Genomic DNA, 72,089 nt, shown 5'->3' with positions numbered 1-72,089 from the left:
AGACGTCTTCTCGGTCACAAAGATATCTCTGGGATGTCTCCCGTAGGTCACCAATGGGTCTCTGTAAAATTGCGGAGAAATCTTGGACACCTCACAAATGAAGTTAGTCTCAGCGACTTGGCCGCAATTAAGGAGACATCGCAGAGACACAGCGGAGACATCTCCACAATCAGCTGAAGACTGGAAAGAGTCTTCCAAAAAAAATTGAACACATTCAGTTCTCTTGCGACTCCCTGGAGACTCGGCTACAGTCCAGGAGATGTTGCAGACATGTTGCAGACATGTCGGGCTAATTTCCTTCTTTAGAGAGATGTCTCCGCGAATAGGGAGACTCTAGTCGCCATCAGATCACCAAGTAGTCTCCAGCCCAATGAGATACCCACTCTAATTTGGCAAAACAGTTCAGAGGGTCAAAGTTCCTGTTTTTCTCTCAAATTTAATAGCAAACTTTGATAATTCTTTCTGATTTCGTGCGCATTTATAATGAATACAACTAGCTTCAGTTATTCTTTCCCAAATTCAAGGCATGCAGTGAAATTCAAAATATAATATTTCTGCAACATATTCTTGCAGGATTTTATAGCGTGAATATTGAGTAACATCTAATAGTTCACTTTATACATGTACTTTTTCTTTTTCCATATAGTATCAAATGACAGTGTTTCCCCTTTTTGGCACTATATTTGGTTTTGATGATGCTGGTGATGGGGGAATTCTTTTTATTCCTGATGCAATTTCTAATTACATTTCCACTCCTCAGAAATTATGCCCCATAGAAACATGCATGTCAATTAGGATGTCATAAACAGCTGCCTGGCCATCCATCCCATTTCCTGAGCTCTCGCATATTTCCACCACATAACTACAGAATGCTTGGGAGTAAAATGTGTCATGCTCATAATGCATAATTATTTAGTAGCCTGGACAAGTGACCACATTCACCATGAAAACTTGCCCTCCTATCAGCAGCAAAAGCCAATTATGGTGCATACCAAATACCCTACTTACAGTAGAAGACAAAAGATCAAGCGACTTGCACGACTACACATTTCAATTCTAGACTTGTAGCAATTAAAAAGATTCTTGGTATGTGGTATTCAACTCAACAGAAATTGATGATTGTGATAATACTATATTAACACTAACACTAGGATATAAACTTCTTTGCCTTAAAGTAATACATCCAGAAATGTACAATTTGTTGTTTTCTACATGTATCTACCTGCACAATGGTACAAATGTAGGTAACCAGGACTCTGGCTTCCACACTGTTATGCAATCAATGGAAACATGTAATGACTTTGCACAGCAAAGATCACATTCTCAGTTGCCTTGTCCTGTGGATAAACTGTATTACAGCTTTATGTCTCATACTGAATGAAATCCAATCCAATTTTCTACTTCTAATAAAACCAGTTATCACATGGCTTGTCCAAGATGATCAGCTACTGCTTCCTACAGTCAGATACAAGAAAAGGAATCAAGCTTCAGCAAATGAAATTTACTTTGTTGACTTTGATAAAAAGATTTCTTTCCCCACTTTTGTCAAGTCATAAACATTACCAAAAAGTCTTTTCTGATAAACATTTCCATCATGACTGAATAATAAATACAAGTGTTTTGATAATGTGTATGATTATCAACTGATATGGCTGTTTATACATCTAGTCAGATTTTGCGCTGTTTTTGCAACCAGACCTTGTTGCTAATCTGGTACTCTGTAACTGAATTCTTGAAATCTAGATGTCTTTTCAATCTCAATATGTGCCTGAAACTACCTACATGTACCTTGGGTTACAGGAACTGCTTACCATTGGGAGCAGTGATTTTTTTAAAAATGATGAGATATCACATTTGATGCATGCACGTATATGTGTAGGCCAACTGTATCACAAAACATCCTACCATACAAAAATTTCGCAGTAAAGCCTAAAATTTATGCATACGAAGATATCACTATTTTTCTCAAAAAAACATGTTCTGCAGATGGCTTAATCTAGAAACATTTTCATTACAACAATTGTTCACATTTTGTATATAATGACTAAGACACTGATTCATATTTTACACTGGTTGTTTCTATCCGTAACTCACATACAAAACTGTAATAGAACTACACGGATACCAGTATTCTGAAGCACTACAGCTGGGTTTTTGTTTCATCTTCAAATGGTAAATAATGCCTTTAATGTCCACGCCAATCAAGGCGGAAAAGTACATTGAAAGTAGAATATCACATTGCAGTAGGTGCATATAATTTATCGGGATATTGTATGGATTGTATGACACATCATCCCAACTTAATGTGTGTGGAAGCCGATATAATACTTGAAGGCTAGTTTTGAGGAACTTCTTACCATTGTCCTGGCTCTGCACTTTCATTCTGTTTCATATCAATCAAAAGCTCAAGAAGACTATGGGCTTCTAGAGAAACCAACAACATTCATGGTGTTTGTATCCACCTCCCTTCAAAAAGTGTATCAAAGTCAGTTGTACACCAATGTACAAATTTGCATACTACTGGAGGGCTCTACACATTTATGAAGCATATTTTTTCCTACACGCTGGTACAGTGAGATATGCAGTCTAACATGGCGCAGGTTTAAAGTAGTGTAAATGCACAGTAGCACCACTGTCAACAAGGCGCGAGGTGATATTGCATACTGCAGTACCTGGTACTAAAAAGTAGGGCCTATTGCTACAAAGTACAATAGTCCCACGAAGGTGTAGTGATCAACTGACATGAATGTTGTATTCTCTACAGATTACACTTCCCGAGGTGCAGGAAAAGGTGATATTACTGGATATCAGTGGGTTCACTTACACCCCTTCCCTCTGAAGCTCTATTGACAATATGTGTGAAATGCATACAAGTAGAACGTTATGCTTCTTTTCCAAAGTGCATTTATAATCTACGGTAAAATTATAATTGTTTTGCTCCTGATCTTGTTTATTATTGAGCTTTTCAGTAATATTTGGACATCTTCAACTCTAAGGGGAATAATTCAAACCACTGCGCGTAGTCTCATGCGTGAACATGAACGTACACTGTACAGGCATTGACCGAAAGATCGGTCTGTATCTGGTCGTCGGGGATACAGCGTGTATATTCCATGGAGACTGCATCTGGCTTCACTGATCCCCTCCAGAGGAGAGCCTCTGGACAGACGGTTTTATATCTTTCTGTCTACAGTAGTACATGCAAAGCAATGCTACAGATTGTACATGTATAAATAGAGGGGGTGTCGGTTTCAATGTACAGACAGTGTCGATGTGTATGGCAACATGCTGTATGTTGGACACTTAAACATGCTTGATGCTGATTTACTAGATGTTTTGACTTGGGTTAATGAGTGGTGGTACAGTGTACGTTGTGAATTAGTTCTATACTGAAAGCATATGCATTGCATTCAACATTGGTAAACATCGCACTGTCCATATGGCATATTAAACGTTTGAGCCACAGTCACATTTCATTACTAGTATAAAAAGTACAGACTCTATTTTAATTTTTCATTGAATTACAAAAAGAACAAGAAAAGACCAAAGCATTTCCAGCAAATTTAAAAACTAGATCTACAGTTGTATTACAAAAACTAGCACTTAAAAACAGAAGATCAAGAACGAAACACGCCACATCATGAGGGAATCGAGCTAGCAAAGAATAGAAAGGAGCTCCAGATCCACCACCGCATACCGCACCAGTGAGAACAACCCAAGCGGACCGTGGAATCCGTATGCACAGTTAGTTGCGACGGAACGTGAACCTGCCTGCTAAAAAACACACAGTCTCTGGGATCGGGAGTCTGGAGTGGTAACGGTACAGCTGAGCTGGCTCTGTTGACGCTCGCTACGGTGGTAGACACCGCTCCCTACCATAACTTACGATTTTATGACTCCGTTTACTGCCAGGTTCCACAAATGTACTTTCATTCAGGTAACTCTTGAATGTTGCAGATCCTCGTATCGACATGGTGATTGATATAGCTGTCTAGCGAGAGAGAAAAAACAGTTTAGGAGATTTGCACCTTTACGCCACCGGCGAGTGTATTAGATACACATAGCGGAACATCGCCATGTTCTCAATAAATACGCCGTTCAATTGAGTTTTCTGGGGTCAGCGGCATGCGCATGCAGGTTACACATTAGGACGGGCGTTTTCCAGTGGCTTGTTGTTGTTGTTGTTGAGTTTATTGGCGTTTTTTCAGTCAGACTTGACTATTTACGCAGGATGTAGCCTTGAACATCAGCCGTTTTACAACGATTTTAACGTAATGACGTAGACACACCCACCCACACGCGGTTTGTCCGAATTCACAAATTCGCTGGCATTGTTTTGTACCTGAGTAATAGGAGAACTACAGTTGTGTACAGAGGCGTCACCAGCTTTTTTTCAAGGGGGGTGCGTTTTGACAGTAAATGTAAACTGTGAGATTTTTTTTTTTAATTTATTGGCTCCTGTATTATCATGTACATTTTCACATACTCTATATATTGTACATAATACATGAGATTGTATACATACACGAATCTTTCGCTATGAAGGACTATACGGGGGCACATTATGTGACGATGTGAGATCCTCGGCGATGATCTATTCCGCTCCTTCAGTGCGGAGGGTGTGGGAGGGGGATACCCCCTCCCGCGGTATATAGGAACTTTTTGTAAAAACAAGAGTGTAAAAGTCGCGCTTATAGAGCATAGTAAAAATGAATATGCTGTGAACGTGATGAAGGACTAGTACGGGAGATCCTCGGCGAGGAAGCGAAGCAACCGAGCGGGAGAGGGTGTAGGAGGGGGATACCCCTCCCACGGAGGGACTTTTTGTGAAAAGAAAAAAAAAAGGAGAATTGCAGAACAATTAAATGCGAGCGAGCGGAGCAAGCGAGCTTAAAATTTTTTGATATTTTACAATCCCAAACTGCGGTTTGTAGCTGTATTTTTTCGCTTTGGAAATGAAGGGGGGCACACCGGGCGCAACTGCTGGCAATTACTGGCAGCAACATGAGGATAATGGCATAACGATTAAATGCGAGCGAGCGAAGCGAGCGAGCTTGAAAATTTTGACATTTTACAGTTCAAAAACTGCCGTTTTTAGCTCTATATCTTTTCGCTTTGGAGTTTAAGGGGGGGGGGGATGGCGCACCGGGCGCAACTGCTGGCAATTACTGGCAGCAACGTCAGGAGAATGGCACAACGATAAAATGCGAGCGAGCGAAGCGAGCGAGCTCGAAAATTTTGGCATTTTTGAGAGTAAACTAAAAATGTTGTTTTTAGCTACATCTTTTCGCTTTGAAAATTAAGGGGTGATGGGGGCGCACCGGGCGCAACTGCTGGCACCTACTGGCAGTAACATCAGGAGAATGGCAAAGCGATTAAATGCGAGCGAGCTTGAAAATTTTGACATTTTACAGGCAAAAAATTACCGTTTGTAGCTATATTTTTTTCGCTTTGGAAATTAGGCAGGGCGTACCGAGAGCAACTGCTGGCAATTACTGGCAACAACATCAGGAGAATGGGATAACCATTAAATGCGAGCAAGCGGAGCGAGCGACCTTGAAAATTTTAACATTTTTCTTTCAAAAAAACTTCCGTTTGTAGCTATATTTCTTCGCTTTGGAAATTAAGGGGCGGCGCACAGGGCGCAACTGCTGGCAATTACTGTCAGTAACATCAGGAGAATGGCATAACAATTAAATGCGAGCGAGTGGAACGAGTAAGCTTGAAAATTTTGACACAGTAAAAAACTGCCGTTTGTAGCTATATTTTTTCGTTTTCGAAATTAAGGGGGGGCGCTCCGGGCGCCACTGCTGGCAATTACTGACAGCATCATCAGGAGAATGGCATAACGATTATATCGTCTGTATCACTTCAGTCAATCAATTTTCCTTACAACGTTTTTGTTACCCCAAGGTTCCACAATTATGTTTTCTCAATTTACTTTGTTTTGAGTATGCAACCTTATTCTATGTTACCAAAGAAAGTGAAATGTTTATGTTCTTTTCGAAAAATGAAATAAAGTTTGAATTGAATTGATTAAAATGCGAGCGAGCGGAGCGAGCGAGCTTGAAAATTTTGACCTTTTACAGTCTAAAAACTGCAGTTTGTAACTATTCCTTTTCGCTTTGGAAATTAAGGAGGGGGGGGGGGGGGGGGCGCACCGGGTGCAACTACTGGCAATTTAATACTGGCAGCAACATCAGGAGAATGGCATATAGCGATTAGATACGAGCGAGCCGAGCGAGCGAGCGTGAAAATTTTGACTTTTTATAGTCCAAAAACTGCCGTTTGTAGCTTTGTTTTTTCGTTTTGGAAATTAAGGAGGAGGGGGGGGGGGGCGGTGCGCCACTGGTAGTCAAGGATGTCGGTTTATGTTCATGATTGGGGGAGGTATGACCAGCGAGGGGGCGTCGAAGTGACCAAGCGGGGGAAGGATGTCCAAAATCTTCTGCACTTTAGAGCATCCCCTCATTGTTTGTGTTTGTGTGCGTGTGTTTTATACATGGAAAAGTTGGGAAATAGGCCAGGTCAAGTCTTATTATATGCAATGCAAGGCATTTTAATATGGACTATAGTATGTAAAGCAACACTCAGTGATCTAGCTTTGATATAACGAAGTGTAAGGTACAGAGGTGTTCATTCTACATCACATTGCGCAACATTGTAGTTTTTTTTTGGTACCAGCGGAATTGGGGGGGGGGGGGCACGTGCCCTTCCCCCCCCCCCCCCCCAGTTACGCCACTGATTGGAGACCTATAACGGGGGAGGAGGATGTGGGCGGGGTATCTCCCTCCCATGCGACGGAGCTTTTGCATTTTCTGAATTGATAATCCGTTGCACAATGAATGAAATATACCTTACGCATACAGTACGGTCGATAGATATAATTATAGTAAACACTGAATGTATAGCATTATTACTGCCCGAGCCTTGGTGCGATTGTTTTTGTTTTGTTTTTGTATTGTTTTGTTTTTTGTCTTTTTCCCCCGGTGCAAAATAAAAAAAAATAAGAAGAAATATAAAAGAACAATTATCTAGCGTCCAGCGTGAGGTCGCTCGCAGACTGAAGCGTGTTTTTTTTTTTTTTTTTAAGGTTCTGAAGGGGGGTGCGTTCGCACCCAGCGCACCCCCCCCCCCCCCCCCTGGTGACGCCCATGGTGTATGTGACAAAAGAGCATGGAGAGGGAACAATGAAATCATAAATGCATGACAATGTTAGATAAAAGAGGGTGATAATATGTTTGAGATGTAATAATGCCGGTATATGCGCCAAGCAGGGAAACGACCCGGTCATGAACTTTTATCTGGGTTCATCACTAGAGAAATAAACAGTACTTAATCAAGTAACTTAAAGAAGTATTGCAATACTCTTACAGGGGCCACGGAAACGCAGGGGGGGAGGGGGGGGGGGAGGCGACCCTCTCCCCCCACACACACACACGCACAATGATGACCGGAGAAATAATAATAGTAAACAAACACACAAACACAACAAAATCTCCGATGGTTCCGCCCCTATAGATTCTTAATTCTTTTAAAGCGGGAGGGGGGGGGGAGGGAGGGGGATACAATTGACCCTCAACCCAATCATTATCATGTGCATAGGCCTACACTACCCTTGACCACCGCTCCTTGGCCCGCACCCACCCACCCCCCCCCCCTCCACACACACAAAACACACACACACACACACCACAAACGAACACGCACAAAAAAATGAAAAATTCATTGGCCAAACACTGACTCACACTTGCATGTTTATAGAAATAAGAAAAATGATCAGATTGTCACGGTCATTCTTCAGCAGAGTAGGGCCTATATATGGATGTTTACTTTCCGCTTGTCTATGTCACTACAATTGAGACAGTTTTGTCATGAAAGTGTAGGCCTAGAGATATACACTGTCATAATCAAAACGGAACCACCATAAGACCGAATAGAAAACATTACTTGCTATAACACGGTTGGACTGTACACAATTGCAATGATATTTTGTATCCTGTAAAAGCTAAAATTATTTGTATGATATCAAGTCTGTGCATGTTGCACTTTAAAGGCATAATTTACCATTTGCAGTTGAAACAAAATCCAGCATTTGTGCTTCAAAATAGTTCTAAAATGTGAGTTAGGGATAGAAACAACCACTGTAGAAATTTGAATCCGTATAATCTATGTATAAAGTGTTGTTGAATACACAAAATGTGAACAATAGTTATAATAAAAATGTTTTCAAGACTAAACCATGTACAGTTACGGTTTATTGAGAAAAACACTGATATCTCCTTATATTTTAGGCTTTATTGCGAAAATTTTATATAAGGTAGGATGTTTTGTGATACAACAGACCTCCACATATGCATCAAATGTGATATCTTGAACATTTTTGAAATCACTGCTCCCAAAGGTAAACTGGACCTTTAATAGCGTGTTAACCGCCGCTACCTGAGCTTCTGTATATAAAGAAAAAGGAAACATGCTTTATAGCGACATTGTCGTTGTGACTCAAATCTAGTGGGATGAGTGACGAACGAAATGATCAAGCCCATCGATGAATGGATGAATGAATGGATGAATGAATGAATGAATGAATGAATGAATGAATGAATGAATGAATGAATGAATGACACTGAACTTGATGAATTGTTTGTTTGTTTTGTTTGTTTTTATTGCCACGTCCATATTTCACCTGTCAACAAATAAACCATAAACATAACAAAAAAATGCATGGGTGAACTTTCAAATACAGCATTTAAGACAATTAAACATGTGAAATATGAGGAATCTAAAAGCATTGCTTGTATGGTGTATAGATTCTCAGATGCTGATATGAGATAAATTCTCACTTGATGCTAAATTTATAATTGAAAGGAATGACAATTTATGAATAAGGGATATCAACACGTCGAAGAATATAAAAAAGAAAATGAGAAAAAGAAAACAGATGAATGAATGAATGAATGAATGGATGGGTGAATTAATTAATTAATCAATTAATAGATGGATGGATGAATGAATTGATCAATGGAAGAATGAATGAATGAATGAATGAATGAATAAAATTAATGAATGACTGGATGGATGGATGAATGAATGGATGAATGAGTGCATGAATGAATAAATGAACGAATGAAAATATGGACGAATGAACGGATTGGTGAATAGGTCCATGAATTCATGAATGAACCCAAGAACAAAACCAAATGAATGAGTTATGAATGAATGAAGGGTATTTATTGCTGTCAGCTTATCGCTACTATATACAGATTTGCAAAACATTACGCGCAATGAACATATAATGTTCCCATCGCAGAGAGAGAGAGTGAAGGAGGGAGATTAAGGGGAGAGAGAGAGAAGTAAAGAAAGAGATAAAACACGTTGATCCAGAAAGTTTCTTGAAAGTCATCTATCTGTGGAATTCAAACAGGTAGGAACCCTATCAAACAATATTTCATTCTTGTAAAGTTATTGGCTATCAAACAGGTAATGAACTTATGTATCTTATTCATTCATGGGATACATCTGTATATGCTTCTCTTCGCAAACGCTTTATTACATTTACTTCATCACCGCATCGCTCTATACGCTTGAACCAGCTTACTCTGCTATATTTCTCCGACGAATTTTAAAACAAAAATTAATTCTTTGAAAATCTAATAGTTTTGAGGTGTCAAATCAGTTTCCACATTACATTAGACTTTGTATGATGTGCCGACAAGGAATGACTGAGTTGTATAAATACATGTATATACAAAGTCAAATAATTTACATAGACTATCGTATTATTGTAAACCTTTTGATCATAATGCCACGTGTCGTCTGTATGTCATATAGACAAAACCAAAAGGGGTGCTCGCCTAGTACCTCCTTGGACAAAACTATGCATTTATTGACTATCAATGAGTGTAAAACGGTATGTGTTGAGACTCATTGTTTGAGAGAAGCAAATGGATAATTTAGTCTATGTATACCTTCTAAATCAAAGCGTGGCGATAATAACATGTCAATTTTATTAACAGTTAATAACCCTCATGCCCCTTGCGTTCTGCTTATAGAAGATAATTAATCATTACTGCGATATTACTTAAATACCCTCTTGATCATCACAATCAACATCCACAACCTACAGCTATAATTGATATATCTATGATATCTATTGATATCTATTTTAGCTTTATTTTTTTCTATTTAAATTTATTCGCCATCATTTCAGAAATACAAAAAGAACAAAAAGGTACAGGAAGATACATAACTATAAAAACATGAAATAACACAAATAAAGAAGAGTATCGTGATGATGCCCCCCCCCCAAAAAAAAAAAAAACAAAACATCAGGGCTCCAGTAAACATATACATACTTGAATACAACTGTATATAAAGACGGAGGGGGGGGGGGGACAAGTTGTTCATTGTCATATGTAAAGGTCGGTCTGTAAGTAGATTTGACGGGGGACCTGATAGAGACACTTCGCACTTTACTGAACCCAACGAAATACAAGTCACAACGTAGAAGAAGAATGGAAAGAACAAAAATGCGAGCATTAGCCCATATCTTTACATTTCTGAGCTACATAAAGTGACAATAGCAATGCTGCATGATAACTTCCTAGAACGAAAGCCGTCATTTCCTCATAAGAAGAACGAAATGCCCACGAATGAAATGATATAATATCAAACTAACAAACAAACGAACAAACAAACGAACCCAAGGATGATGAAGCAGTCACAGACCTAAGTGCCAATTGATCTCAAATCCTTTGACAAGTGAAATAAATAAAAGAAAACAAAAAAAAAAAACACCAACACAAAAACAAAAACTAAACAAATCTCAAAACCTATGAGAGGAACACACTATCCCCTCCCCCTCCTTCTCTACCCCCTCCCCCCCCCCCCCCTTCCTTTCAGGATGATAATGCGGATCTGGTATTCTGGATTATACGTTTATGCCCAACGCATACTACGTTTACCACTTTCAGGAAACGCACTGTGGTGACGTCAAAATCTGGAAACGCCTGTCGATTTAGCATCTGTGTGGTGACACCGTGACCTGGGCGTTTCTAAACAATGTGTTATGTCCATAATGAGTCTAACGTTCACTGTTAATTACGAAAGATAAGAAGAAGTCTTGCCATATCCCTCGCCCCCATCCGTATAGCTCCTCCCTCCCATCTTCGCCACACCTAGCATTTCGAGAAACGGGTAAAAGTAACTATATACGACTAACATAATCACACAAAAATCTCGTACGCTCGTTTACCTACAAAAACTGAACTATAAGGTTCGATGTATGCATCATAATGCATCGCATTTTTGCCAACCAATTTCCCTACCTCAAAAACATATCATTGCTCTTAACCTATTCGTCCCTCCACTTTTATCTCAAGCTCATTCCAGTGTTGATCTCAGAATTCGTTCGTGAATGCAATCATCCGATCGACAATCTTATCATTATTTTGTTTAACCTTTTCCAGGTACACTTTGCTGTGAGATAATTTTTCTGTGAAAGACCTCAACGCTGGCAAGTATCCAATCGTGGGCTGGGGGCGGCTTTGGCACGGCATCAATTTGAACATGATATTGTATTGAGAGCTAGCAATGAGACACGTCAGGTCACCCCATATCATCCCCTCCCAGTTCCACCCCTCCCCTCTTCTCTTACCGCACTTTACCGCTTCTTCTTCTTCTTCTTCTTCTTCTTCTTCTTTTTTTCTAATTTCCCCATATTATTCTTACATCGATATTCGGTGAAAATATTAATGTTCCATGACTTTCTTATTACATCGTAATGCCAAATTTTTCATGACATTTCGATCATTCTATTCGTCTGATTTATAGTATATGAACCTGTGGCCAAATTGAACTTCGTGCATGTGGAATTGAACTTAAGATTCACAAGTCCCTTGCTTATTCATAAAGGTGTCTGAATGTCTGTACATGCTTTCATTTTCTTTCATTCATATCCCGTTCTCTCGATTAGAGATAGAATTTAACAGATATATTAAATATTTCTTGGTGTCAATATTTCATCGTTCTTATATAAGCCCAAATATTTGATAGCGGAAATATTAACCACCTTGCGCTTGAACTATTATCCACATCGAATTCATTGGTATTCTTGCGTCCTATATCTTGCCACTTTGTATCACGTTTGGAAATGAAAACCGAATAATATATATCAAAGAGGTAAATAAATAAACCATGCAATATCAATTGAAATCGTTACATCCTAATCGATTAGGGAGGGGTCAGTTGTAACGATCAACGCCCAACGCCCCTGGCGAGTTGAGGTTGGGGGAGTGGGAGGTGGGATATTACATACAAATTGTACTTTTGAAGAAGGGGGAGAGATCTTCCCTTTTTATTTTCGTAATAAAACTTCATTCAAGGAACACTGAAATTTTGAAGTTATTGAAAATGAATGTGTTTTTACCTTATATGGCTTGCGTATTATAATTAGAAATAAATGATATAAATTCTTAATTCTGCTTTGAGATATATGTATTTATAAACGTTATTGAACTTTGGAAAAAAGAACAAAGAGGTAGCATTGTTCTGTATGAAGAATCTCTGTGAAGGTAATACTCATGACAATGCTGAAATTGACGTTGATAAAGAGTATAGTAAACACCATACAAACTATAAACGATATAAGCTTTGTGATGACGGTCATACAAAAATAAGATAATTTTGAAATGTTAGAATTTCACACACAATTTCTCAGTACCATGTTTTCACGTGATATTTGGAGGCAATTACGTCATTGTCACACAACTCTCACATCGCTCTCTGCGCAAAGATAATTATGAACCGTATAATCATGGAGATGGGATCCCACCTCTCTGGTATAAACAAATCATGTGTCGGGTGATGATACATCGTTTGCAATTTCTTTCCCACCTGAAAGTGACCGGCGCTCGATCGGTTGAAGTATGATTGCACAATTTGATGTGAATTGGGACATAATTCTTATTGGATGCATGTCAACAATGGGATATGGCGATTTCATGTTGTCTATGGTTTTTTAGGAGACTTGCGGAGAGGTGACGTCATCAACTTTGCCAATTTGAGGATGTGCTTGCCACTTGTATCATTGCTTTGTGAAAACCACTGATCTCCGAGGGGAGATCAGTGGTGAAAACACGTAAAAGTTTGAAGTTAAACCCAGAATTCTTACTTCTTATCCGATTTTTATTTAACCTTATATACCGTTGTATTCTATTAGTCTGATTTTACTCGGTACAATGTCATGCCAACTTGAACATGACCCGAAATTGCACTTTAACAAAGTAGAATGGCTTTCGAAATATCATAAATCAAACTAAATGTACAAGTCCCCTCATGGGTCCCAGTTTCATTTGGAGCTAAAGTCTGAAAAGAGGGCGCCCTAAAGGAGACACACGCCGAATGGCTCTGGATGAACGTCCAAGCATATGCTTCATTCAAGCCACTGCATGGCCAGCCCTCTACCGAGAACTCGGGAATTACATTGTACAATGATAATAATAATTGCAATCCCATAGTATAGTCATTGTTCAACGCGTGCACAAAGTGCATTATCATAATCATAAACATAAGCTATTAAGATCGGATTAGCATGACAGCTGGGTCTTTTGAAATACATTCTAATGTTTTAAAACATAAATATTCTCTTATCCTATGATTCTTTGAAGGAAACAAAAACAAAAATCATTAGATAAATATTGAAATAGGCGTGGTGAAATTCGTCGAAGAAAGTGTTTTGGTTAAAAGCACACCGACACAAGATCTCATCCCGCTAAAGACAGTCAAAACGTTGAAAGACTGTGAAAACATAAATTATGAAGAATCTATACTCGTGCTGCCGCTAACACATCAGAATTTCTTTTCTTTTCCGCGCTGTAATAGAAAAACATGGCATCTTTTGTTTTTACTTAAGTTACGAATAGGCTTAGAAATTAAATCACTAAAGGTCAGGAAATCATGATGTAAATGTACGGCATACACATAAATGCATGAAAAAAGCATCTTTACTTATAATAATACACCACCGATTGATCTATACTCATTTATCTATTTATTTATTCATTTATTTACTTATTTATTTATTAATTAATTCATTCATCTATTCAACTATCTATTCATTCTATGCACAGATGTTAATTGTTTTGTTCACTTCCGTCGGCCTTGATAGGGTGGTTTGTACTGTATATATGACGACTTTTTTAAAGGTATATTTTGAGACTTTTCTGTGTATTTCTTTCAGATGAGGCCGCTGCTTCGTGACACACATGTGGTTTTATTTTGAGTCCACTGCAGGAACTCTTGGATTAATAAGACTCCATGTCGTCAACCTCCCACTCACGTCAGTGCGCTGATACGGGAGGAAATCACACTAGCGGAAGTATGAACGGTGTCTAGACGTGTACAACAAAGCGAAGGGCCTATTATAAACATAGCATATTCTATACACGAAATTACATTCCTCATTACTATACGTACACCGTGCAAGGTAAGTTTGAAAGTGTTCTTTGCAGCAATTTGGGGAAGTACGGCAGTCTTGCGAAATTTTAAAGGTCAATTCGGAAAATAGAAATGAAATGAAACACAAAACAAAAACATTCATAAAGGTTCCACTGTGATAGATGATGCATGCTTTCACTCAGCGCGGGAATCGAATTAATACCACTGTCTATACCATCAAAACACGACCTGAGGAGGAGATCAAAATATTCACTATACCGTTTAAGTTTCAGTCTTCTTGAACACGAAAGAAGATTTTATTCTTCCGAACGACACAGAAAAGGGGGCAAATATTGCATGATAATGTTTTGCAATTGTCGTAAAAGAAGAAATCCACTCAAAAAGTGGATAACTTCAAAAGAAAGAGAAAAATTAAAACATTCCCCACAGAATAATACCAAAATGACAAAAATCAGATAAGAAGTAAGAATGATATGACATTTTGAAATTTCATATTTGTTTTTGAGAACATTTTATTTCTTGAGCAGACCTTATGAATATTCAAATGAGCAAGTCCACAATGTCATGCACTCACAATTTCTTATTCATTAAAAGGAAACGACAAAAATCTCATATTTCAGCTGTATAAATATGAAACTTGCCTTAAAACCACCCAAGATAAAACAAAATAAATGTTAACTCTGATATATCTTGGTATGAGAACATGCTTTTACTTGTATTGGCTAAGATATTTTTTCCCAATCTGCATTTATAATAAACCTAAAAAATTGTGAGGGTGTGACATCATCGACTCGCTCATTTGAATATTCATGAAGACATGTCAAGAAATTTTTCCGAAAAAGTGAAATTTCTAAATGTCATATTTTCAGTATTTCTCATCCGATTTTTGTCATTTTTGTATATCGTTCTGTAGGGATTTTTTTTCTCTCTTTTTGGGGGGATGGGGGTGGATTTCCTCTTTAAATTTCCAGGAAGAAGAAAAATTTGTCTCAGTGACCTACATCAAGAGACTCATTCGTCACATGTGCGTGGAGTTAAGAATAAAACAATTCATAAAAGAAGAAATTATATCGCATGCCCTTTTGGCAGAAATGCTCTCTTAACAATAATGTCAGAAGCAACTTGAATACTCCGGATACCTGTTTCCTGTTTGACGAAATGTATGGGATCATGACATCACCATAGCAGGCTACTACCTTTTGGGAAAGCTAAGTGAAGAGTTTGTTCGCAAAATCCGATAAGTCCATTTTTGAAGATTTTGAAGTACGGTCTCTGTCATAAAGTACAAAACGATACCTTCTAAATGATATATTGGTCACTACAAAAGGTACATTTTTGAAGTTATGGCCAAAAGAAGCTAAAATTTTCTTATTATTCTCTTTATTTTTCTTGACCTTTAATCGCAAATATCTCCATTTGGCAAATATGTACTTATCGGTTTTTGCAAACAAACTCTTCGCTTATTCTCTTTATCATTCCAGTGAAAGATGTGAAACTTTGGCAGTCTTTTGATAACCTTATTCAGCCATACACGAGATCCTGAAAGCATCACGTACGCAACCACCAACAGTCAGTCCTTTGACAAATCATTTCAAAGAAGTAACGTGGACTACTGCATGTGTATGTGCACCTCCAAAAAGTACTACTGTACAGCTTCATTTTCTAACATAGGCCTATATATTATGCTGGCCTTCTTTTATGACTTACCAGCTATATCATCAAATTTACCGTTAGTTCATCGTCTTTTAAAGGAAGTATAAACACTTTCTCCTGAATCAGTAACTTCGCTTGACACACGCATATGGATGAGATAAAGTTATTATTTTGCCTAATCACTTGTTTATCGTATGTTTTGTCGTCAGTATTGTCCATTGTGTATCCTGTAATGTTTTATTGTGTAATTTTTGTTTAAAGATTGTTACTTAATTCATCTGACGAGGATCAACCGGTGAAAGGACTTTAAAGGGATGGTACAGTATTGGTGGAGATGAGAATTGGGCTTTTAACTCTTTGTGAGAAACCAAGAAAACACTTATGAAATAGTACAGAGTATACCATTAGAGGAATTCAAAGTTTATTTGATGAAAATCGGGTTTTGAATGTAACATTCTAAGAGGAATTCAAAGTTTATTTGATGAAAATCGGGTTTGGAATGACTGAAACATCCAAAAACAGAGCGATCGTAAAAAAATTGTGGGTCCCACACTTTATTATAGCTTGGTTTTGGATATCTCAGCCATTTCAAAACCAATTTTCATCATATAAACGTTGAATTCCTCATGGAATTACATGCTCTGTCATTATTTCATAAGAGGTTTCTCATTATCTCACCAAAAAAAAAAATGTTAGAAACCTGAAATTAGGTCTCAACCATAACTAAACGATCCCTTTAAGCCTAACTGTTGACTTGTCCACTTTTAATTTGGCATATGATATTGCATCTTTGTGCATGCTATATATAAGGTACAAATATTGTGATGTTTGTATCTTCTTATTACGTACTGTACTGTACAGTGCAATGTCGGAATAAACGGATTGAATTGAGTAATGATGTGATCGTGTCTCACAAAACTAACAAAAAGTCGCAAGCCCTGCTTTTACGTTAGACTCTAAATAGGTGACATAGGTCAACCTTGTCAATCTTGAGTTTTACGTATTTTCTGAAAGAGCAATTATTCTTCGTGTACATTGTTCTAAATTTGGGGATCATAAAACGTACAAAGAAGAAATTTGGTTTTTAGCATTATTATTTTGTCTAGAACACCTTTTTAGTATAGAATAATATGATTAGGTATTCAGAGACCTCTCTTCATTTCTTTAAAAGCCTGTACACACTCTTCACTTTCTACTCTGTAGTACTTTTAAAAGGATGATGCTAATGCTAATGCACACTCTTCACTTTCTACATAGTATGCTTTTGAAAGGATGATGCTAACGCTTTGAAAGTTGGTATTACTCACGGACCATGTTTTGATAAAGCAGGCTTGATTTCAGCATCTGATAACTCCTTTCATTGTTGTTGCTATTGGGTTTTACATACTCCCCCCCCCCCCCATTCATTGCACAGATATAGTATACGGCTTGGGCAAGATTAAACGACCCTATATTTCGGAGCCTATATTTTCTCAGTCGTTAAATTTATTCATGTGTAGCAATTTTTGTTGGTTTCGTGATGCATGGTCATACACACACACATACACACACACACTCACTCCCACACATATGTTCACATATATTCACATATAATATGTGCGTATATAGATTATAAATGATTATTATAATAATATGCGTACAAATCATATAATATACAAACACAGTGTTGCAGAGGGATTGTTACCTGATCAACGAACTTGAAGTGTTGTTACCTTAATCAACAAGCTAATTTGGAGCCAGATTTGAAAAGCACTGTTGTTCCGGGTTTCTCACTGTCGTTCTTAATGTGTAACATTATCCACTATAATTTCCCACTTGACTTTTCAAAACACAAATATATCATTAAGCTCCTTAATGGCTCTGCGCCAATGAAATAGCCTCTCCGCTCCTCAAGTTATCATGGCAACAGAAAAAAAAAAGCGTCACCGGAATTGTCAATGACCGAGCAAACGCGTTTCCTCTCCAGCTAATTGCCTGTCTTGCTTAGGGAGCATTTTACACAACGGATCGTCTAGCGTCTGCCTGTAGTCAGCCTGCCGTGTTGAACTGAATTATACCATGGACCTCTGCTCTGCTAGTAGTTCCATGATTATAATATATCCAGCTTTAGTCGAATGTCGTCATTCGTGCACAATGCTGTGACCACAACAAGCGGAAATTGAACACTTTTTACTCTTCCAAAAAACCCAAATCTTCCCCTCTTTTTGATTGAGATTGTATTCCTATAACTTTTTACAATGGAGATACATGTTTGGTAATAGCTCCATGAAACAGTGTATACGCACGTTGGGTAGGTGGTGACGTCATCACCTCTCTATTATCTATCGACCTGCATACAAAATATTCACTTCATTTTTATTTTGGCATGAAATCAATAAGAATAAGCTTTTTTCGCATACGATTATTTAGTCTTGTGATGACTAAGCAATGTTTCCCGTTTTTATAATAGTGGGAAAGGGGATGGAAATGCTAACTGAAAAAAAAAGCAATAATATTTTTCTTGGAATAACAGCGTGCTTTTATGCATGACTACACAAACCAACATGAGAATTGTTTGGTGTTGACATCGATCATCGCATCCCCTAACTTATTTAGGTGTAATCAGGGAGGTATATAGAAGAGAGATCACTCTCTTCTACCAGGGAGGTGACACCTCCCTGCTTCTACCTGGTGTAATTTTTACCAGCATCGGCGTGCACTATACAGTGAAACACTTAACATTTTGAAATCCCATAACTTTCTTATTCTATATCTTATTTTGATGAAGCTATTGCCATTCTATTGTTTGTTATTAGCCTATGAATATCAGTCAGTTTGAACATTAAATTGCACTTTCTAACGAAGGCCTTCACGTCCGTGCTTTTATGCTTTTCTATGATCTATATAATTGTTCGTCTGCAGCGCATATAATGTCACTGTATTCCAGTATATCTTGAGCGAAGGCTATACCCCTTCATTGACTGTGAATTCTTTCAGCACTCGAGGATTTCTAAACATCTTCATATTAAATACCCATTCCTGTGACTGACGAGGTTTTACCTTACCGAAAGTCTAACGCATGGCGTGATTACTTGTCTTGTATCGTATCAGGAATGTCCATTTCAGTATAAAGGGACGCGACAGTACACGGTGGGTACTTACGTAATTAGGGACATACGTCCCTAAGAACACATTTCAATACAAGCAGATTTAACAAGGTCTACACTGACAACGACGCTAAAAGCATAAGCTTTAGTTTACCAAAAGCGTATATTCGGTAGAATTACTTACCCAGTTTAGTAGTCCAAAGTGTGACATGAAGCTATCCATGGGGGATCGATCCCGTTTCCCGCTCATTCGCCTTCTTTTTGCACAGAACAAATCCTTAGAAAAGTGAGTAGACAAGAGTATATTTCCTCAGTGAAACTTTGCGAGAAAGAATGAAGCACACCGCACAGAAGTTATATATCCCCGCTGCGTTCACAGCGCTGCTGTTGCTTTCACTGGTGTGGAGTGCTCGCACATCTAGAGACCTGCGTCGCACGCAGCAGTCGAGATAGTGACTTCCACATCTGGCAGATCCAAATTGTTCCAAGGCTAATTCGAAAAGGTCAAAGGAGTGAGTGGTCCTGTCGATTGTCTCTCAGCCGCTCGCCAACACATACGTGTTCCTCCGACAAAGTTCAAGTTCGGAGCTGCCGAAATTCTTTTGCTGCTGGACCCGGGGGCGTATTTGGGTTGACTGGCGTTAAAGCCACACACTGACGAGAAGCAGAGAAGGTTGAGGTAAACCAGCAGACAAGAGAAAGTGAATGGGAGAAAGATATAAGGCTATATAGAGGACAACTTTTATATTCTATCTATCGATGTGACTGAGAAAAGTTTTGAAACTTTGCACGCATCCTAATGAAAATTAAGTTCGAGCGTCGCAGTAGCCATAATCGCTATATTCACACTTTGAGTTCATCACCTACGTGCATCCTGTATGATCATATCACTGACGAAGGATGCGTTAATCTGGTTATTGCGAGGAAGGGAATCGGGGGGAGGGGGGTGGGAAGGAGAGGAAGGGGGCACGATATAGCCCCTCATGTAGCTAAGACTCGAGGAAGGGATTATTCCAGTCCTCGGTTGCCCAACAGCACAAAATAAAGAAAGCTTAAAGAGACATTCCAGACAAGTTTCGTAATTTAACATCATGTTAATAATAGTACATAAATCGACAGCTCCATGTATAGATTTGTGGAATTTATTGTGGTCCTTGAGCAGAGAAACTAATACTCTGAAAAAATCTTATACAAATTACACTGAACAGTAGGCGTTTTCACATCAGCCCGATAAAAATCCAAGCTCGAGATATTTTTTTATTTCCCAAGTCAGAAAATAGCGCGCTATTTCGAAACATCGGGCTGATGTGAAAACGCCTGATGTTGATGACATAGGAGCCTCACATAATTATTTCAGAAATGTAGCCAGGGTAATACCATGCAGTACAATACCGCTTGCAAAACAATTGAGTCCAGCTGTGTAGAATCTATAATAGATGCATGACTTCTTTTGTTCTGTTTCCTTGAGCCCCAACTCATGCATTCTTATGGTGAGGCTGCCATGTCATCAGCCTTGTTCATTGCAATTTGTTATAAGCTTATTTTGAAAACATTCACATTCCTCATTCCAATCACTATAAATTCTGAAACTCTGTACTCAGTATAACTAATTTATAGTTGTTCAAATGTAAAAGTCTGAAAATCATCCGGAGTTCAGGGATCGATGGTGTGTGTGGTATTGGTTGTGATCAGGATTCAGCTTATATATAATATATAATATATAATATATAATATATAATATATAATATATAATATATAATATATAATATATAATATATAATATATGATATATAATATATAATATATTATATATAATATATAATATATAATATATAATGTATAATAAATAATATATAATATATAAGATATAATGTATATAAACAATATATAATATATAATGTATAATATATAATATATAATATATAAGATATAATATATAATATACAATTATGTAATATATATATATATATATATATATATATACATACATACATGAGATAATATACTGAGAAACCACTTTATGAAGTGTTCCAAAGCATACAATACTAAGAGGAACTCAAATTGAATTTGAAATGGTTGAGATATAAAAATCAGTAAAACAAAGTGATTTTGAAAAAAGGTGGGTCCCACCTTTTATTAGGATTGCTTTGATTGCATGAGTACTGAAAACTCATTCCGATAATACCGCATACATAATCAATAGTTTCATGAACATTGACTAATTATGAAGATCAGTAGCATTCGCCAGGTTGTACATTCAAACATTTTGTTGATTGGAATGACTAAGATTTCTTTTTTAACCCATCAACAATAGCTTATCAGAATGTCATTTTGTAATGAGCGATTTCCATCACTGAATTGCATGATTCAACGCCCTCCACCTCCGGGAGAGTTAACTGCGTCTCCGACTGAATATTAAACTATAGATCTATAATCGAAATGGATCTATATCTACATACAGATCTGTTTATTTCACCATTCCTTGGTCTACATAGGTCCATAAGATAGCGCCGAAACAGAGTATCATGTATGGATATGCTCCATGTTATCATTTTAAGGAATCATACGAGGTGAATTATAAAGAGAGTTTAACAGCTCTCCGTGAGCAATTTACATTGCCGTTATCATTCCGGAATATGATATAAAACCAGAGAAATACTATACCGTTATGCAACCCGTAACATTGTATTATGAGAGAAAATGGATATGAGAATGTTGCTCTTTTTTAGCGTCAGTTACAAAAGTCATTTCAACAGAGCAATTTGATACGAGATGAAAGACTCGATTTCAACAGGACTGCACTGGGTGTTGCAATCCTGCCGAATAAACCTTTAAAGGGATGGCACACTTTCGGTTGAGATGGGGCTTCAACGTTTTTTGATGATTATTTTTTAGATAATGCGAAACCTCTTATGAAATATGAAAGAGCATACAATTCTAAGACGAATTCAAAGTTTATTCGATGACCATTGGGTTTGAAATGGCCGAGATATCTTATTTCAGTGAATGCTTTCGCTGTGTTTTCCATCAATATCCATATACATAAAATAGTGTCAAGAGGCAAATAATAGGAAGATCATGTTTCAACACGTGCTCGCTTCCAACTGGGATTTAAAACGTGCACTCAACCGTGTTTGTTTTAGTTTTTTCGGCCTAAGTTTATCGTTTGCATGCATGACGATATATACATACATTGTAACATACTGCTCTAGAAATGCTTGAAAGATATATATATATATATATATATATATATATATATATATATATATATATATACTAGTACCCTGTATACCATTTTTTTTAATCTCTTCTTCACAGCTATAGATATTTAATTTCTTTTATTCTATATTGTATTCCGTCAAATCTTGACTTTGGGGACAACATCATAAGTATAAATTTCTTTCTTTTAAGTTTCCAGACTCGTATAAATCGGAGCCAACACCGGCAGTTTAAACCAGAGAAACAGCAATAAAAAGAAAAAGAAACTGTTTATGATGCTCTTATAAAGATGATACTTTGGAAACTCAGACACGATTAAACAAAAGCGTGTCGGTCTCCTATATGTGGTTGTTTTGTCAGCATTCGCGTCTTTGGAACGGACCGTCGCTGACTCATCAGCCGTGTTTTCGTGAAACTTTCCTCAAGCATATGACGCGACTCTATCCCCTCACATTGTCAACACGGGTCTTTTCCCGGACACCGTCCATTATCATTCGCACGGTCCACACCAGGTGCTAGACGTTTTGATGTGCCTTCATCACCATCGAATGCTCTCAAGCCAAACTTTGGCAATTCGACAGAACGCAGTCTAGATATTATGATGCCGTGTCCCGAACAACTTCCGGTTCACCCACGCGGTTTGCCTGGCTTCCGGATAAAACGGATTTTTCTAGACATTTTTCACCTCAGAATGGGTTCTTTCGGCTAAAAATCAACAAAGCGAGAGAAAACAAATAAAAGTATTTTTTTTTTGTATACCACGAATTTGTGAATGAGTGAGGTAAAAAGGAAAATAGATCACAGAAAATTAGAGCGTATTTATACACCAATTCTGTTTGAGTACTGTTTTTTAATCGTAATTTCCACCCCCCCCCCTCCCCTCCAGTTATGGCCGCCATAGGTTACAGTGCTCTGAAGTCAAATACAACTATGGAGGCACAGGATATACATAACTTTGCTCGATATATCTTATTAAATCATGAATATTTTGTGTATAGGCCTATGTTATAATATCTTTGTCATTACAACTGTGTCGTCATACAAGAAGGACTCCTCGATGTATAATGTGCCATAAATTTTGTATCTTGACAGTTTTTCGCATACAATGTACCGTCCATCCGTGAACAAACAGTTGAAGAAGCACACCCTCAGGACCTAAAATACGAAGACACAAATTGTAACGTTACTCAGTATACGTCTTTCCTATATACATTCATGATCTCAATTAACTGAAAACCATACCATGTACGTTCAAGGTATACTGCATATACCATTGGGCGCAGTGATTAAAAAAAAATGTTCGAGGCATCACTAAACCTGGGTTTTTATTTCATCTGCAAATGGTAAATAATGCCTTTAAATTGTGCACGTGACCACAGCGTATAAGTTCACAAAGACAACCTTGCTCTCCATATTATAATCAGCTACACGACAAACATAATGACACTAATAAAAGGAAACATGGAGGCTGGCGTGAATGTTCTTGGTGTAAATGATGACAAGAAAAAGAAAAAGGAACTTCCTCTGATACAGCCTGATCAACCCATCAATCTGTTCATCTGTACTTTCCACTCAGATTGTGAACTCTCGTTGCTAAGCACCTGTGAGGCCAAACAAAATATGGGTGACATATTTTGTAGATCGTGTGCCAAACAGGCCGCAAATCCACCGTGATCTTCCCTAGTCTTGGTCAAGCTTCTGATTTCAAATGTGAGCTTAAAAGACAAAACAAAAACAAAACAAAGACAGTGTCAAAAATTACCGTACTGCACACTCTTTTCCTCTTATACATAGATAGTATTGTATTTCTGAGCGTTTTCCTGAATATAATCCTTTCTCACCACGTGGACGCAAGATGAAATAGTATTGTGACGCACTCACAGCTGGGGAGCAGCGTGAAATGTGACTCAAGCCAAGGGCATTTCCAATGATGTACCCTGTTAAACACCCCCGATGATCGCATCGTTCGATTACGATCTGCGAAAGGGGAGGATGATGACGTGGAACACGGTCGTCTGACGTCAAACCTGACAACGAAGACCGAAGAACTGGCTGAGATACGAAACAGGCGAACAAATTTTTGGACCGGAAAATAGGAAGATATGTAAAATTATTTTCTTTGTTCTGCAAACCAGCTTGGTCACAGCTGCAATCGTCTGCAAAGCGAAACCAGACCCCCGTTCACGGAGTGCTGGAATTAAATACAACAACAACAACAACAACAACAACAACAACAACAACAACAACAACAACAACAACAACAAAAGCAACAACAACGACAACAACAACAACACACCAACACAGACTCTTTTCACTCCCCGTTCCATTCAAATGTCTGCTTTGTCCCGCTAATCCTATGGAGCGAGGATTTAAGTTAAATCTACCTTGAAGGGCTTATAGAAAACTGTCTCAGATTCTTGGCTAATGTACGATACATGTATACAGGAGAAGATTTTTTCGGCCTATCTGCTGCCCGTCATGTAACTTATTTAAAGCCAGGAGTTTCAGGAGCTTTCGACAGTACAGAACATGAGGTAATTCAAACTGAAGGTCCGTATCGGCTTCCCCCTCCCCCCCCCCCTTACAAATCCTCATAAACAACAGAGTTATCCGCCCCCTCCCCCCCAAAAAAAAAACAAAACAAAAAAAACACACACACACACCAAAAAAAAAACCCACAAAAAAAACACAAAAAAAACCACCCCAACAATCAACCCCGAAAGCATAGATACATCACAAAACATTTTTTGACCTACAAATAAAACAAAATATTTTACTATGGGTGCAGTCACCCTCGCCTGCGTCGACTTTGCATACATCGAAAAACTGGCAAAGTCAAAGAAAAAAAATTGACCACCTCCTATAAATATACAAACACTAATTCTAAGGCGAAAGTCACCCATACTTTCACATTTCTAGCATAATAAAAGAGTGCTTGACCTACTTCTTTCAGAAAGCAAGGGGAATTATATCACCAATAAGTATGATAATATTATGTCAATACATGGTAACAATTCAAATAAATGTGTACTTTTCATCAAAAAATGAGCTATCGATCTTTATGCTTTCTTAATAATCATTGTTTTCCATGCATGACGTCACAAGCTGTTGTAGTCGTCTCATCCAGCGATGGCTGCATCGAAACTTAAAAAAAAAAATGAATACCTTTTGAACGGATTGTCCGATTTTCGTCTAACTTTCAATGATGGATTCTACACTATTGTAGAAACAACTACTTCTACTAATATTGCTGCATTCACTCAATGCACATCCAACATTGTATTTGGATTTTATGTCCTTCAGGGGACCGCTTCATGAAACTTTTTGTCAGTGATTTACACTGACAACTGTTAAAAGCTACTGAAATCCGTGCGTCTGATTGGCTGATAGCAAATTTGTCGGTGAAAACCTCCGACGAACTCAATGATGAAACGCCCCCCCTGAAGACTTTGTCTCGCATATATGAGTGTATATCATAATATGCCAATGCCAGTCTACCCGCTTCACGTTCATTTGCACGATTTTGTATGCTCATATCTGTGTACATAATAATGTCAATTAATTCGTCTAAAGCCAGTCATCCATGAAAATTTGTCAGTATACTGTCTACTATACGCTCTTATTTTCACGTACAGATATTTTCGCTAATGAGGAGGTCAAAGACATTTTCGCGAGATGTTATTTTTGCGAATTAACGCCGACGCTAACCTAAAAATGTGCTATTTACCCTAGCGCAATGAGATATTTTCGCGTGTTGTTAAATTCGCGTTCACCTCCCTGGTTCAACTGAGATTCGCGAAATTCGCAAAATGTAAACCCTTGCGAAAATAACAGCTTATACCGTACGTCATGTACATGTATCCTTGGAATGAGGTTCGTGTTGGTTCAAATGTATACGCATAATATTATAGCAAAACAGGCAGGGTTATTATTTTGTGAAAGGAGTGAGAACATACATGATGTGTGTGTGAGAGAGAGAGAGAGAGAGAGAGAGAGAGAGAAAAAAAAAAGAAGAAGATAGAAGCAGAGATTCCACCCACAAGTATCTCGTAAACGGAAGATTCGCCCGCCTCGACTGAACTGATCGCATGAGCATGCGCACAATATATTGTGTCTGCGTACAGCGCACTTCATGAGCGCGAAGCGCAACGTTCCCTAACTTGCGGCCGGGATCAAGGGCCTTGGAAGCTCTATAGGATTACGTTAATGTTCTCTAGTTGTATCTTAGCCTTATTGTCGTATATAACATACACTGAAAACCTAAATCTTATGAAGGAGACACAGCTATATCTAGGACGGGAAAAAATCAACCTAACGTGGGAGAGTGGGAGATTTTAAAGGTATGGTATAGTATTGGTTAAAGTGAGGATACAGCTTTGAACTTTTTACAAGATACTCAGAAACCACTTTATTAAATGTTAAAGAGCATACAATTATAAAAGGAATTCAAATTATATTTGATGAAAATATTGGTTTCGAAACAACTGAGATATATAACCAAAAAACAGAGTAAAACAAAGAGATCCTAATAAAAGGTAGGTCCTGCCTTTTCATTAGAGTCGCTTTGTTGGATATCACAGCTCTTTCAAAACCATGTATTTTATCAAACAAACTTTGAATTTATCTGAGAATTATATGCTGTTTCATATTTCATAAGAGGTTTCTCATTACCTCCAAAAATCATCATCAAAAACGTTGGAAACCTGATGTCCCATCTCAACCAAAACTGTACCATCCCTTCAAGAAAATGGACTCAAGGCGGAAGAGTTGGGATCTCTGGAGAGGGTCACGAAAAAGGGGTACAGCTGTATATACTTGAACATGTACTGTTTTTACTGTATACATTCATACATTTTCTTATAAATCTCACATTGGTTCTAGTACTGTGTGTGCATGGGTACCACTGAACCAACTCCTTTTCACTGGACTTGAGCAAATCAAATAGAAATCATGAGAAAAAATATAAAAATGGTGACTTTCCGGTTGTTTTGTTTGTTAGTTTTTTTTTTTTTCGTTTTACAGCTAAACAACTCATGTCGAGCCTGGTGACCCGTGTATTAAAGGTCTTGTGTACCTTTGGGAGCAGTGATTTTAAAATGTTCAAGATATCACTTTAGATTCATATGCGTAGGTCAGTTGTGTCACAAAACATCCTACCATACAAAATTTTTGCAATGAAGCCTAAAATGTAAGGAGATATGATTTTTCTCACTGAACCATAACTGTAGACGGTTTAGTATGGCAACATTTTTATTACACTGTATAACTATTGTTCGCATTTTGTGTACAGTGTATTTAACATTGTTTAACATCGATTATACTGGTTCAAATTTTTACATTGGTTGTTTCTATCCCTAACTCACATTTTAGAGCTACACTGTATTTTGAAGCACTAGTGCTGGGTTTTTGTTTTCCTCTGCAAATGGTAAATTATGCCTTTCAGTCTATGGGGATTTCAGATTTCAGTATGGAATGGGTTAAATGTTTGCAAAATGTTTTGCAATGTTTGTGTAAGTACTTGGCAGCTGTGACAAAGTCTTCAGGGAGATTACAAACCATCTTTAACGCAAAGGTAAAGGCACCACTATGGGGCAAAAAACAAACAAAACAAAAACCTCATACACAGCTATAAATACTGAGACCATGGGTCTTAATTCATAAAACCTATTAGTTACGATAGCAACACTTGCTAGAATTTGGCAGCAACTTCCCGTGGCAACAGCCAATCACAAAGGAGGATTCTTGTCATCGCCATGACACTTGTCATTGCAGCAGAGTTGCTATCGAAGCAGCTTTTCATGAAACGGGACCCAGTCCAGTGGGGCCTTGTCAGAAGAAACCAACTACAGTAGAACCTCGATATAAAGAGATCTGATACAAAATGTATAACAAAATACCCGATACATTTTGTATAACAAACTAACTTCTCTAGTCCCAATAAATCTACAAGGTGTATTCCATTTGCTTTGTATTGTTTACTGACTACAATGTATTGGTACAGTATAAAAAAAAATCTGATATAAAGAACAAATTGTCTTGGTCCCAAGGATCTCATTATACTGAGTTTCCACTGTATCCACACCATCATTAAACAAGTTTCGTGTATCCATGTTTGGAATTCAGAATCACTAGCTCGTACCGTTATTCCCATCAGCCCAACATAGGAGCCACAATTAAAATTCCCTGCCATTTCTCTCTCACCGTGTAGCATCAACATCTGGCTCCAAACCATCACTCTTCCAGGCATACAGTGTAAAGCAAACATCCTTGATACCAGCAGGTGATACCAATAGAAAATATGATGCAATTCAAGAAGCATGTATGAAAGGGATCTCTCTTTTCTTTTATTCAAAATCCGTATTCCCACAAAGATTAAAGCTTTCTTGACACAACATCATGTGGAGCGTTAAGCCTGTCAGTTCAACTCTTCTGAAATGCCAGTGACCTTGTGTACAAACAGATTGCAAAAAGCAGTGACAGGCTTGAACCAAGCCCATTGTGACAGGATGCACGCCAGCTAGTCTCTTTTCAATACTTGTGGAAATTTGTATTAAAAGGCAGGAATGTGCTCAGTTGCAGTACATGTATTTAACCATAATGGCTCAAAGCTACAGCTTACGTATGTTTGAGGCAAGTTATGTGTTTCTGTCCCACCTTACATCTGCCATTGGCATTTTGTGCAGTTAAGCTGCCAATAACCACGTCAGATCAAACACTCATGATCATGGTTCATATGAATGCTTATCTCAATATAAACTTAACATTATAATAACCCCACTGAGGCGCAAAATGCCAACTTCTATAAATATCTGTCCCCTCCCTTACCCTGTTAGAGATTAAGATAATAACAAGTCATGGAGAAATTCATCACAAAGACATGCAACTGGTAACAACTTTCTAAAGTAAAGATTGAATATAATACCCCGATTGCATGGTAGGGTGAGAACCATTATCTGCTTACTTGCCTACAGAGTGTTTGCAGAAACAATTTTTGAAGCACCCCCCATAAAATGATTTACAAGTTTTAGTGTTCTTGTGCCAATCTGGTGAATCGAAAATCTAATTTACCTTTTAGAATCTACTCAATATGCACACTTCTCCATTGAGTTTAATATCAGTTGACGAAATAAAGTAAGAGCAAAACCAAGAAATATTACCAAAGGGAGAAAAACTATACCGCTATTATTGCTACATTATACGTTCAAAATGCCCTTGGTAATATTTCTTGGTTTAAATCTCATATTTCACAGTGAAGTTTAACACAATAGACAAATATCTATTACACGATTTAATCTGAGATCAAGTGACGTGTATTGTACACAGATACGACCAGCCAACAGCGAAGTCGGTAAATCACATGAACATTTCTGAGAACTGGTTGATGTAGTACAGGGTGTGCAATTTACACAGGTCCAGGAAGATACACTGTAGCTGTGTACAATACCCATCAGATAGTCTCTGATTCAATCAAAATCTAATTAAATCAACAAAGAATCTTTCTAATCTATTCTTCTAGTAAGAGAGAGAGAGAGGCCCTATCAATGCTTTTTGGACTTGGTCGAAAGAGCCTCGTATTTTGACTTGCTGCGGAACCAGAGCAGGAATGGGATACCAATGGGTGGAATCGTCATGATGGCGAAAGCGGCCCAATCCATCTGTAGAGGAAGGGAGTAGAAAAGAAATGCAAAGTTCAAGTAAGTCGATCTTTATGGGACTGACAAGAACCCATCAACTTGGGCGATATTTGACTTCTGAATGTATAGAGGAATAACACACATACAGCTACGAATGTATTTTCAGACTTTATCATTACCTTCGCCAAGGAAGGAGGTTGTTTCCATCGGCATTTGTTTGTTTGTTTGCAAAATAATTCAAAAAGTTGGGAACAGATTTTGAATGAAACTTACAAGAAATGTTGATAATAACACAAGGAACAGATGATTAAATTTTGGTAATGATCCGGGAATTCTTATTGATTTTTGAACAATTTTTCATCTTTCGCAGATAGAGGCAATGAACTTGGAAGTTCAAGCTGTGCGTATAGGAGGTTTGCATGCGTACTCCTAAGGACGTGCTCTGCTCGGGCAAGGCACTGCATAGCTGGAAGCTGAAGACATACACAAAAGGCTTCTATATTGGGAAATTGGGAGATTTTCAGCATGCGTGTACGGGTGGAAATAAGCTGCTTGGCGGAAGTCTAGCGATCTGCGCTCTCAGAGTGCTTTTCTAGTTTTCATTGACTTACTTAATTATATGACACATATATGCCGTTGACTGATGCGGAGTTGACTGTATAATTAAAATACTACACGAGAGAAAGACAGACTTGGGTAGACATCCTCCATATGTGGACATCCAAAAGCAATGAGGGCAGTGAATAGTAAACTTTACTTTATGACAACTTGCGTTTCCACTGAAATGTCACTGAACATGATCTAAAGGGGACTTACAGCCTGTAAATTATTCTGGAAACCAGCCCTCAACATCAGGGAAAATTTTCATTTCATGTCATCTTCATTCTTAATAACACAATCATGAAGCGTAAAGTTGGCACGTCTAAACAAATATTTCAGTCAGTTATCTCATGCAGTGCAATCGTTAATATACACTAGCTTGTTGGGTATTTCCTAGCTTTACAGGGAGTTTCAAAGAAAATATTGATTATTATGAATATGGAGGAAAACAGAAATGAAAAGAATGAAAAAATGTGATCACTACTATGGGTAAATCAATATTGGCATATCAGATGAATGTGGTTTCAGTCTTATGTTTTTGCACGTGGCACCTTAAAATTAAGGTTTACATCCAGATAATCATTTTTCAATTTAAAAATGAGCATCTTCAACTTTAAATCAACTCCAACTTACATAATGTGGTGAGAATCTCCTGTCATAATCTTTAACAGCTACGACACCGGCCTTTCCTGGAGAACTAGTGTATGCAGTCTGAAAAGAGCAAACATTGTATGTAAATATTGTTACTCTTCTGCAGATAGTATGAACATATAGACAGTATCACATGGGCAACAGTATGTAAGGGGGGGGGGGAAGAGGCAGGAAACCCTGAGGGGTACTAACTTTTCCATCATGGTAGAAATATTAGACAACAATTGATGCAAAATGCAGTCAACACATTTGTGACGGCAAACTACTACAGTGGAAACTCGATATAACGAGATGGTCGGGACCGAGTCATTTTCCTCGTTATAGCCGATATCTCGTTATATCAGTAGGCATAAAAGAAGGCATAAAATAATGACATTAATTTGCACATGTGGGACTACCCATCATATTTCAATCAATACTGAAAACTTGATATTGTGTGTGAGGGAATTACTCACCTTTATGGGTAAGAAGCATGTTTTTGCCAAGGAAATCCAATATCAAGAATGTGTTTCTTATTAATTGTAGATGTTTGAATTTGTAAATTTATATAGCTTACGATTGTATCAAGATCGTCTGTGGATTGGTATGTGGTTATCGTATGGGTGTGTGTTGTGTGGAAAGCTTGAATATGGTCTGCACAATGCATGTGTGTGTATGTGACACATTCTGTACGATGTACATTATGACTGCGTGTGTGTGAAGACGGGGAATTCCCTAAGTAGAAGGCCAATCACAGCATCAGATTGCCTCACACCTGCTAAACGTCATGATGATGTCATGTATACATATGGCCGTCCCACCACATTTTCTGCATGTATCATTGTGCATGCACACACTACACTTCACACGTACAACATGCAGTGCTAGCTGGAGTGCATTGAAGAAAATGATTATGTGTGTACAAGACAGTTTTTGGCGCATCAAGCTTTACAATCTCGGAAGATGATAGCACAGGCGAAGTAAAGCTTTACCGAAGGCATTTTGCTTTACCTCGCTATAGCAGGTTTGATTTACTATGTTTTTCTTTGTTTGGAAGTCACAAAATTTATCTCGTTATAGCAGTTATTTCGTTATAGCCGATCTCGCTATAAGAGTAGCATTTTACATAGACTTGTGTGGAAGGAAATTTGGGACCGAGAAAATTTCCTCGTTATAACCGATATCTCGTTATAGCAGTGTTCGTTATACCGAGTTTCCCCTGTAGTATCTGACCAATGTGAGGCTGAGGAATTCTGACACGTTCGCAGATGTCAATTTTGAGACAAGAAGTGATTTGGACAGCAAACTGGGCACACACACACACAAAACGAGACTGAGGTTCACGGCATCCCTTTACTTATTTTTGCACTTTCCGCAAAAGGAAATGTAATGTCTTTTCCATGTGGTACAGTGAGTGTATAAGGTTCAAAGTGAGCATTTCTTTTACCAAGCCAGATGTACAAAACTTATGTGAAAAAGAAATACAATTTTAACAAGAGGCATCACAAATTCCATTTATTAATGCTGCTGATATTGTACATCTTAGCATATCATTCCATTTGAAAGTATGAAGTATCATATCACATAAAGAGTAACAGTTATTTGTAAACAAAAGTATATATAGTGAAATACAGATAGAGAATGAGGAAAAGAGAAATGGAGAGAGAAAAAAAAAATTAGCAGTCCATATCAGAGATCATACAATCGGCTGAGAACCAGAAGGACTTTATCGCAATTTTGGGGGAAATTAGTTATTGGTATCATGTTTTAGAGCTCAATCTCCTCTACATTGTGGTGTAAATTTTAAATCATTTCAATTTTCAGTAAAGTGAGCAAAATAAATTTCAGTAAAGTGAGCAAAAATTGAAACCACAAGGGTGCTATTTTAGCCTATGTTTAGAACAGTGCTTATAAATCTACCCACTTTTGATTTTATAAAGTTTTCATTTCATGAAGACTAATTGTTTCATTTTTAGGATGGAGTCAAGAGGGGTCTGAGCTTTCGATCCTAGCAGAATCTTTGTCAGAGGCAAAATGACAAACAGGCAAGGAAAGCAATCACATATAAGGATTTCACAAAATAAATGGTCAAGGGAGGGCTAGGGACACAGAACAAAGAAAACAAAAAGGGTAGGAGGCCATGGGCAAGGAGTCCCAACAGGTAAAGGGAGGGGGATTAGAGCAGGAGGGTGGACAGACAAAAGGCAGAGGAGGGGTCAGTGATGATCCCAAGGACCATGGGGACAACCTTTGAAGGATAAGGATGAATAAGGAGGCAACATCAAACAAGATAAGGAACAACAGAGGGATAAAGAAAGGAAAATCTGAGTGAAATAGCAACAGCACTGGGGGCGGCGGCTGAGCAAGCAGCGAGCCCTGAAAAGGTGTACCAAGAGAAGGCAACAAAATGGAAGTGAGAGTCAACCAACAAATGCAAGTTATCAACCATATCAAAGCATATACACAATAATAATAATAATAATAATAGTAATAATAATAATAATAATAATAATAATAATAATAATAATAATAATAATAATAATAATTTAGAGCTGTGATCACGTGTCCGCCATTTAAGTGTGATTTTAGTACTTCTCACGTGTAAAAAGTGTACTAAAATCACACTTAAATGGCGGACACGTGATCACAGCTCTAAACACCTGGGCGGTAGCAGTTTTGAGATACACAGGAGGAGTGGTCGAATGGACGAAGGCGGAACTGGCTGGTATGGATCGGAAGACAAGAAAGATGCTCTCGATCTACAAAACCCACCAAATGAGTGCTGATGTCGACAGGTTGTACCTGCCAAGGAAAGAAGGAGGCCGAGGGCTCGTGAGTGCGTCAGATTGCGTTGAAATGGAGCAAATCAGCCTCAACAATTACATAAACAGCAGTGAGGAAAAACTCCTTCGAGCCGTTCTGGTTGAAAGTGGAAATAATGTAAACGCCATTGATCCACTTACTTTCAAAAGCCAGAAACGAACAGAAAGATCCGCAAAGTGGAGAGAAAAGCAGCTGCACGGGCAGTTTTGCAGAGAGACGGAGAACATCAGCAGTAATGACACATGGTTATGGCTGAAGAAAGGAGAACTGAAGAAGGAGACAGAAGGACTGATCATCGCTGCCCAAGAGCAAGCACTGTCAACAAATGCTCTGAAAGCCAAGATACAGAAGAGAGAAGTGGATGCCGCATGCAGGATATGCCGAGAAAGAGACGAGACAGTGCAACATATCGTATGTGGCTGTAGTAAACTGGCGCAAAAAGAGTACAAAAGACGACATGACAAACTGGCACAAGTCGTTCACTGGGAGCTTTGCAGAAAACATGAAATACCATGTGAGAGCAAATGGTATATGCACGAACCAGAGAAAGTTTCTGAAAATGATCAAGTTAAAATCCTGTGGGATTTCGATGTTCAAACTGACAATGTCATCCAGCACAGGCGTCCGGATATCATCGTCGTAGAAAGGGCTCGACAGATGTGCACAATCGTTGATGTCGCGGTACCGGGAGACAGCAGAGTAGCCGAGAAGGAGAAGGAAAAGATAGAGAAGTACCAAGACCTTGCCAGAGAGCTTCGCCGCCTGTGGAATATGAGAACGAAGGTGATCCCTATTGTCGTTGGAGCACTCGGAACAATGCCAAAGCAGCTGCGACGGCACTTGGACGATGTTGGTGTGCCAGATCGAGTGCAAACGCTCCAAAAAGCAGCATTGCTGGGGACGGCACGAATCCTGAGAAAAGTACTGGAAGTCTAAGGTTCCAGGATGGAACTTGACGTGATATTAATCTCCAAGAGATATCTTGTGAAGATAGAGATACCAATAATAATAATAACAATAATGATATTGACAATACATTAATGATATTGATATTACATTCAAGATCTTAGAACATAATAGCGCCTTCTGGTTCACAGCTGGCACTATGTAACACATTGATAGGAACCTACCCTGGCTTCAGCTCCCTCAGATGGAATGTAGGTCACAACACCGTAGGTCATGTTGTAAAATCCTGTCTTGGTGGGCTTGAGGATGACGGCGTGGGTCACATTGCTGGCCGGAGTGATGCGGTCCCACTGAACCTTCAGCTGACCACTGACCACTGTGAATTCATTCTCATTGAAAGACTCATCGTTCAAGATGACCTGGGATGCAGCACTAATCAAAATGAATAAAACAGCATAACATTAATTAAATGGCAGCTTGTTCACAATATTCACCTCTTTTCCTTCTAATAGTACATGTATTTCCTTCTTTCTGTACCTAAATTCAAAATGTAAACAGAGGAAGGCTTATTACTGACTACATGGACTACTACATATTGTGAGTATAATCAGAGTGCTACATTAACTTTTTTTTTCTACCACTTGCCTGATCGGACAAGCAGATTTTCAAACTGTTCCAAAACTCTTGCCCCAACATGAATGTTACTTGCCTGAAAAAGACAGTCCAAAAATATAAGAAATGATACAGAAACCACTTGTGAGTCAGGTTAATACAACAAAATCATGTGAATAAACAGCACACATTGATTTGTATGCTTAAAAACATTGGAGTAGCAAATTTGGTACAATTGAGTGTTGGTGTTGCATTGCCTTGGGGCTTCTTCATGTAAGTGTTGGAAAGTTGCAGAATTGAAATGAAGGTGTATTGCACCAGTTAACTCTCATTATCTTTTGGGCTTCTGTATGGTTTACTTTATGGATTTGTATGGGAGAAAAAGTGGGAAAAAAAGTGGCTCTGAAACTTGTTGCTTGTCCAGTGTGGGCAATTCTATAGGGATGAAAACACTTTTCCTCTTGATATTTAAATAGCATTCGTAAAACTTTTACCCACAAGAAATACAAAGTGTAGATACATCACAGGTAACAATAATCTACATGTTGGCTGAAAGTAGTGAAATGTCTTGTGTTTGACTGCGTTTAAAACTGGGAAGGAACATTCAGGTAAAGTTTTTACAGCATGTCCTGCTGTGGGGGACATTTTATCATGCAAGCACTCACCTGCTACCAACATTGTAGATGGTGTACAGCACTGTCATGTCCCTTCCCTCCACCAGCCACTGATTCAGAATAGTCTTCGACGCCAGGAGTCTGGCACCTGGCTCTTGGGCGCCCGCGAGCGCCACAAGGCAGGCTAATCCTATCAGTAGTGCAACCTTCATCTGCAAAGATGATACAAGTTGATCTGCTTAATGATCAGCTGAAGCAAACCATGTTTCCTCCATGTGATGTTAATATTGGCAGACACAATCTAGACATTTGAATACATGTAGATCTACATGTAGTATTACAGTAAATTCCCAAGAAATAACAAGGCTCCATGACAAGTATGTATGCCTGCGCAAAAATCAACTCGCAACATGGGACCAGCAATTCAAAGAATGACAAACTGGACAAAAGGACATGGAATTCAACCCCTTAAAATGCTACAAAATGTACGGTCTACTACGTAATAGTAATATTTGTATAGAACCCGTCTAGCCGTCTAGCAAAAAAAAAAAAAAAAAAAAAAGCTGCTTTATTCATGAGCATTTAGACTCCTGATGTTAATATCAGGTAAAATGTAAAATAACAAGTTATGAAATAGAAATTATTATGGATGAAGTAAAAATAAAATTATCAAAGGCTATATCACACTGCACTGAATTGTATTGCCTTGGCTAACTGTGACCAGCCTGAAGCTTGGCATTCCTCACTTTTTTCTTCTTCTTCCATGTCTGCCATTAAATATTTGATTATGGTATAATGTGTTTCAAGTGCAGGCAGGCTTCTCCTTCATCATGCTTGACTTGACCGAAAGATCGGTCTGTATCTTGGCAGGGTCATGGGATATGTTACAGGGAGACTCCGTCTGGCTTCAGAGAATGCGGAGGAGGGCAGTAAAAATGTTTTAGAAAATGATAAAAAAATCCTCCGGACAGACAATTTTTTTTTTTTTTTAGCTTCAATATTCATGCCTGCCGCCGCGGGGAAAATTATGCGCCGCACCGACTGTTTTTGTGTGGGAAGGTAGGTGGCTTTTAATTTTTTATGGCTATATCCTCTACAAGTATACATGATAACTGTATCATTCTTGCTACAGTAAACTATAGCAGACTTGAAATTTCCTTTAGACTTTGATATGACAATACACACGTACACACATGTCTACCTCCACGAGTCCGAAAACGCGCAGCATGCTGCACGATGAGCAACTGCTGGTACATCATACACAAATTCAAACACATGGGACTACTGCTACACATATGTTCAACATTTCTCTCAAGTAAAGCAGCTTCCTACGAATTTATGAGAAGCAAAGTGAGGCTAAAAGATATAAATCCTATATAATACCTTAAACATGTACTATTATTTAACTATCCCTCATTATTAAAGAGTACAAGGGGTATAATGAACCAAACGCTAAGGACACGTACCTCTACGCATGTATTGTTCCGATCAGAAAAGACTGCCACTCGGGCGTTTTCTGATTGGTTTAATTTTGGCCTGGCTGAATTTAGCGCTCTGTAATCCCGAGACGGACGCAATATCTACCACCAGAGTACCAAGAAGGTTGCACCTGCACAACTCAAGGCAAGAAAGAGAAATAAAAACGGCGAATGAGAGCGAATATTACATTTCGAATGTTTATTGTTTTGATAATGCCCCTAAGACTCATGTTTAAAGCTGCTATCCAGTAGATTTTGTGTATACTAGTACTTTCTTATTTTTCATTGTTAATAGTGGTACGTATAAAGTTTGGAGCAGGCCTACAAAATGAATATGAAAAATAATGAATGAATAATAATTCATTCAAAGTTTTGCTTACTTTCTAAATAAAACACTGTAGCAGATTACACGATTCCTATAGGCACTCCACTTTCTAACCAACTGTAGGGCCTACCGTGTGGATCATCACTCCATATTAAAGGCATTGTACATGGAGTACATTTTTGATTGAGCCTCGACCTAACTTCAAGTTTTTAACATTTTCAGGTGAGATATTGATAACCTGTCATGAAATATGAAAGAGCATGCAATTCCAAGAGGGATTAATGTTTATTTGATGAAAATTGGTTTTGAATTGGCTGAGATATCAACCCCCAATAAAAGGTGGGACCCACCATTTATTAGGACCACTTTGTTTTACTTTGCTTTTTGATGTCTCAGCAATAAACACGAAACCAATTTTCATCTAATAAACTTTAACTTCCTCTTAGAATGGTATGTTATTTATTATTTCATAAGTAGTTTCTTGGTATCTCGCAAATAGTTAAGAGCCCAATCCTCATCTACACCAATACCATCCCTTTAAAGTTAGCTTAAAGTTGACTATAGTCTCGGATAAATGATCTCTAGAGGTTTCATGCAGAATCTGTCCTGAAATGAGGGAAAACAAAAATTATGTGACTCTAATATCCATGTCTGATCCTGCTTTCACATGTGATGCATGATATATTAAAAAAATCATATTCACATACTCGTATCAATTGGCACCGCACCTGTCTCCAGAGTTGAGTAGCCTAAGTGATGGCCCTCTACACATTGTCCCACCCCCTTTTTTAATCAAACCAATGACTGAATATACATAATTAAAGTATAGTCTTTCCATCAAATCACTGTTGGTGCACTCCGCGCGGTTCGTATTGGAGTTTGGATAAATGCATCATAGGGATGTGTTTTAAGAATGTTCAAAAAGGGTTACGAGGTAATGAAACAATAATTACATGTAAACTTAAAAATCCATCCTGTGTAGCTTTCTTAGTGTGTCAATATCAACCGGGGTGTAGTTGTCGATTTTCTATATGTGTGCATTATATATATATATATATATATATATATATATATATATATATATATATTTATATACAGATATATATTTATACAGAGAGGATCCACGAATTAAAAGAGTGGCGCCTTTACAAAATTAAAGGAGGGTGAATGCACCCCACCCCCATTTTTTCTTTTTATTTCTTTTACTCAAAATAGGGGGAGCACCGGGTGCGCCCCCGTCCTGAATCCGCCACTGATATATAATTCTTCGTCAGTGTCCTGCTCTTATGCAAGATCTTCTTATAAACAGTATTTTTTTTTTTGTAAATTTCAAGTTTGAAATTTCACGAGAAATGAGCATATCACCATTGGAATTTAGGTGTCAAATTAATCATTGTTTCCATTGACGAACACTAAACTACAAAACAGTTTGCCTTATTTAGTAATGTTATCAGATCAAAATGTGTGCACTTTTTGTTCGTGGCAAACAAATCAGTCAGTGATCAGTGGACCTCCAGAGTCACAGTTTTCGTTAAGAAAGGATGTTGTAGGCCTAAATAAACCCTTTTGAACTGGGGCATGTATTTGTATATCATATTCATGTTCATTATTTTACTGGAAAGCAAATTTAATTGAGACGGCATGACAGTCTCTACGGGTACACTAGGGCCTTCAGTGGTCGGCTGCGAGTTAAACACCTAGTTATATGCCCTATATCCGCAACAACTTAATTGCAATTGTTGACTGCAACTTTTAACATTCAACATCAACTTAATTCCTGCATCTAATTCTTTTCCTCATTGACAAGAGTTATGTCCATGTTTCTAGGGTTAGATCTTTGGTAGGCCATTAATTATTTCCTTTAAAAGGAATCTTACATTTTTGTACTGCATAGAAGTACATCATGTATACAGGCATTAATAAATTGACACCTATCATGAACATTAATTCATACGAAGACAAAGTGTATATAGTTATTAAAGGGTTCCATACTGTATATAGTTCAGAGTGATTGGACCCGTGAACTATATAGTTCAGGTCACGAGTCAACATTTTTGGTCAGATAACGAGGAACCTCTTATGACGTGTGCAAGAGCATGTAATTCCAAGAGGAATTCAACGTTTATTTGACGAAAATTGGTTTTGAAATGGCTGAGATATCCAAGACAGCGCTATCCTAATAGGCGCGGGACCCATCACCTTAAAATACGATCCCTTTGCTTTACTTTGTTTTTGGATATACATGTATCGCAGTTCTTCCAAAACCAGGTTCATAAAAATCGTTGAATTCCTTTTAGAATAGTATGTTCTGTGCTATTTCATAAGTGATTTCTTGGTATCTCGCAAAAAGTTAAAAGCCCAATCCTCATCTCCACCAATAGCAGGCGCGCCGGAAGCAGTTTTGGATTGGGGGGGGGGGGGGGGGGGCAAACATTGGAGGGGGCTCAAGATTAGACCATGCATATGTTACACAATATACACATACACACACACACACACACACACACGCACACACATCTATTATATATATATATATATATATATATATATATATATATATATATATATATGTATATATATGTAAAGTGGCGTACGGTGGGTCGAAACATGGGGGAACCATAAAGTAATTTTGACGGTCTGTATGCTTGTGCGTGTGTGCGTGAGCAATAATGGGACTACAATACATTACGGAATGTGATACATTCAACAACGCAGTCATTGAGGAACATTGTAAGTTTTCCTTACATGGATTATGGAATGACGGTGTGAAACGATCGACAAATTATATACTGTCAGCAACATAAGGTGAATGGCATAACAATAAAATGCGAGCGAGCGAAGCGAGCGAGCTTGAAAATTTTGATATTCTACAGTTCCAAAACTGGAGTTTTAATTGTAGCTACATATTTCGCTTTGAAATAAATGGGGGCGCATCGGGCGCAACTGCTGGCAATTATTGGCAGCAACATTAGGAGAATGGCATAACGATTCAATGCGAGCGAGCGAAGCGAGCAAGCTTGAAAATTTTGACATTCTACAGTCCCAAAACTGGGGTTTGTAGCTTTATCTTTCACTTTGGAAATTAATGGGGCGGCGCATCGGGCGCAACTGCTGGCAATTACTGTCAGCAACATTAGGAGAATGGCATAACGATTCAATGCGAGCGAGCGAAGCGAGCGAGCTTGAAAATTTTGACATTCTAGAGTCCAACAACTGCCGTCGTAGCTATGTTTTTCGCTTTAGAAATTAAGGGGGAGGCGCACCGGGCTCAACTGCTGGATGCGAGCGAGCTTGAAAATTTTGACATTTTACAGTCCAAAAGCTGCCGTTTGTAGCCATATTTTTTCCCTTTTATTCATATATATACATATTTATTTTATTTTCTTTGTTTATTCATTTATTTTTATTATCATTACTATTATTATTATTATTTTTTTTTTTTTTTTTTTTGGGGGGGGGGGGCTTTTTGGGGGGCAAAAATGCGTTTTGCCCCCCACTTTTTGGATGGGGGGGGGGGGCGGCCGCCCCCCCCCCCCTTGCCCCCCACTTCCGGCGCCTATAACCAATAGGCCTATACTCTACGAGAATTGATATAAAAAGACGGTATTTTTCACAAGACTCTGTCCACATGCATGCATTACGAGTATTCCAATTTACTTGTAGTTGTATGTTGTATACGTGAAGTAACATGAGCGCTTACTTCAGTTTTGACTCGTGTCACTGGTCGTTGTCAAGCTAAGGTAGAATAGACAATTATTATTGGAAGTTTTGTAGATTTTAAATACAAATACATAGTATTGAATATTTTATCACCAGAAATATATTTTTTAGATAATTTTTAATAAGTTTTATAATACGAAATGAAATTGCCATGATAAGATAGTATACTATACTAGGTTAATTGAGTGCTGCGATTACGACTGTACGATACTGGCGTTTGTTTGACGTCGCAACGCTAGCTACCCGTTGCTGTTGACTGGGACGGACGATGGGATCGGGAAGCCGCAGGCGCAGTTGTACGGAACACGGTGGGACACACACGGTACACTGTACGGGTATATACATACAGCTGCTGGCTGGCCGGCTGAATTAGCAGGTGGTGGATGGTGCTACATTTAGGTGTTTGTGCGGAAGACCGCTGTGTTGTCCTGTAAGAAATGGTAAATTTTGCATGACTCTTTTAATACGCTTTCTGTTTCGCCCAAACCATGCTGTATTAATAGTATTAGTGTCCCCTTTCGTAGCCATATCATTTATAGTCTACATGTTTATGTTTAGTTAAGTTTACCGGGATCTAACATTACAACGCGAGCGCATTCGCAAAATCAAAAGTGGCAGGAAGTCATTAACATTAACGTTGGACAGAATTTGTAGTCTGTACCGTGGTAATTTGGGAGTTTAGGGGCAGAAGGCCTTCAACCTAGTCAGGTTCTGCCCCTGAACTCCGGAATTACCCTGTAACGTCTGTGTTATGCGTTAGTAGGAATTATGAATGATCATGATGACCAGGCAGCATTCATTCATTGACTGGTGACACTCGCTGTCCAAACACATTAAACGTGCCAGTGGCAAGCCCATTGGCTTAATTGGCATTGCGTTGTCATGTGCTTGAAATATTAATAAAAAGAAAAGCTAGAAACTCTCTATTCAAGAGTACGGTAGCGAATGTACAATACAAGTTACTACAACTGTAGACTAGATCTAGTTGCCATTGTCTGCATTGAACCAATTCAGGAAAGAGCACTTTAAATTTATAAACCTAGGTTGTAGGTACCTAAGTTACAGATCTCTAACGTTAACGCGTTAGGGGGTCTATAACGTAGTAGATCGGTCTAGCCTGTAGGCCCATTCAAACTTCAAGTTACTTGATAGACAAGGAATAAAGTAGTGTGTTTAAGTATTTTCAGTTGCTCAGGAAAGCACTTTAAACCTTAGCAGGCCCATTCAAATTTCAAGTTAATTACTTGATGGGCTAGGAGTAGGACAGTGAATCAATCTCTTTATTTCTGTTCCATAGATTCTCTCGGATGTCAGGATGTTAAGTCGAGATTCTGCCTGATTTTGATCTTGAAGAGGGAAAGATGGAGACACCACCCAACGACTTAGGAGGGCTTGTGTTTGACGCAGCCGATCTTGGAGACCCTGCTGATGAGGATGCTACCATGGAAATGGGAAACAAGGGGAATGGGGATGAAGTGGAGGAAAGCCAGCCAGGAGACCCCGAAGCAGAAGACTGTCGGGAGGAGGATGTACAGAGTCCAGTCAAAATTGTTACCTCACATGTGGAGGACATCGACATCAACAGCGAGTACATGTACAATATCAACTGCTACCAAACTGAGAACCCGGACGATGAAGCAACAGGTGATGAAATCAGTGAGCTGGAGTCAGAAACTGCAAAACTTAGTTTGGGAGAAAGTAATGAAGATTGTCATAAGGAAGAGGATGATGATGAAAAACCAGCAGATTGTGCTAGCAGCAGTAGTGAGAAATTAGCACCTGAAGCAACGGAAGAAGTTGATGCGGGACTGGGTATGCATTCTGATGTTGAGCCAGAGAACACGACAGAAATCACGACAGTCTACAGTGAACCCGATGCCGAAAATGAGGGGGCACACACAGAGAGCATTGGTGGTACCGATGAGAGCAATAGTGAAAGTGTGCAGCTGGTTGATGGCATGCTGAAAAGTGCCAATGCGGACGTCGCAAACCACAAGTACAGTCGTGCCGTGGATAAATACGAGCAAGCTCTGTCCATGGCCAACAAGCTGAACGACAAGTTTTTGGTTCAGTCGTGTGCGTGCAATCTCGGGGCAGTGCTTGTGATCCTTGGGAAAGCCGAGAGAGCGGTGAGCATCTTGCAGGAGCAGCTGCAGAGGGATCTGGTTAGGACGAACGGGACAAACTCCAACGCCCTGGCAGACATCTACTACAACCTGGGACTGGCGTACGACGCCAAGGGAGACACGAACAGCGCCATCAACTGCTTCCACTGGGCCGTCGAGGAGTTTGAGAAGTGGGACAATGAGCGCGGGAGGGCTGACTCCCACAACCAGCTGGCCGAGCTCCTGACCAAGCAGTCCAAGCTTGAGGAGGCGCGGGTCAACTACAGCAAGGCTGCGGAACTCTACGCCAGCGCAGGGAACGGACTGATGAGGGCTAGGATGCTGGTGAAAGAGGCCAGGATGCTGAATGCTTTGGCAGATGCTGCCAGCTTCCAGCGAGTTTTTGTCGCCTGTGAGAAGGCCAGTAAGGTGGTACTGGCACAGATGCATGAATCAAGTGAGTGATTTGTTATGACTCCATAGTTTGAATTTGATAGGAGTGATTAAGAAACTTTTTTACTTTTCTTTAGTTTAAAGTACATGTAAGCACATACACCTCTACGTACACAATCTCTTCCTCTACTAAATCTGGGCCCTGTTTATCGAAAGATGTAATCGATTATGACCTACCACACAGGTTGCCATAGACTTATGATAGAAATCAAGTATATAATCAATTATAACTCTTCATGAAACATGGCCCAGATTGTTAAATTGCACATTGTCCTAGGTGCTTATTGGACTTTTGTTTTTGTTATGTTATACAGGCAACTCCCATCTTAACAAAGTCCTCTCGACCGGCAGTTTTCCTTCATTATATCAAAATAACGTCAAAGCCAAACAAATAAAGTACATAAAGATACTGTACATAGGTGATAATTTTGGGACCTGAAGTTTTACTTTGCTCTAACAAAATTCCATCATAACCATGTTTGTTATGATGAGAGTGCACTGTAGTGCATAAATCAGCAGAACAAGATTTCCAAGAAATGCAAATTAACAGACATTAAAAGGTGCAGTCAAGTTTATGTCAATTCATTGTTTTTAAATGTTTAATTATTTTTCAGTGAGAACCAAAGAGGCCAAGCTGTTTCACGACATGGCAGTGCTGTGCAAGAAGCGTGGCAATAATGAGGAAGGACTGCGCTGGCTGCGGGAGTCCTGGAAGCGTTGCCGTGGCGCCCCGACCCAGGGCAGGGAGGAGACCAAGCTCCAAGCTGCCGTGGCACAGAGCCTGGCCAGGATGTACCTCCATTCCTGTGACCTGATCAATGCCATCCACGTCTACCAGCAGGCTGCTGCACTGCATGGTGGGAACCTCATCTCTCTTGATCTCTTCTTCTTTTACTTCTCCTCCTCCTCCTCCTCCTCCTTCTTCTTCTTCCCCTTCTCTTCATCTTCTTTATATTCTCCTCCTCTTGTTCTTCTGCTCATACTGCTACTTCTCCATCTTCTCCTTTTGCTGCATTCCATCAAGTCTCAAAAAGGCATTGCCACTGAAGAGTATTCAAATATATGTCATATGTCTAAAAGACATGGAGATGTCAGGTGAGAGCCTGGTCCCTCTGTAGTTTCTTTTCCTTCCTTCCTCCTTCCTTCCTCTCCTTTTCTTTTTCATCTTCCCGTACTGTTTATTGTTTTTCTTCTTCTTGTACATTCAGCTAAAAGTCAGTAAGGAATTTAAGTGTGTACATATATACCTTTAGTAGATGATAAATGCTCTGTCATTCCAATAAAGAAAGATTTATACAGCTGCTTTTTTTGCTATTTTAATCTCAATCTGATGACAAAGTTTGAGCAACTCTCTTTTATTCCCCCCTCCCCCACCTCTTCTCTCAGGTGTCCTAGGCAACCAAGCTGACCGGGGCTGGTGTTTCTTCTATCTTGGAGAAGCCTACAGACAGCTGTGTGACTATCCCAATGCAGAGAGGAGCTTCCATGTGGCACACCAGACCTTCACAGATGCAGGTATTCAATCTTATAGTAACAAGAAAAAAATGATAAGAATCTTGGGTAAAATTCTTGCCTCGAGTTTATTGATTGACAAATTTCCCTACATAGACATAAATATTATGTTAATGTAGGGCAGTTTGTCAATCACTTGCAATGATAATCTTGTAGACACTGCAAAAGTATGTGTGATTTTATGTTTTGTCTTATCCTGGTGTCATGGATGCAGCCCCTCCACTCTCTTGGGTCACCCATTCCCCCCCCCCCCCCCCAAAAAAAAAAAAGAAAAAAAAAAGAGAGAATATGAACAGGAAAAAAAACCCAAAAGAAAACAAAAGAAAAAGCACAAACTTTCTAAAATTCTGCCCAAAAAATTTTCCCATCGAAGCAGAGGTTGAGGAAACATTGACCCCTGCCCCTGAGTCAGAAACGCCATCCTCCGATAAAACCATTCTTTGACTACTATATAATATATTGAGACACATCAAATGACTGTTCTTTACTCTTTGCTTATGATTTCACATGATGATTTGTTGAGTATGCACACACAAGTCTGGTAGACAGTAATCTGAGAATTTTGAACGGTTTGTATCATTTGACACAATTTCATAAAATTTTGTTGTAACTATGTACACCAGGCACACTGGACGCTTTGTGGCGGATATCAGAGGGCCTTGGGGACGTGAATGTGGCCCGAAACCACCCAGACATGGCCACCATGTACTACAGAGAGGCCCTGGCCATCAGGGCGCCCCCACACAGTCGAACCAGGTCAGCCTCTGAGAGGGTGGTCATTAAGTTGACGAGGGCGTTGGAGGGCCAGAAGATGTCACAGCTGGATTTGGTTGCAGATCGCCGGAAGCGTGAGCCGATCCTAGTGGGCTACGACCCGGTAAGATGCTTTTTTAGTTTTGTGGCAATGATACGACATCATATATTTAAGCCAGTGTAATTGCATTCCTCTAATACTTTGTGTAAGTGTGAAGAAAAAACATGCTTAGCTTCATATCAAAGCTCTGAAGTTATGCAGAATGTAGTACTACACAAATTTCCGTACTACTCCATGTTGTTACTTTTTGTTTGTCTTTGTCTTTTTTATTCATTAATTTTTTGACTAAGAGGGTAGTAATTGGCAGTTTAGTGTAATGCCATTGTTGTCAATGTACTTTGTACTTGCCATTCTGACTTCATGATGGGATTTTTGTATGCACTGCGCTGTTTTGCATGAATTGTTTGCTTTTCTCTTGTTAGATGCTTTGATGTGCTGCAATGCTGTGTAAAGACGACATTGTAGGCTCATTTGGTGGTTGACCTTGATTTGTGATGTGATAGCACATGAAATGTTGGAGGCTTAGTGTGATCAGCACATTTTTATATACAGTAGTACAGCATAGCAGTTTGCATTATTGTGAGTACCTTCGCTGATGCTGTGTTAGATTTGGAGTTTGGGTCGACTCTGAGGAATCTTTAATATCTTTGCTGGCAAAGCAACTTGTTATAGTGTGCTTTTGATTTAGTTTTTTTTTTTTTTTTTTAATGTATTCCCAGACATTCAAATTTATGAAATTCTTCCGTCGAGATGTTTTCATTGCAACTGATTGACAAATTGCCCTACCTCAACGTAAATATTAGTATGTAAGCATTTACGTCGATGTAGGGCAATTTGTCAATCAGTTGCAATATACCTAGACATCCCAACTGTATACACTAGCCATCTGCGAATAACCGTTATCATTATTTTTTTTTTTCAAAATACACAACGATTATGTATTGGAATGTGTCTTGTTTGTTGTTTTGATTGTTTTTATGCATTTTTTGTTTTGTGAGTTAGCTCTATGTTGTTTTGACCCATTTTTTTTTTTTTGTTCCAAACAAAGGATGGAAGACCATCAATCCTGTCTGACTCTACCATCAATGGATCCATCCTTTCACCGCCCGAGGTCAAAGTTCAAACCATCTCACTGTCTAGCATCATCTTACAATTATCCTAACATATATTTTACTGAAATACCTCACACATTAACTTAAAAAAAAGAAGCTCTCGGTATGTTGTAAATTCTTGCAATTTGTCCACATATCAGTTACAAAAAAAGGAAATTACATGTATATATGGATAATTCGCAGAGTTGTAGAAACAATAAATATAAAGTCCACATTTACCAGAATTAGGGAAATACGGCATCAGCTATAGATTTGAATGGTAACCATCCATGACATCAGAGGAAAGCCATAAAAGTGCTTTCGTGGTCACATGATTGCTTCAAAGATTTGTACAGTCCCTTGTCTATTTTCTCTGAAAGCTCATTCTTTACAGACAGCTCTATTTGTCATTGGTTTGCCCAGAATGTTGTGAGGATATGAATTCTGTAATACACAGTACATATGGCTGGCAAAATACCTCGTAACTATATTTTATGACATAAAAATTCTGATCTTTTAGTTCACAATGCAATTTGTTATTAGAACATTATGCAATTGAGATGTCATATGGACATGAATTAATACTTTTTTGAGGAGCCAATAGATGATAGAGGTGATTTACAGACATTTGAATAGCCAAGATATTTGTCTCTTCATATATTTACTAATCCATCAGATTTCTGTCAGTGCAGCTGATTTAAAAGACCCTTTCTTTGAGAAGTAATTTTTTGTGCTGATAAAACTGTTATGAGGCATTTATTTGAATTGCCTTTATTTCTTGCTTTTGATTGTGACATACCACATTGGAGAGATTCCAATAATTTATTTCCTTCCCATATGTATTAATCATCATTAATCAATTTACTTATACTAACAATGCATAAAACTGTTTGCACTGGCTAGTGAGAATAGCTTTTACAATCTCTACATGTCAGAATTAGTTCTGCATCATGTCCTTGAATTTTGTTGTTTTCCCACTGGACAAGCTATTAATATTTTGATTCCACACCTGAGCTGAACTATGGAGAACCACTTTTCTTTAATCACCTGTTCATTAATTGCATGCGTACTATTTTTCTCTCTTTTCACAGCATCTTGTGGAGTGTTTATTCTGTATGTGATGGATTGATCTGGTCCACTATTCTTTCATATCAAAGCATGTTTTTTCCGTTACTTGATAACTGTTTGCCTCTTTCTAACAGAATCCTATTTTTCTTTCTGTCCACAGTTTGAATGAAGTGTGTTTCACTGCCGTTTATGGATTTGTTTACCTGGTAGTTAGTTGATCTTGAAGACTGAAACATGTTAAATAATTCAAAACCTGTGTCCTAAAATTCCTTTCCGATTGCATAGCGTATTCATTGGCTGTGGTAGGGTTGATCCGCTAAATTGCACAAGTGCACCAATTACATACAAATGGATCTTAGGCCCCCTCCCCCCCCCCCCCCCAAAAAAAAAAAAAAAAAAATTGTATTGGCGTAACCAGCCTGACCCTAAAAAAAAAACCGACCCTGAACTTTTCAACAACAAAAAAAAGGAAATACATTGTTTTTTACCGAGAGAGGGCGCGATACAGGTTTGCAAATTATCAAAAACAACAACAACAACAACAACAACAGCTGGTGTCGGAAAATGGCCGCGCAGTACAGCGTGTCTGCTACCGGCAAGTCTGGTTCAAAGATTTTATTTAATATTATTCAGAGAATCGATTTGTCTGTGGCGCTGGATGATTTAGCCCAGGAATTTGTTCGTTCGTATTCTTACCGGAATGTCGTGACGGCTGTTAAAACAGGTCCGTTCAAAGATGTCCTGCTGTCCGACCAGAGTGTCATTCTGTTGGAGACCCTCTCTATCGAATGGGGTTTTGTTAAATATGAGTTTTACTCTTAAAATACAGGTAGCAAAAAAAAATAAATGAAAAAATCTGCCCGCCCGACCCTATTTGAAAATCTCATGTTACGCCAATACAACATTTTTGTTTTTTGGGGCCTTATTGTATACATGTTGAAAGCTCTGTGTCTTATCCTTTTACTTACAAGCTGTATATAAGTTTAAAAAATACAGTACACTTGTAGCTATTTTAGATCCATGCATACCCAGTTGTTTATTGTTTGCTGTTCATACAGCATTTTCCTCTTGTCAACAAATGGGAATTGAACTGTGATTGAACAGAAAGTATCCTTCTTGTAACATTATAGCCTTCATAAGAAGCACTTGCCATTCATTCATAACAGCCACCCTTATGACATCTCATTGTAGCATCTACAGACATATTTATAGGGACTGAAGGTTTCGATGGATGCACGAGCGCTATTACAGGAATCCAACTTTTCTATCCAGATTTCATCTCGTAATCCTTTCTACCCATGCATGCAGTACATATCTCTTGTATTTTGTTTTCTGTAAATTTCAGCTGAAAGTTGTTGGAAAGTGAAATTAAAAAGTGTTTAGCAATATCATCGCCTATTCCCTAAGAGTTAGGCTCCATGTGCATTTGTTTCTTCTTTTTTTTTTGTGCAGGAAGTCCAGAGGAACGCAAGTTTTGACTTTAATTTACACAAAAGATTTGGTGTTTCCACACTTGTGTTAGACCAACTTGATCTTTCTGTTTTCTTTACATATGTAGTCTGTCTTCAAGCCACTGAAGGGAAAAGTTCCTGTCACCTCCACACCCAATAGCATCTCTCCCCCATCCAGAGCTCTTCCAAGAATGAGATCAGCGTGAGTTGATTGATACCGGAGGTTTGCTGGAGGTCCTAACAGCACCCTTCCATATTTTACCACTTGCCCAATCAGGCAAGCAGATTTTTAAATTTACTGCAAAACACTTGCCTGAACTTTCATTTAAAATGCCTGAAAAGAAAGTCCACAATATACAGAAATAATATAGAAAATCTTGTGTTAGTCAAGGGCTTGATAAAAACAAATTCATTTGAGTAAATAGCACACATTGATTCCCACTCTCACAATGGAGTAACAAACTTGGTCCGATCAAGTGTTGCCATTGTATTGCATTGGGGCTTCTTTATGTAAGTGTTTGAAAGTTGCTGAAATGAAATATAATCTGTGTAGCATCACTAAACAGCCATTGTCTTTGGGCTCTTGTATGGTTGACTTTGTGGGTTTGTTGGGGGAATAAATGGAAAAAAAAGTGGCTTTAAATCTTTTTGCTTGCCCAATTGGGCAAGCGTTTGTTCTCGTTCAAAAATACTTTCCCAAATTTGATTTTTCACTTGCCCCGGGCAATCGGGCAAGTGCTTATGTAGCACCCTTCCCTTGGTGTGCTACACACTACAGTATAAAATATGCTATTATTTTTGCGTACAGATATTTTTGCGAATGAGGAGGTCATAGACGTTTTCGCGAGATGTTGTTTTTGCAAATCGACGCCGACCCTAAAGTAAATGCACTATCACCCTAGCACATGAGGACATTTTCGTGTGTTGCTAAATGCGGGATCCAACTGTGATTCGCGAAATTTGTAAAAATTAAACCCTTGCAAAAATAACAACTTATACAGTATGTTGTAACTTGCCAAATTCTCTTGTTGGTGTCAGGTTAACTCTGTATGTGTTCAAGCTTTTTCGTTATCATAAAGTCGTCCTTGCAAACTTAACCTAGTTGCTGATTAGCTAGCCCAATCAGGTGCAGCAATGAAGATTATCTTTAGTCTCATGCAAGATGCCTATTAGTAGCTTTGTGATTCATTGGCTTTATTTTACAGCACAATTGACCAATTTTTTTCAGAGCAAATGCATCAAGATATCTGCAGATCTTGATATTAATATTTTCATAGTGAAGGAACAGTCCCTATGTTATGTTAAATGTTTTTGTCTTAGAGTGTATGACTTGTGCAGTGCTGAAAATTACAACTGTAAATGTCTGTTGTCTGTCAGAACTAGAACAATGTATGTACAACCATGTAAGTGACTTTAGTTTTACTCAATTAAAGGATTGCCATGTTTTTTGACATTAGATAGTCATGACACCTTTGTGAATACTGCCCTCTATGTTTGACCCAGGTCCAAGAGGAAAAAGGGCAAGCGTCAAGGGCAAAGACACACCCCCGTGGCCAGAGGAGTTGGGATGTACAACAGTGAGACTGACCTGTCACTGGTCAGTGGCAGTGTGGCTGCAGGGATCCAGCAGGCATACAAGCAAAAAGGAAGGAATGAACACTACCTGTCAGTGGATTATTCGTAAGCTAATTTTTGCTCAACATCAATGACTTTGATTCAAACTCCAAGTGCACTCTCTATCAGCCCTGAAAAGCACTTATTATTTCATATGTGACCCGCGACAACGGTTTCAGGCAAAAGTCGCAAGAGCAAATTCCCTCCTAGGCGGGGTACAAAGATTTTGACCATTATTTTTGTCGATTTAGGTTTTTTGCAGAAATCGAATCTTTGATATGTTTTCTACATCTACACTAAATTTCATAGCATAAGACTAAGTTTTTCCTATCGAAAATGGAATTTTAAGCACCCTATGTTAGATCGCACTCGTCAGATTCGAGCTTCTTTCGAACGCCGCGCCAATATCCCAAGCGTTGCTACGGCGCAGGGTCTCGCATGCGATTGGCTGGTGCGTCGCATACATTTACATAATTCGGCTTTCGGAGACACCAGTTGCAGCATTTGAGGAATGCTTTGTCCACGCGTGCACGATTACATGCTCTATTGTTCTTGCTCTAGTGGTTTCTATACGCTCGCTCTGTAGTGCGTGCTCTTCGTTTGGCTTTCTATCCAAACTATTTTACCGCAATGTTCGGCAATGGAATTGAAACAAAAATCATGTAGCATGACATAACCGTGTGAAAAGAAAACTAGATATTCTCAAATTTGTCTACTTGTACATGTAGTAAAAATTATGACAGCAGACTGACTCAATGGAAGGGAGATGAGAGGAAAGGAGCGGTCACTTGCGACTAATTATATTCAAATACTACTCGTCAAGATCGCACCAAACTAACGAGTCGTGTTTGTTTGTTTGTTTGTTCGTTTTGATTTAATTAGCACCACCGAACAAAGCAACATATGCATTTCTTGTAAAAGCAAAAAAAAAAAAAAAAAAAAACTGGAGGCGTGACCCTTGCCAGCACTGGCAATTTTCTGCCTTCAAAAGGGTCGCCAATGATATAGACAAATCAACCACGATGAAAACGCGCTTTGTAAATGTGTGGACTCGCTACCGCTCCTGTTACATGCACACGGTCATGGTGTGTGGATGCCATTGCGTAATGCGTGCACCAAATACACACGTACATGTACACCATACAGCTGTACGTGCAATTATCGTATTCGCCATCTTGAAAGACGTACTGTAAACAAACCCGAGCGAAACGCATTGTTTTTCGGCTCCATACGCTGAGCTCGGAGGAAGGTGCCCAGGAAATTTGACTCTCTCAGCGAGCCAATCAGAAGGCGATGTGGTTGCTAGAGGCGGAGCTTAACATCGATTGGCACCATCGTACGGATGGGTGATTCTCCCCTCGCATCGCCGCTCCGACATTGTCTTTGAGAAAGAGGTGAATCTTCAAAGCCTGTTTTCTCGCAATTTTGTCAGGTTAACATCTTAAAAAGTGCATTTTATTTCTCTTTCTATGCCCACTTATGGTGCCGAAGAATACAAGTGTTTTATATCAATGCAAAGCTTAGGAATTGGGCAATGTAATTCAGTGAAAAAATGCATTTTCAAAATTTCCGACTTTTGCCTGAAACCGTTGTCGCCGGTCACATATTGAGATTGTATGTTTTTGCATGTTTGTCTACCCATGTTAGACATGTACCATGAAATTACAGCAGCCTGAATTGTGGCATTAATGTATGTAGGCAGGATTTATCATCCAGACTCTGAATCTAAGTGGTACCAGGGTTTGTATGGTAGAAATTGTTGATCAATAAGAACTGTGCTTTAACCAAGATCAGGCAAGGATTTACATCTTATACTGTATAGTCTGCTTTTGTCCACTTAATCTTAGCAAAATTTAGCATGATTTTATGTCTTTACTGATACTACAGTCACTCAAGAATGTATAGATATCATGTGAGGAAAGTACAGACACGTTAGCAACATGCTGATTTTGGTCTTTGTTAAAACTGTCATCTCTTCTGTGTGTTTATGCAGTCATCATATGACCAGACGTTCTGTCACTCCGTCCGGGAGTGAGGAGGATGATCAGCCGGAGGAAGCGGGGGATGACCGGAGCGAGGGCAGCACCAGCAGCGACTCGGGCTACAGGAACATATGGCAGAGGGCCAAGGCCCTGCTCGGGGGTAAGTCGGACTCGGAGGATTCCATCCTGAGCTCGGACGAGGAGGGAGAGGAGGAGGAAGGAGCGGGGGCGATGGAGAGAACGAAGCCGTACACATCGCTGAAGAGGAGCGACAAGAGGAAAGACCCTGACAATGAGGAGGATGAAGGGATTCATTCGAAGGAGTCAGACAGGTGAGATACTGACTCTCAAAATGATGATCACAAATCATTATGAGCAAAGATATGTATATCATCAACAGATGCCCTCACCATATGGCACAGAAGCACATTTGCATGACATCAATCTCATACATAACAAATACATGTGCTGTTCACCATATGACCATTGCTTTGTGTTTTGTCTTCTTAAAAGTAGAGTGTTTAGAATAGACTGAAATTTCTGTTCTGATCTCTAAATATTCTCCTGAAGGGTTTTGTTCCTGAGGGAATGTGACACGAAACAATAATGCAACCATGAGTGCTCCTACAAAATATGGCTGATTTTCAGAGACTCTGGTCCATGTGATACACAATGAATAAATGTTCAATGTTCTTGATATACTAATACATGAATTGTCATGTCTTCCACAAAGCTTGTGATGGTGTTTCCAAATCTGAATTCTTTCTCTTTCTGTCAAACTACCTACTAATTTCCATGATTTTCCTTGCAAAGTGACATCATACAGAGCCAGCTAAGTAAAAGTGGCAATAATTTTGCAAGCCAATTCCTTCTTCAAAATATGACTTCAGTAATGATCATGAAATTACATGCCTTGATTTGTTTAAATCAGAAGCAATTAAAAGGAATACCAAATTAAAGTTACCCCTTTGGAATTTAACCCTCTTGCATGCACTATCTCCCTGGCCATTTAAATATATTATGAACAGATTATCAATGGCAATGATATGATTATACCGGTAGACATTTTGGTAGTCTCCTCTTCAGGAAAATGTTTAGGTATCACATATTACAAGAACTAAAACCATCATTCTTTTTTCCTTTTTCTTTTATAGATTTGATAATACCTATGAGCACCCAAGGAGTTTACAAGAGAACCAGCTCTATGCCAAGGTGAACAAAGGTAAGAGCTATTAATACTCAGCATTACCTATTTATGGCTAAAATATACAACACAGCTCATGATTCAATGGTAGTGCTGATGTTTGTGCCGTCACAATACTAGCACCAGTGATAATTCCAAACTTTAAATCAATCAGTGTCATCAGGGCATCTTCAAAATTGAAAAGGATTTTTCCCCCTTAAATAAAATGTGGAAAAGAATCATCAGTGTCCTTATTAGAGCTATGCATGTGTACAATAACAAGGCTGTTGAAGATAGCTTTTGACTTTTTTTGATCTTCCGTTCGTGTATGAGGTGTCATTGCCGTAATACCGTTTACTAAACTCTTTTACAAGTCAGTTGGGGCAAACCACAAGGGGGTGAATCTGTGCTGCATTTATGTATAATGTACGTAAAATTGATCGCTTCTGATGATAGTTTTTGTGACTGATGACATTGCACCTATCCTGAAACTGTGTATCATATGCAGCTTTTACGGCTAAGTCTTCCCCCTCCCCATATCGAGAGAAAAAAAAAAGATAGAATAAAGCAGTGATAGTTCAACATAATAACAAGAGTCTGTGATATGACTCAACCGGAGCATTGATATTTTGTATTTATGATTGCCACCAGGAGCCACCCAACGTTCCAATAAAGAGGAGCCTCTCTACGAGAGCCTTCGCTGCTCCACCATGGGCGCCAGCATGCCCACCAGGGATCCCCCGCCCCCCTTACCGCCCCTCGAGAGCCACCCTTCTTTGCTGAAGAAGAAGAAGAAGAAGACAGAGAAAGCGAAGGAGAGCTTCACTGACCGGCCGTCGACGTCCTATGACGACGACGACGTGAGCGACGACTCTTTCACCTCGGTGACGGAGGAGGAGCTGGAGAGCCTGCAAGAAACCAGCTATCCCACAGTGGAGCGCATGACGAGAGGAAGACTGTGAGTCAAAGTCTTGATTTTCAAAGTGGCTGAATCCTTGAAACATGCAGTGCGCTCCAGTTAAAACAAACACGGTTATACCAAAATTTTGTCACAGTGAATTAAATATTCAGATCCCAAAATTATTATCTTCATATCTTTATATACTCTTCTTGTTAGGCTATGACAGAATTTCATTATAATGAAAGAAAACTGCCGGCCCCTAAAGACTTTGTTGTTACGGGAGTCACCTAGCATGAGAATATGATGTTTGGAAATTTTCCTTCAGGTGCTCAGACTAAACTTACCTGATTAGCAGTCAGTAATCCATCCAAACTCCATCTAATTGTAAAGTTTGACTAAGTAGTAGTTTTTCACTGTGTAGATGTAGGAAGTGATATATGAACATGTATGACTTGATATGAAATTTGTTTGGCAACATCGAGGTATCGGAGGCTGTATGTACGTGTGTGTGTGTTTGTTTGTAGCTTCCTGTGCAACATGTGGTCTATGGCATTGATCACAATTTGATTATTATATTCTTTGACATGAGATACAATGTTTTATGTACTGGCATTTACTTTGTACATTTATATATATGCAAGTAGAATGTAAATCAATGAATGAAATAGGAAAAAAAAGAAACATAGTTGAAAAAAATAATAAAGAAAGAAAATGATTTCCATTGTATCCCACTTTCTACCTGTACAGGGAACAAGGGCTGTATGAAATAAAGAAGCTGGAGGACGAACGGCAGCAACTGAACGATTCCATTCAACCCTCACTGCAGCCGAAAGAAAAGAAGAAGCAGCCGTCTTCACGAGTCTGCAGCGTAATGTGACCTTGTGACCAGGTTAAGTGCCGTGATGTGATCATGATATTGATGAGCAGATCAACCTAAGGTGTACATGTAGCTAAATGAGGCGCACACTGTGCCATTTACAAGTGTACTGTGTAGTAGGAAACTAATGTCACAAGTGACATACACCCACTTAATGATGTAGCAGTACATACACAATACAATTTGGAACTATGATACAAAATGTATATCACTAATCGTGACTTGAAAGACAATTTTGGGAGTTGTTGAAATCACAAACAAGATATGCTGTGACACAGTGAGAAATAAGTATTACAATGTATTACCAAGAAAACCTCGTGATTTTCAACTTTTTGAGACAATATATAACACATTTGTGGTATAGGAGGTGATATTTTTCCTAATTTGTTTATTTCATAAATATGTGTTGACTAGCAAAATTCACAAAACTAAAAACACCACAAAATATGCTAGATATGTAACACTAAGACGAAGACATGACTTGATAATCAAGCGAAGGTAGTGAAACAGTAACAGTGCATCCCCATTATAACGAACATGATAACAGAATTCTTGTTACAACAAAATCCAAATTCATGTCCCAAAATTAGTGTAATAGGTACAGATATGTTTAATGTATATACACTATACTGTTCAGTTATAACGAAAGGAAACCGCTGGTCCTGAAGACGTTGTTATAACGAGAATACACTAAATTGTGTCAGTATGTACTTTAGATATTAGTTGTGTGTGTGTGTGTGTGTGTGTGTGTGTGTGTGTGTGTGTGTGTGTGTGTGTGTGTGAGAGAGAGAGAGGAGCAATGAAATCCAGCTGCGTAGGAGATACAATAGTGTAAGTCATTAACAATCCACTGCATTTTCTTTTCGCGTGAGGATTATGTATAGGCATTGTCATTTTTCAAATATACATGTACATGTAGTTGATTTTGTGGATTTTGAATCCACTGAGAAAGAAGATACAGTTAGCAAAGAATTTTACTTTTGTGAGTCCTGGCCCATGTACTACTCCCTTACATTCCATTCATGTAAAATTTGTATGTAGTTATATCACAGCTGTATGGCCTAGTAAATAATAATGACAATGATAGTAATAATGGGCTTTGAGGATGATGGTACAGTTGCCAGGCATTGTGGTCTCTATGAGTATGGACTTAAAATTCTGTTGCAACCTTACAGGGAAGATGCACTGAACAAAGTGACGAAAACATGTGACTTCAGGAAAGTGAACTTACCAGACATTATGAGAATCACCATAGGTACAGTGCTTGATGAAGTCATCCAAACTGGGTTCATGGCATCATGGTATTTTTTATCCGTAGAACTAGATTGAAGCAGCATTTAATAGTTATTTGTACAAGGATGCACTTTGCCTTTGGAACGAAAGCACAATCTGATATTAAACCTATGCCCTGTGATGCCTTCGCAACAACATTGATTTTCACACTTGTGTCATACTGTGCCATTGTTGCAGTCTTCCAACTTAATACTTGGTACGTGCTGTATGTCGTTGTCAAATCACAATTTACTCGCTGCTCAAGGAAATTTTCACCTTTCTGGCGGACTGTGCACAGGGGACAATTATTGTAGTGCATTGAGTTGTTAAAGGACAAGTCCACCGTCATATACATGTGGATTGAGTAAATGCAGCAATATTAGTAGAACACATCAGGGAAAGTTTGGGAGAAATCGGACAATTCGTATCTTGCACAGTCACTGCTGGATGAGAAGACTACTACAGTGTATGATGTCACATGCGTACAATGATATAAGGAAAATATAAAGAGAATTTCACAAAACTTCACTTTGTGAATAAAGAGCACATTTCTTCAACTTGTTACTGACGTATGTTAAGGGTAATATTATTTCCCCTGCCTTCTGAAAGAGGGAAGTCATGTGTTCTTTTATTATGCGAGAAAAGTGAAAATATCTTGAATTTTCTTTATATTTTCTCTATATCGTTGTACACATGTGACATCACAAGCTGTAGTAGTCTTCTCATTCAGCAGTGACTAAGCAAAAACTTCAAAAATTCATAACTTTTAAATGGATTGTCTGATTTTCCTCAAACTCTTGCTGATGTGTTATATCAATATTGCTGCATTCACTCAATCCACATGTCTATGAAGGTGAAATTGTCCTTTAATGAATGAAAACAGATGACACTTATGTATTCATGAATTAGAAATGGTATATTTTGAAATTGCACTGTTAATTCATACTATATGAAAGTGTTTTATTTGTTGTATCCATTCAGATGTGTTGTATTCAGAAGTATTGTATTCAGAAATTCAGCACACATGACCCCAGTATTCAGTGCACAAGAATTCTAGATATGATGCAAATTGTATTCATATGGAGATATTTGAGAGTTTTTAGTGGACTAAAGCTTTATGATCATTTCAGGGAATTTTCTAGTCTGTTTGCAGAATATAGTTTTGTGATCACATGCAGTTATTTGATAGGGCTTCTTCAATCATAATATCCTTATCAATCATGGGGAAAATACTTTACAGTATCAGCTTCTCAAAAATGTTTTGTGATACTAATTGTCTTTCATTTTAATAGTTAATGCAGATTTAGAGTAACTGATATATGATTAAAGAAAGCCCTATCAGAATTCAAATTTCATATTCCATATCGGACCCGTATGTGGGAAGTTTGATAATTCCAGCGAATTCTGTGCTTGGTGATGCACAGTAATAACTTGGTACACAGGGATACATGTACTTGTGTTTGCAAAATTTTGTTCATTACACAGGGGATCCTCATTATAACGAGGATGTAAAAACCATGATAACAACCTTGTTATATCGAGTTCTCACTATACTGGGTTTATACCAGAACAGAGAAATATAAAGAGTTGGGACTTCCAAAATTACCTTGTTACGAGTGTCATAGAAAGGTTTTGTTGTATCTGACCTCTTTATAATGGGGTTCCATTGTGTCTGATATCTTTACTATAGTAGTGCCAAGAACAAAGTCAAGGAATTTTGTACTAGTGGGACCAAAGAAAAGAGTTTGTTATAATATGAGGTGTTTTGTAATATCAGATGTCTCTATACACTGTACCAAGTTTCCACTGCACCGTTGTAGTGTAGCATTTACAGTGTCAGTGTCAGGTGTCGGTGTCAATGTCAATGTCGATGTTTGTTGTAATGAAGATCAGTGTTTGACACTTGTTACGAAAGTAGTTACCCAGATTTCAGCCAGTATTCAACGTATTGAGTGGTTAAAAAAAAGTCTGTTTAAAATGAGAGAGAACATGATTCGATCAGTCTGACAGGTCATGGTGTTTTTATCTTATACATTGTATATCACCACAATCTTCTAGCCAAGTAAAATGAACTCTTGTACTACCACTACATGTAAGAAGAGTGTGTGCTTGCAAAATTTTACATCGTACTCGGTCAGTTTTACACTGTAGTAGATCATGTAGTATTTGATATATCTACCAGGTAGTCCAAATACTCTTGTTGTTGTTGTTGTTGTCGTAGTCGTCGTCGTCGTCGTCGTCGTCGTCGTTTTTTTAATGCAAACTAGTTTATCTCATTCGTTTGTTCGGTGACTGTAGTCTATGTACTTATCGGCATTTATCATGTTGATATACTTCTTGTGAAAACTCTGAAATTTTGCATAGACAGAAAATATCAAACTTCACAACATCATATACCTTTGCTTCATTTTCAGTGTTCCATAGATTGCAACTATTGCTTTTATGTCATGACAAGATGTGTGGATAAGATGCAATGAATGGCATAATAATACACCTTGATTGTACAGTACACGTATTTAATCATGAGCTCCTGTAATGTGTGTGGTCGTACTGTTTGATATATTTTGTGCTTTACCTATTTGTATATATGGCTCAAATTAACGATTGTAACTATTGAAAAATATGCAATGATATAATGTACAGAGATTGTTCATTCTGATATCCCCCCAGCATGTTTTATTAACCTTCTTGTATCAACTTCTTCAACAAGTTATGTATTAATCTAAAAGTCATGCTGAGGACAGTAATCACCCCAGGTACTTCTTTGAAATACAAGATTTAGGCTGTACATGATAAGGCTGATTAATTATGAAGCAACAACATATGAAATATTAATGCCTCAGTATAATTGAGGCACGATGCTTAAACTGAAACCAGCTTTGAATTAGGGATACACATGTATTCACCACTGTGAGAAAAACAGCATCTTGTCATTGTAGTTTTAATGTTTAAAAGGAGAAACCAATGTTTGTTTTTCCTGTAGGCTGTCAACAAATTCTTCAAACCCTGATGATAACAAGTAAAAATTTGCATTCGTGGGGCTCCATTTCATAGAAAGGTGCTATGACAGCAACATCTTTGCTACAATGGCAATTGCCATGGTAACGACAATCTTGCTTCCTGATTGGCTGTTGCTGCAAGAAGTTGCAACTCTACCAAGAATAAATTGCATCCTGACAGTCTTGTATGAAATGAAAGACCCAGGAAAGAAAATGAAGAGCCATTTCTGATCATTTTCAAATGTTGGAAGGGGCATAAAAAAAAAAAAGAACCTGGACATTTGATGACAATTTTTGATGAGATGTCAGAGACATGTTAGTTTCATTTGCTGTCAAAGTGGGAATTTTCTCAATGTCAAAATTTTCGTGCAATTACGTACATGCAACTTGAAACTAGCACGAAAATGCATGTGAAAGCTTGCAAATTTTTTGCGTGTTCAACAATCTATGTAATGTTATAATTTCATTTCCGTGGAGTTCAAAACATGCAAAATTCATCTTACCCGACTGGCCGCAGGAAATTATTTGCATGAAAATTTCCATTCTTACAGGAATTGAAATTGCTAAATACATGTAGTTCACTGTAATTCACTAATTTGACTGTTGGATTTATTGTCAGTAATACATATTTTTAATTTACTAATGTTTTATTTGTACGTGCTAAACCAAATGCAAATAATGGGAACAGAGAAGCGGAATTCTCTGTGTAATTCATGATTCTTGCACGCCTCCATAGCTGTCTTATCATATGGAAGTCTTTCACAAGCTTTGTATGTTTTTTGCTTTTTTCCTGCCTTACTAGCCTATAGTCTAGGCGGAGGATGCCGCTTATGTCTTTGCTGTTGCGCTAAACGTCTGATGCAGTGAGACTATTGTCTTTGCTAGGCAATACGTTTGATGTGGCACGACTACGAACAGTGGAAGCATTAGGCAGTGGATGCTTGGCGCGCATCCACTACAGTTGAACCTCTCGTATCCGGACAAGTCGGGACCGGGGCTAATCCGGATAAGGGATTTGGCCGGATACGGGAGACTCAATGCTTTATACATGTACATATACATACACATGTTATGATGTAGCCCATTGTAGTACCACATGTAGTAATGTGTATACTGCAACCTTTTCATTGTTACACTCAGTAACAGACCCCAAAATAGAGGTTCGTGTTTGCAAGAATGAAATCATTTTCTTTTATAAATTCTTGGGATGATTTACCTAAATAATTATTAAGAAATGTATCAAGTATATGTAATGTAATTCATTGTGTTTGTGTAGGAGATCTCAAGGAGTTGGGAATCCCCCTTTCCTCCCGTAATTATTTTTAAAAAAAATCACGGCGAGATTGCGTCCGTATAATAGAGAGATCCGGATAAAGGGAGGCCGGATAAGAGAGGTTCAACTGTATTTGCAGTCTTGCTGCATCAGACGTATCGCTGAGCAAAGACAATAGTCTCGCCGCATCAGACGTTTAGCGTGACAGCAAAGACCATAGCTGCATCGTCCGCTTAGATTAGAGGCTACCGCCTTACAAGCATGACCACCAATGACAAATAAACCTGACATGAAAATGAGATTCAAGTATTGGGATGTTTTATTGTCTCTAATAGCAGATTCTTACTAAATGATACATCCAAAAGCATTACATTAGTACGGTAGGTAGCAAATTCAGCATTTCTTTTTTCCTTACATCTTCATAAATACTCAGTTATGAAACACATAAAAACCACATAATATACCAACATGTCATTAGTTTGAAACATGACACAAAAATCCATTTTTACTACACACGACTTATCTCACCCAACATTACAGACTCTAGCAAGGAGTTAATGCATATTATGTTCATCGTAGCTGACACTGTACCACATCAATAGAAGGTTTTTGATAAATGTTTTATATAAATAGAGTTGAACTTTGACCTCTACCTGAGAGCAATCTAGTAATGTACATACATCCAGTATCTATCAACCAGCTTGTGGCTAAACGAGCGCCAAGCACGGGAAAACAAGTACTTTTTCAAACATGAATTAGAGAAACATTTACAGACACCAAGATGATATGATCAAGTCTTCAGATACATGTACACGTACGTCTTGGTTAAAAAGACAAAACAATAAAATGAAATCCCTCAGTACCAAGATTACACACTATGTACTGTTGTATACAACATACAGTTAACTCCATTTACAGTTTGACCACAGTAGCTATTCACATGTATGCTACAATGACCTTTAACACACCTTGTTCTTTATATCATTCAAGGTCGATTTCATTGACTCACTATCATTTGGTAACAAGTTATACTGTGCTTCAGCAACTATATATTAATTATCTTATTTAATCTGCAGCTGATGTTCTATTCTGCTTTTAACTCCTTCGACAGCTTGTGGAAAAAAACAGATCACCAGTGTATACATACCACCACCGAAAACTGATAAAGAATTTACCAACACCATTTCTGTTGCCACCCCAAAGATCAATTGCATGCAATACTCGTGATTCCATTACCAGTACACTTGTACATGTATATCTGTAATAAGCTGTATGTATGCAAAGTATACAGTATGTCCCTCCAAAAAATTACAATCAGATTTCTGCATTGATAATACCCAATATGATTAAACCTTCTAAATGTTACTTCAAGGTCTTAAATGTAACATCTTAGCTCTATTTTGCAGAAAACCCCATTCAATTTAGTTAAGCGGTCACAGAGAAATGTGGATTGTTGTAGAACATGTCATGAGTCTGATTCTTTCAAGTTTAGCACTTGGATGCTCTTGGAACTGCATATTATTGTGTGAACACAATAGACAGAACTTGGAGGGAAGGGATTCCCGACATGCTCTACAAAAATCCTCATTTCTCTTTGACCACTGAAGCAAATTGAATGGGGTTTTCTGTAAGAAGTGGGCAATGAATTGTAGTTTCATACCCTGAAATTGTGTTTGGATTGATTCACTATTTTTAAAGTTATCGTTGTGAGGGTACCGTCGTAAATAATTTTTCAGGGGGACATACGGTACATCAAGGCATGAATACTATGCGATTATGCTTGGCTCCACTAGTAGTTCCTTGTCAAAACATTTTGTATTTATACTGAGCACACTTAACAAACTAGGATTTAAAAACTTTCTGTATCTGAGTTTTGTAAAGCAAAGTAAATATAAATTTCACTCCATTCAAGAAGGATCTGGTATTTTCATATTTATACGAGAGCAAAATCCTGGCAGCACTGCAAACTTTTGATTTCTTCAACCATGGAAAATTACAGACAGTCGGTTCATCACATTTAGAAATAAGGTGTATGTGGCCTGTTGCCATGGTAGAGGATCCATTTCTGACCACTCAATAAGTAATATATTTCACGAATTGGGAATTGTAAGACAATTTTGCAAGAGGCTAGGTTTGCAATCGAAAATTTGCTGTGATAGCGTGAAAAATAAGTATTCAATTCCAGTAAAGAGCTTCATGATTGCATGCCCACATTGAAGGTGGTATACAGCAAATTTGTGATACTGGGGCAATAATTTTGCTTTGTTTTTTAATTTTGCAAATACAGTTGACCTGCAAACTGCACAAAAATAAATGAAAAAAAACATGAAATACGATGCGCATACAAAATATTCAGCTGCAGAAAATGCAGAGGGTTTAAGAGAGCAAATGCATTATACTTAATACGTACTTTCACATGGCATTTCTAAACTTAAAGATTGGCTTGAAGTTTCAATCTTTGATTATTAACTTGTAGTTGACCCTGCGTAGATGCACTCAAAAGTTATCAATCTTAAGGATTAGCTGATGATTAGAAGCACATGACGTCTTTAGGTTAGGCTCTATCCCGAGCCGCTCACTAGGTATTCCCACTCAAAGTTTTTGATAGCGTGTGGACAATATAATCAACAAACCCATTCCCCCTTGGCTTCCAGGCAAATTCCCTGTGCATGTTGTAAGTTACTGTACCATCATACATTATTGGATTTATTGCAAGCGCTGCAAGTATTCAATTCTTCTGGATCTGTGATTTAAACATCAAGAGGAAGTCTTGCTCACAAAATTCAGTCTTTAAGATTAGGTGTCATGCGGACACACATCGTAGTTTAAAACTACAAGCTTATCATTAAAGTATGAAACTTCAAAGATTACAAAGATGGCGTGAATGTAAATAATGAAGGTGAAAAATTACGCAGTTATTATGTACATGTACAGGGTGAGTCATATCAAGTGCAATGTCCTGATGGATAACTTTCAGATTTTTGTACTCCCAATCAAATTTAAACAATTAGTTTCTAATAAACCTTTTGTGTAACCAACAAAATCCAACACACGCCACTTACACAGAGCTCTATTGAGCGGGAAGTCTTGAAAGTATCTAGTAATGACTCAACAGATATCACCGCGCTTAACTATAAGTCAAGGTATATATATGAAGAAGCAAGGCTGTCTTCTTGTCGTTACTTAGATAATTTGAACATCTCTCAAGGACCACAAACAAAACTTGAATGGTATACAGGAAAAGCACTTTGACATATACAAATGTATCTCCATGAAGGAAAACTATAGAATACATGCATGCATGGAAGCAATTCTTAGAGTCAAAACAGCATGGAATCAAGTTTGCAAGGTATAGCTTTACAACAACTACAAAGAGACTCGAGTTTTTAAAGTCTTTGAAACTACAAACATACTAAAGTTTAAATTTGGACAGCTAAACTTGCTATAAAGAAAGAGGTGTACTGTAAACTATCGTGAAAATGAAGACTTCCATGTCAGATTTTCATGCTGAGCAAATTTTAGTGAAGTTCTCTTGCTTATAATTTTGTGGATGAAAGTGTCTCTGTACAACTTTTTTTTTTTATACCGCTAAAATCCACATGCATGTTGTCAATTTTGTGCTCATACACACAGAATTTACAAACATTTCACACAGCAAAATATTTTTTTTTTGTCTTTTCATAAATGAAGATCAGTTGTTTGTCATGTGACAGGTGGTTGCTGTCTACAACACAGTGTCAATGGGCACAAAAACAAGTCTCCCATACTGGATACAGATTGTACAGGACTGCTCTGTGCATTGTTTGGAGCACAGAAAATAGACTAGTTATGTCATATTAATGTTGAAAAAAAAAACCCTCTTCCACATAATGGGGAAAAAAAGTATCAAAGCACCAAAAATATAAGCAGTAATAAATAGTTTGGGATGGCATGAGTTATACTAAACATCTGGTGCAGTGCCCTTACATTCTCAGGATCATAGATACAGACAGACAGACATACAAACAAAGACTGAGTCTACTGTCTAGAGCCATTGTTACATCAAAATACCCATTGCCATGACAACACTTTTATAGATAGACGCCATGGCCTACTGAATGTGAAAAATACACAAAATATTAGCAAATTTTCACCTCTCTCTCTCTATCTAAAAAGAAAGAAAAAAAAACCAAACACTACTATCGCGAAAACGTTTACAAAATAATCAGACGGCAGCAAGGAACATTTTACAATGACTCGAGTTGTTACAGAGTATATACCAGTACATATAAACATCCCCTATTGCACATTCTTTCTAATACACACACGGCTAAAATTGGCATAGCACACTCTAAAGGGGCCATAAGGCCATCTGGACCAGACCAAATGAACCCCTTTGCATTTAATGTCCATCAAATAGAATCTACATGATCACAACTCCTCATCTGAAGCGCAGCATCCAAAATACCTGATACTGGTCCAAAAGTAAGAACCCCATGTACAATGTCAGCTCATCGCAAATCACAAATCATATCCAAAGTGTCTCGACTTTTGTTCCTTTAACACTCCCAAGAATAATAATATTTCACAGGAATTACGAACATAAAAATAATATGCTACAATTACTGTCATCAGTTAGATATCCTCATCAATGCAAGCATATAGCATTCCAGTTTTCTATTAAAGTCTACCACCATAATATCACACCACTTGTTTGGTATTTACTCAAACAATTTATGCTAGACTTCATAAGGATTCTAAAGCAAGATCCCACTAAAAATAACAACAACAACAACAAAATAGTACAGTTATGGGCACTCTCGCATCACTAACAAGGATATTAGTGACAGCATCAAACACACTTCCTAAGAAAAAGAGCTATTTGTCAAACACTCAGACAGGGGGGGGGGGGGGGAGGATACATGTATTTCAAAATGGCATTTAGCACCTATTGCAAGTAATGATAGTGGTAGTTACCACGGTGACAGTTTGAATGATAGCAGCAACTTTGTTGTCCAATGGCTGCACCCAAACAGGGCCCTGTTTCATAAAGCTGTTTGTAAAGTTACGAACGACTTAAGAACGACTGGTAATCAGTTCTGATGTGCTATACTTTTCAGAATTTCAATAATTCAACACAAGAACTGACAACCAGTCGTTCTTAAGTCGTTCGTAACTTTACGAACACCTTTATGAAACACCCCCCAGGTTTGGTCATTGAAACTTGCAATACATGCTAACCATGTTATGAAAAGAAAAAAAACCCTGGCGGGTTCAAGTTTTGTTCTGAGGGTACACTAGTAGCACACTAATAGCATTAGGAGTTAACATCGAAATGAAACATCACAAGATACGATAAAGATAAGGCATGGCAGTGTGGCTGGTAATGAAGTCCAAAGAAGCAAGCACATTGGCTCCAATTGTGGCAGGACAGGCTGGTTTAAATAACAAACAATCATCTGGTACAGTAATCAGCATATTGGGGGGGGGGGGGGGCACAAAACAAACTTTCTGATACATCAATAAATCATAATCTTTTTGTCTTCCCCTACAATCCTCTACAAACTATTGCACTCACTTACAATTTGCAAACTCGTGCTGTTCTCCAAACATGATGCAATATTTCCCCAGCAATATCAATAGTAAATCATTTTATCCCAAAGAAGAATTTCCCATAATTTTCACTTTCTTTTTCATGTAAAAATTTACCTGCTGTTGTATTTGGTAAAGAGGGCAAACTTTGTACAATACATGTTAGAGAACTCTTCATGCAAATGTTGCAGCAATTATACATCATGTACTGTTTAAGCAATGCAAGACCAAGATCATTCTAGTTTTTGTAAATCAATGAAACATACAACACTATATTGTACTGAAATCCCTTACACTATCTTTCATTTTCTGTAGAGACTACTTATTAGCTATACCTCTCCATCTGAACAAACACATTTCCTTTTTAAACTGTTCTAGCTTGTAGTCATTTGCATAACTCAGTGATTTCAAGAGAATTGATATCTCGAGCATATCTGTAGAATTAAATAAATAGTTGATATACACACATTGTTGAAATATACAAAGGTTTCTCATAATATGCAATTACTGAGTTAAAATCATTGCACTAATCTACAATTTAAATGATTGCCATTTCCAATTGCACAAATAACTGATTAACATCTGTCTTACATTACTGTATGCAGTGCAACAGTAACTAATATAGGTACTGTCTAAAAAACTGTTAACATACATTCATAGCTGACTCAAACATAGAGCTGAATTCTGGTATTAGTCACACTCATCATCTCATAACCAAGGTGCTTATTAGCATGTATTTCCTTTTTCTGGTAATTTCTATAAAAGGGCATTTCCTTTTATGACATAACTTTGAATGTGAGATATGAAAGTGCGAGACTGTTTATTCTTAAAGGGGACGGCTGGTAACTGATCAGTGGGAATGCTGGGGGATGATTGTTCCAATCCTTGGGATTCATTTAAGAGTACATTATATATCTATTGTTGTGTGAAAATTATTTGCTTCAAAATGGTCTCATATTCAAGTAATGTGCAGTTTAATGTTTCCAGGTTAGCATGCCTGTACAGTGACGGGGCAATCGTTAACGGGCCGTCGCTCAGGCATTTAGAGATTAGACTGTGTCTATCTTAACTAATGCAAATTTTGAAATTAATGAATAAATGAATAAATAAAATAAATAGATAAAATAAATAAACAAACAAATGCATCAACACATTCATAAGTAAATGCATTATTACAATTAATTCACGGATAAATAAATAGTTGAGTAAATAAATGAATAAGTAAACAAATTAAATCAACAGCATAAACTGAGCAGGTACGATGTCATTCCAAACCTAATCATCTTTAAAAAAAAGTGTGTGGGGGGGGGGGGGATTAAATCAAACTACGAAAACATGACAATGCAACAGAAGGCCATCTACTGGCAATTTCTTTGAGCAACTGTTTATCAGATATGAAATCAAAGCATCTTCTCAAGCAACTCATTTAATTTAATGGGCAAAAGAAAAAACAAACACTATTTACCATTTTAGGCCCTGCATCACATTAAAAAAAAAAAAATTGTTATAAAGACAAATATTACTGTTCTGCTTTCATGTTCCTACTGGTAATGCTTAAAAAGAGCATTGGTCTGCCTTCTGTTGCTGCCACATACATATTTACAAGTTTAAACATCTCGCAAAACAGTTGTGTACGTCTGCAATCAGGTCACCATAACAGGTGACTTCTATACGCATCAATGTACTGGAATGCTTTCTATAAAAGAGAATAGTACTAGTTACATACAAAAAGAGAATAGTACTAGTTACATACCATACACTGAAATACAATATACATTCACTCATAAAATAATACATGCTTAAGGTGTAAACTGCTCAAATTTGAAGCACAAGGTAAGGACAGCTAGTCTCCGCTCAAAGGGTAGAACTGCATTATCCATCGGGATACCTACTCCGTGAATCATTCTTGGCAACTCAAATCAAAGCAAGAAGGTATGTGGGATACAGCTTCCAACACTAGTACAGTGGAACCTTGTTATATAAAGAGGTCAAATATCACATAATACATTCTTACAATAAAGTGATTTTACAGGTCGAGACTCTTCATATTTCTGTGTGTCTGTACCCTGTTATAGTGAGCAACCTGATATAACAAGGTAATTGTTGTAGTTTTGAGGTCATTGTTATATGAGATTCTCCTGTATACTGCACTTAAAAGCACTGACTGATTCATACTGCACTCATAGGTTTGTCAAACATGCACACTAAATTGGTTTCTTGCAAATGCTGTCTAACCCTGTTTAGTCTCTGCACCATGCCCCCAAAACATCTAATATGTAAAACATCAATTAATTCAATTCTAAAAGTTAGCCCCCACCAAAATAATACACCCCTTCAATAGTAGTCCCAAACCTAGCTTTTAAATCTGAATCCAACTCCTACCGATCCTAGAGTTTCACTATCAGGCAACATGAAAATCATACAAAAATGACCAAAAGATCTGACTAGAGCAATTTGAATATCACATCACCTATCATTTCAACAGATAAGCCTGTAGTGTAGGCTAGCTACCAGAGCAGATCTGACGTAGCAAACTAACATGACAAATTTGTGCGAGACAGTCTACAAAACCACTGCCACATCTTTTGACTGACAGCTTGACGATAAATACTACACAAGTGTATATCTTTTTGTTTTGCTAAAAAGAGATACACAAAATGACCTACAGCACACGGAACAAAGTCAAAGCTCAGTTGTCAAATAGAAATTTAAAGGAAAAAAGGCTTTGTACGCTGGAATTCTTATCTACAAAATCTTTAAAATGTCACAGCACACAAAGTATTTTGAGCTCAGTAACAGCATTTATGGGCTTATGAAGTACAAATAGGTCTTCAAATAGTCCATATGTCAATAATTTATTTTGTTTGTTTTGTACTAATGTTTAATCTTTTCACAGTCACTAGTATTAGGAGGCAAAATCAATGCAGAGTAAATTTTGTGTTTGTGTGACACCAACTCTTTTATGTATAATCACATACAGTTTGCATATATTTGTATTGGCATTCACATATGGGGTTTAATTAAATAAAAGCAACATACATGTGTGTTTTTATGAAATTTGTATATTTCTGTGCACTTGCATCATACATTAAGTATTAATATAGTGATTGGGGTAGGGACTCACCTTGATATGCCTTTAACACATTACCATAGTTCTCTTTTGCAGGTTGCTACAGTGTTTTGACAAATAAATCAACACTTCAACATTTCCTTAATGGCGCTTTTTTAAAAATCTATCACATTCTAACCATTTATTTCATAAAATCTTGCTAAATCCGGAAAGCTCGATTAATTCTGCCATATTTTTCAAGCTCAAAATTGTACTTTGATTACCTTGACTGCATGATCCCTCATGTACAGCTGCATACCCATATAATCTTACATCGTATTTGATAGTCACTGAGCACTACCCTCCTATTCTATCAAAGTGGCTGCGGCCCCATTCAGACTCACAAAGGGGTGGGGAAGGTCCATTTCATAAGCATGGCCGTGCACATGTGTGCCTAAAGAGCACTATCTTAAAGACGCAACCCTTGCAAATCGCTCCTATTTTGCAAGTATGAAAAGGGGGTACAAGATATCCAAGAGCTTGGGCCTTCCTTTCTCCCTACCAGCGGCAGCTCCCCCAGGAGCTGGACGGAGGGTCTAGGCCCAGATTCTGAGGGTGTAGTCCCAGCTGCCAGTGCACATGGCAGTGCCGTCGGGTGAGACGCGGAGGCAGCTCACCCGGTTCTCGTGCCCGTAGAGCATGGTGAGACGGTGGCCCTTGAGGGTGTCCCATATGTTGACGGAGTAGTCGTTGTAGCCCACGAAGAGAAGACGGCCTAGCGGAACACCGAAAAAGCATAGAAGAGCATTGAAAGTAGAGCAAAAATCACATCTTTTTACTATGACTTTGAGAGGGATGGGAAAATGTCACTCTTTTGCTTTCATTAATCATACCAGACAAAATCATTGGTTTTTTTCTTTTCACCTAACTGTCAAAAAATTATATCATCAACACATACTTACTATGTGTTATGCATCTTTTCTTTTTTCAAATTAGTTGGAGAAAGTCAAATTATGTCAAAATCAAAGTGTAAATTTATTCAGAAGAAGAAATTAAATGTACAATGGCATTCATGTTGGTACTTTAGCTAAGGGAGTTATTGTTAATTGTATATGCT

At 38.2% G+C, this 72,089-nt stretch overlaps 3 protein-coding genes across 3 annotated transcripts in view; 1 reads left to right on the top strand and 2 right to left on the bottom strand.

The window, feature by feature from the left end:
• Window positions 1-28,750: 28,750 nt before the first annotated feature.
• On the bottom strand, window positions 28,751-37,718 carry LOC139718571 (translocon-associated protein subunit beta-like). Its single transcript, XM_071630037.1, has 5 exons — window positions 37,701-37,718; window positions 36,286-36,446; window positions 35,233-35,440; window positions 31,283-31,360; window positions 28,751-30,070 (listed from the first exon to the last, which is right to left on the bottom strand). The coding sequence occupies exons 2-5, from the start codon at window positions 36,444-36,446 to the stop codon at window positions 29,954-29,956; spliced, it is 564 nt and encodes a 187-aa protein (XP_071486138.1). The 5' UTR covers window positions 37,701-37,718; the 3' UTR covers window positions 28,751-29,953.
• Window positions 37,719-43,118: 5,400 nt separating this feature from the next.
• LOC139718607 (uncharacterized) lies at window positions 43,119-57,795 on the top strand. The gene is made up of 10 exons (XM_071630073.1): window positions 43,119-44,319; window positions 44,930-45,172; window positions 45,702-45,830; window positions 46,451-46,704; window positions 50,359-50,453; window positions 51,755-51,931; window positions 53,859-54,179; window positions 55,002-55,069; window positions 55,682-55,988; window positions 56,679-57,795. Exons 1-10 carry the CDS (start codon window positions 43,119-43,121, stop codon window positions 56,806-56,808), a joined length of 2,925 nt encoding a protein of 974 aa, XP_071486174.1. The 3' UTR covers window positions 56,809-57,795.
• Window positions 57,796-70,871: 13,076 nt separating this feature from the next.
• LOC139718570 (guanine nucleotide-binding protein subunit beta-5-like) overlaps window positions 70,872-72,089 on the bottom strand; it is an 8,931-nt gene continuing 7,713 nt past the window's right edge. Inside the window, exon 8 of the mRNA XM_071630036.1 lies at window positions 70,872-71,747. Coding sequence (XP_071486137.1) covers window positions 71,569-71,747 — 179 coding nt within the window. The 3' untranslated portion in view covers window positions 70,872-71,568. The remainder of the gene's footprint in view (window positions 71,748-72,089) is intronic.

This window comes from Diadema antillarum, unplaced genomic scaffold, assembly GCF_040938485.1.
Source record: "Diadema antillarum isolate AM-2024a unplaced genomic scaffold, OU_Dant_1.0 scf00000097, whole genome shotgun sequence".
Lineage (NCBI taxonomy): Eukaryota > Metazoa > Echinodermata > Echinoidea > Diadematoida > Diadematidae > Diadema > Diadema antillarum.
The sequence above is the reverse complement of the archived record's forward strand: the minus strand, read 5'-3'. Positions and strand labels throughout refer to the sequence as shown.

Excerpts from the sequence above, each read along its gene's own strand:
- LOC139718571 (XM_071630037.1), bottom strand. The coding sequence starts at position 36,446 with ATGAAGGTTGCACTACTGATAGGATTAGCCTGCCTTGTGGCGCTCGCG. Across the intron at positions 35,441-36,285 it reads ATCTACAATGTTGGTAGCAG|TGCTGCATCCCAGGTCATCT; the intron begins GTGAGTGCTTGC and ends CATTTTGATTAG. Across the intron at positions 30,071-31,282 it reads GGAGATTCTCACCACATTAT|ATGGATTGGGCCGCTTTCGC; the intron begins GTAAGTTGGAGT and ends CTTCCTCTACAG.
- LOC139718607 (XM_071630073.1), top strand. The coding sequence starts at position 43,119 with ATGGAGACACCACCCAACGACTTAGGAGGGCTTGTGTTTGACGCAGCC. Across the intron at positions 51,932-53,858 it reads TACCTGTCAGTGGATTATTC|TCATCATATGACCAGACGTT; the intron begins GTAAGCTAATTT and ends GTGTTTATGCAG. Across the intron at positions 55,989-56,678 it reads CGCATGACGAGAGGAAGACT|GGAACAAGGGCTGTATGAAA; the intron begins GTGAGTCAAAGT and ends CTACCTGTACAG.